This window comes from Polyodon spathula, chromosome 16 (genome assembly GCF_017654505.1).
Source record: "Polyodon spathula isolate WHYD16114869_AA chromosome 16, ASM1765450v1, whole genome shotgun sequence".
In the NCBI taxonomy this organism is placed as follows: Eukaryota; Metazoa; Chordata; class Actinopteri; order Acipenseriformes; family Polyodontidae; genus Polyodon; species Polyodon spathula.
Window position 1 is genome coordinate 30,157,068 of NC_054549.1, and position 72,089 is coordinate 30,229,156.

The following is a 72,089-nucleotide window of genomic DNA, read 5'->3' on the forward strand; positions in this document are numbered from 1 at the left end:
TGTAAAGTTACCATCTGACAGCAGTTAATGTGGCTTAGATGACTCCAAATATTACATATGCAGTACGTACTTCTGGGTCACTTGTACTTTACCCCATTTCTTGTGCAAAGTAATTTACATATACTGGCAGGTTAGAGAGGCCAGCATGCAACAAGGTGATTTGCTGGGTCAGCCCAGCTGCTGTAGGACAGGTGTTAACACCACAAAACCACCCAATACAACTGGCATTTGAGCAAACATTTTGGAATTTTAGCTGAGAAGGCCTAGGATTGAATAAGATATCCACTCCACTCCCCTTGGAAAGTGGGAGTGCTTTGGCTGGAGAGCCAGAAAAACAAAATACTGCGCCAGTCCTATTTATTCTGAGAAATATGGACTTTCTGTTTCTGTGGCTGTTAATTTGGTTAAATCCATTCTGCAAATAATAAAAACGATTTTAGTGTTTTACTGTTAAATGAGAGATAACCAGGAATTGACCAAACATTATATATGGTCGCTTTATCGTTGTGTTGAATATAATTTTGTTCTAGCCTTGGTTTTCTTTTCTTTTCTTTTTTTTTAAAATGCAATATGCATATGAATACGTATTTGTTCTATATAGCCTATAACACTATAGCATTTTGAAATCTGAAACTGCTTTGTTTGTACTTCCACTTTCTTTCAAAAATATTTTCCAACTGCAGACACCTGTGCAGCAGTACAGTGAATCAGTACAACTACCATTAACAAATAACCTTTTCAAAAGTAGTGGTAAGACCAGTATAATAGTTAAAAAATGCAACAAAACACATCTCTTGAGGAAGCCATGCTTTTGATTTTGGGTTACCACCGTTCTGGCGCTTTCATTTATAAGTTTATAGTTTGACTGACTCAACTAGATATCTCAAAGGAAGACACTATGCACTACTGTATTGCAATAAAACGGCAGAATGAATGGTAATGGTAATTATAATATAACAGCTGTTAAGAGATCACACTCAAAATAAGTTAATTAGCTTCCACGCATCTGATCTGTTCTTGAGATGAGCGATAACGCCCTCGGATTCATGACTTAGAATCGAAGTTTATCACAACTGGAGCACTTTGGCTACCAATGGAAAGCGAGAATTACACAATGTATTCACATATGGTCACGTAACTTTTTATATTCCTTAAACGGGTTTAATTTAGTTTATCTAACAGTTTTTTCTTTTAGGGATATGGGTGACATGTAATGACGCATCGTTTAAATACATCTCAAAGCTTCATTCTACGGTATAGGCGTTACCTGATAACCCCACTATCTTAATGTTAGTTAAGATACGCAGCTACAGCTATATGATGACATATTAATAACAGGCATTATTGCACTAGTTGGAAATACAAAACGACCCAAATCCCATGGAACAATTACAGTATCAATGGAGTAAATGGGGAAGATATATACTTATTTCCATCCCACCTAATATAACTTGGGAGAGGCTTACATTTCAGTTAATTGCTGTACAATATTTGAATGTTATTAAGTGCAGTAACAAACCTTAGCATAATCCTAACGAACACTGCAATGTGTGTGCGTACAGCTTTCAGAATGAAATAAAGTGCATCTGAATAAAAGAGTTCATTATTTTTACTGGGTGCTGAGATCAAGATCTTTAACAGTTTCTCGTCAAAAAACATACTAATATAAAGGGATGATAAGTTAGGTTGAAAAGGAGAAATGCAATTAACGCGTTATTCAGAAAGGCAGTTAACATGGTCTAGAATAATACATTTTTAAATTAGATTTTATGACCCAGGCTTTAAGGATGTACAATGAGAAATCCTCTAGAAATAGCTGACTCCTCCCTCCATTATCGATGGAAGCGGATGGTAAGTCTAAAAAGAGTTATAGGTTCCATCTCTATTCTGATCGGTGTGCAATTGCAGTCTCACCAAGAGCTATCCAACATCACACATCAGAACTACCAAGCCTGGACTTGCACACAAATCAAGAATAGCAACAGCCAACCGTCTCAGCAAACAGATCTCTAAAGATTTGTTTCTGCCGAGGCGTGATAGAACGACTGGCCAGTACCAGTACCATGGCCACCGGCTTGCGTATATAAAGACAATAGTGGTAACTTACTGCGCGAATAAAAACACATCACCATCAGTGCTATCTTTAAAAACAGCAAGCCACATCCAAACATTTCTACAGTCGGATCTGGAAAAGAGAACTATTCAGATACTGAAATGAAGGGATTTCAATTAATTAAAGCTAACTGACTAGGGCATACATATAAACAGGTCAGAATAGCAATGTACTAAAAAAAAAAAAAAAAAAAAAAAAAAAAAAAAAAAAAAAAAAAAGAGACGGTTTAGATCAATAAAAATAGCAAACATCTACAGAAGAGGGAACCTGAAGCAACATATCGGACTGGACACTTCACCAAAGAAAGCAGGATAGAGTAAACTGCTGCGTGTCTTTAGCCACAATACTGCTCAGCTTTGGGTCGTTGTTAATTTAAACCGCTATTTCTCAAACAATTCAAAACTGAAAAGTCTTTAATTTGAGAGCAGCACATTAGTGTATAAATAAATGTTTATAAAGACAAAAAAAAAAAAAATCAAAAACTGAGATATTCTCTTGTAAAAAACGGTTAAAGGTCTTTCATTTAATGCAATTGGTGTGTCAGTTCTGTGGACAGGTCTAAGTAGCAAATAGATACAGTCGGTGCTGCCCTATGAAGATAGCTCATGTGGTATCTACTCTCAGTTTAGTGCAATTATTGTAACGTTGCAGGTACGAAGAATTCCAAATGGTACCACACCATCTGCTTCAGCACATGAAGACACGGACAGCTCCTAGTGTAATCTTAGCTGTTTCCGTCCTAGAACTGTGGACAGCTACAAAACCTAGCTGTGTAATTAGGAACCGCGGCAATTTCCAAAGGGATCCTTCCACTGATAGCCAAGGCAGTCTCAACACAAAGACTCAACAACAGTTCTTCTAGAAAATCAAAACCAACAAAAGAAAGGAAGCGGACGTCTTGTACGTATCTAGAAGGACTGAAAAGGACAATTAGGAATAGCATGCAATGTTGATGCATGAAGTTGATTCTACATTTAACAGGTAAGGCATGCTTTTGTCGGCGATACACATTACTGTATATTGTACCAGTATTGTAATAGCTTATGTTTTTTAAATTGTGGCATATGCGCATTGCTACAATAATCTTCTTAAAGACTGATGCTTCCTTTCACATTTAGTGTATGCCCTTTTGGGGTTTATTATTGTAGACATACTGTAAAAAGCGAATGCATAATCCTATAAAAACCGTTATGTTAATCACATTCTCACTAGTAGTAGGCTTATGAGCTTACATTGATCATACAGTATTACGGTCAACAGCTCATTTCTTCCACATCTTTCTATAATTGTAGTCAACTAACTTTTTTTGTCTTTTGTATTACTATGTTGTGTGTGTGTGTGTGTGTGTGTGTGTGTGTGTGTGTGTGTGTGTGTGTGTGTGTGTGTGTGTGTGTGTGTGTGTGTGTGTTTTCTTTTTTAAATATCGTTGAAACAATGTGTTTAACAAAATAGAAGACAGTTACCCAGTGGTAATGTTGTCTCTTTTAGACGGAATTACCACTGCCAAAAAAAGGGTTTGATTACAGTTTAATAAGGGGATATTTATCAGATCTCGAAGACATACTTTAGCATACTTTTATCTTTCTTTCTTTGTTTCTTTTTTCTTTTTAAATGCTGTAGATCATATTAATTACAATTTCTTTGAAGGACTGAATATTGGAGTACATGTAATCTAATTGTGTTTCCGTCTTTGCAGCCTACACGCGCCAAATGCTCTTATATTAAATCCATATTTTAAATGATGTGTTATTAAGCATAATAACTGCTTTCATTTTCAACGACTACACTTTTATCTAGAGCACTTCTTTCTCTACTCATTGTAGGTCTGTTTATAAAAACCGACTCTAGTTTAATTTGCTTCAGCTGGGGCTACTTATTTAAACATGGGTGGTTTAATTTTACAGCAAGGTGTGATAGTACTGAAAACGCACATTAAAACGCTTGCAACCAGGTTTATTACTGTATGAATATATGAAATAAAAAACGCTATGTTATTTCTGCTTTTGGACTGTTCACTTTTTAAAATGACTTTATTGAATATTTTCTCATAGTATCGCTGTTTTGTTAGTATCATAAGAAAGGAGAACAACAACACTTAACATTAGTTATCTGGGGTGAAATTTCAACCACTCACTGTGCGTTTACTATATATAAAAAAATAAAAATAAGAATAAAAAAGAATGCCAAGTGTGTCTGATTATGGAGAAAAGTGCAGTATATTTAGACCACATGGTAAGTAAATTCCTACTTTCTATTTAAGAGTAGCTAGTCTACTGGTCTGAAAGGTACCTCCCATGCACTCCTGTGCAGGACAATTTGCCCCAGTCATGGTCCACAGGGTCTTTATGATAGTTATATTAGTAAAGGTGTTATTATTATGAAAAATCATACTGTATACTTTACATGCAACATCAACACCCTCTTCTCTTACTCCTGTCGTTAGCTTTGTTTTAGCAATACAGCAGATTCATTGACTTTATTCAGAAGATTCAAAAACACAACTGGTTGACCAGAAGAAACCAGTATGAGTGGTCATCTCAAATAGACACGCAATGTGATTAAAACCTTAAGTGTGTTTAATTAGCGTTAAACTGTGGTTAGTTCTTGGTTGTGTTTCATAATTCACCATTTATAGTAGATCTCCTAGGCGAAAGGACAGCAATACAGTAATACACCACTCACCTTATTAAGAGGCAGTTTGAGGGAATTCATATTAATGGACCATACATCATGTTTACCAATATTACTTTGAGCAATTGGGAATCATCTTAACTGCTTGTTATATGTAGTGGTAGATGTAGTTGAATTAGTAACATATATGTTACATGCTGCAGTATGGTTTGATTAATATGTAGTCTTTAAAATTATCCAGTCACAAGCTACAGACCTCAGAATTGAGTCAAACAGACATCAAATTTACCTTTAGCTACTGTAATCTAAGAACAATTCAATGTGAGATCTCTGATGAATAGAACCTTTTGTATTAGAAAACTGTAGCTTGAAGTTTTATAAGTCTCGTAAAGCTGTATGTAATGGCACAGAGTCTTTATGTTTTATTTCTCCACAAGGATGAATGAAATATGGAGCTCCCAATATACTGCATCTTCTCTGTGGGTGTTTATAATTCTTACTTTTAATGTTACCACTTGTTATTTTACTCTGACAGGGAGTATATGACTGCTTCAAGTGTCTGTACCGTACATTGAATTATTGAAGTATCAATGGCTAATGTGTAACAAGAAATGTCTCCTCTCTATGTGCGAAATAAATATTGAGCATGTTTTTTTTTCAACATGTTTACCCTTTTGTTTTTTAATCCCATCTGGGTCCAGACAAACAGCTGTATCACATATTCTGAGGTAAGCCAGTCTGAAATAAATTGGGTATCTAGAGCGCGAGAGATAGGAGATATTACATCCCATTGCATGAGTCCCATTGGTGAATAGGTCAAGTGATAGTTAACAAGGTGCAGATGTAGTGTGGAACTTCGGTGCGGAACTATCAAAAATGATAAGGTCAGAAATCAGAGTACTAAGTGTAAGTGAGAAACAGGTGTGTCATAAACCCAAAAAGGGGCATGCATTTAGTGATGCTCTTAATATTTCCATTCCAAAATTGCAAAAATTAAATTCCATTGTCCTCACTGAAATTGATAAGTTTTATCTACTGTGTTTAGAGATAGCAAGCACTTACAGTAATATCATATCCAATATATAATAAACGTATATATTATACCCAAGAAGATAATAATAATAATAATAATAATAATAATAATAATAATAATAATAATATTCATCATCATCGTCATCATCATCATCATCATCATCATCATCATTTTGTAGTTAATAATGCTTGGACACAACAGGGCAGAGTCTGAACCTGAACTGAGCAATTTAGTCTGAGATTTACGTTCACAATGGATCACAGAGAATACCACAGGAGATCGTTCGAGTAGCAGACAAGCTCAGACATCCTAATGAGCCATCAATCAAATACTCAGGATTAGCATACAGCATACAGGTTTCTGAAAAAGCAGAAAGACAAAGTTAGGGACATTGATCGGGTTCATGCCACATTTCATATGTTTGAACACGTTTGTGGCTCTCTCTAATCAAGTTGAGAGTGTACTTTTTTCTTGCACTCTTTGTATGACAGACACAGCATGAGACATACACTCTGAAATATCTAATGTCAGTGTTAGCATGAATGAGAGTCTTTTCAATGTATATACAACATATAGTCTCTGTAAGTCACCTTGGATAAAGGTGTCTACAAAATAAACATAATTTTGTAAAGTGAATAAATGGTACAGGATGACATATTTTACCATAACAAGTATGAATATAAAAGTCTGGCACTTATATAGTTAACTTATTAAAATTTGAATATTTCAAGCCAGTGCTTGGAGAGAAAATGCCTAGATTCTCCATTTAGAAGCTTTGAGTAAAAAGTCAAGTTCCTGCACAAAGCTTTCCAGTCCAAATGGAATCCACTTCACCTGTAACAGTGCAGGCCTGCTTGAAGTGATAACACACAGATCACTGCACACAAGCTCTGTTAACAAGAGTGAGTCAGCAGGAGAAGAGCAAAACCCAACCTTACCAGATTGGAACAGTGTGAAGCACGTCTGTACACAACACAGAACAGCCTTCTAACAATTAAACCATGTAATACACTGCCTTATCTGTGGAAAACACATCCTGGAGAAAGTGTAACGAATAGACTTATATTCAGGGGTGTCACTAGGGGGTTACATAACTGCCTCCCAAAATAACTCTTAAGTTGCTGTTTTCTATTATTTATAATTTCACATAAAATAGTGATCACTGAGAAATTACAGCTTATCCTTATGTGAATAACACATTGTACTGTAGTACAGACTTGAAAATATATATTTCAGATCCCTGAGTGGCTCACCGGGTAAATAAATGATCACTTGCTGTGCAGATTTAGTCATGCAACCAAGCGGGAACAGGTTTGCAGTCTGTCTGTGCCAAGTTGCTGATTCTGGTAGGGGATCCCACAGGGAGCATCACATTGGCAGGGACAGTATCTCCACAGCGGGATACAAAGCCCCCCTAATAAGCTCATAAGGCATTTTCATTTGATATACTTGTGTTTTGGGCTTACACATTCTCATCATTTATTGAATTAATCGCATTACTGTCATTTGGTGAGAAATTATTGTGATTCAGGTCTCTTAAAAAACAATGTAAATTCCAGCCACTGACAGTAAGTCAATTGTTTTCAATTTGGGTGATTTGAGGCAAGATCAAAATATAGACTAGGGTCTTAGCAACTGTGTCCTTTAATGGCATATTAATGTTTTATGAGTAGAAACACCAGTGAACATCAGACTTTATTGCACAGGTTGTAGTTAAAAGAAACAATTCACAAGCAAATAGTAGATCTGGAATGTAGAGTAGACTTTGAGTCAAAATAAACATATTGCTTTACATGGTTTTCAAGATGGCTTTATTGACCTGCAATTATTAATTGTGACAGCTTTACACAACATTTTAAAGAGTGCTCTATGGAGTTATCTATTGGTTGTCATGTTTTATTAAAGCAGGGTTGTCCAGACATCAAAGCTGATTATAAAGGGTAGTGAAAAGTCCCTCGGTCACATTGCATAGCTGTTGTAGAAAAAAAATGGTACTGAGTAATGAAACTTGGCAGATGAAAGCAACAAACAATGAGTCACTGCAAGCTAGGACTAAGGATCATAAAGGGGGTTGTATATTTGGGGAGCCTGGATCCTTGAAAAATCATACTGTTAGTTCATGGCAGAATGTTTATTAGCATGTAGATCATTATATCACGTGAAGACTGACGTTACCAATAATTAGTATAATAATTAGAATTAATAGTAGAACATGCTGAACTGTAAAATTGCTGCCAATCTCATTGTTGGGTAGATTTTCTATGGAAGATTCCCAGCCCAGAATAAAGAAAAAGAGACTCTCACTCTCTAAACTAGGAGGGCTATATTATTAGGCTGCAAGGCTGTATTTGTCCAATACTGGATTTTTAAAAATGTTAATGCTGGATGTACCCACATCAAACCATTTGGAAAACAATCAGACTTTTCACTTCTCCTAACTGGTCCCAGAAAAAATTGTTTGAGCATTTAAAATAATAAAAAAAACCTGTTATTTCACATGCAATACATGTCTGGTATAATGTCTTTGTGTTTTTTTAAGGATTAGACAATGATTATTTAAAACTGGAGGAGAACAATGATATTTCATCCACAAAATCCAAAAAGATTGGTATCAACACTGAAGGACATCTTGCAAAATGGCACACTGTTACCCTTTGACACAGCACAGTCAGTCACAATACAATATAGCAAAGGAAGTTCTTTCAATAAGTCAAGTCCTCGAAATGATCATCATATAGCCTACACACTAATAGAATCCTTACAATCGAATAAATACGATTGCTGCTTGCTAAGCCGTACAATAAAGAAACTGCAGGTTGCAAATAAAAATGAAAGCATAAAAAATGGAGACTATTAGCCTAACACTTGTACCCTTTTTACATACAATATAGTATCCCAAAGCTCTTTTCCAATAAAAAAATATAAAGATCCTCATAACATTTTAAAAAAGAAAGAAAAAAGACAATCAAAATTGGACCAAATTAGCAGGTCGCAAATTAAAAACAAGTACAACAAAATGTTTACAATAAATTAAAGAATGGAAGGATTTGTATAGCCTAGTAAAAACCAGTGTGCGGTGTCTTTGTAGACACTGAAATATTAAACAACTTTCAGTTTGTATTATAAGCTTTCACAATTAGTTCAGCAAATCGAGAGATCTTGCTAGGAACACAGAATCCATGAAGGAGGCAGTGTTTGCTGTGTGCTGTTTTTTTCGAGTCTGTCGGATAGTGTTTTAGTTTGTCAGTTTTGGATGAGTAGAATTTTCAGCTAAATCTCCTCCTTAGAAGACCTTTTAAATTCAATTTAGTATGGTAGGCTACAAAGTCTACAAAGAAACTGTATTTTCTGAATTTGTTTTGTTGATTTCTGTGGTTTCATTTAGAAAGGGTATAGGATGGTTGGTAACAGTGTATAATACTTTATAATAATTCAACCTATGTATGAGCTGAGACATAAATTGATTATATATTCCCCAGTTTTCACATCAACCTCATGCACTCATATTAAACTGTAACTATGGTTTAAAAGGAAGGTATTCACGTGGTTTACATTGCAATTAAGGGTCAGCAGATCTAAATAGGATGTTTAACTCACCTGGCCATTCCTCTTAATTAAGTTAGGGATAAAAAATGAGAATGAAACAAAATAGATCGTTATTTCAACCTGTCTCCATTGGGTATTGTGATATAAATTGTTGTTGTATGCAAAGTCTAATTCCACTATATTATTTATGAGTACTCTAAACTGCCTATTGCATAATAAATAAGTCAAAGAACCTAACATCTGTAAAAAATAAAACCCAAAGCACACAAGTGTGTTGATGCGCTTGAACAGCCTCATTTTAGTTGAATTTTAAAACTGAATTGAATCTTATCAAGATTTACATAAGGCTTTAGTCTTTTCAGATCTCCAGTAGCAGGCTGCAATCTGATGAGAACGTATAGGTTGACAGAAAAACTGACCCGCCTTTGGTTCTTGCAGTTTTGCCATTAGGTGCCACCAGATGAGAAGCAGGTTCTGATTTGCTTTGTGGACAATGAGAGCCGTGCAGCATTTTTTTTTCAAACAGAATCACCAGTGGTGTTCCCGTCAAAAGGAGCATTGGATATTCAGGAAACAGGATCCTATGGAAGTGAATTGCATGCAAATTGCATGTGAAATGAAAGTCTGCTTTTTCCAGGTGTTTTCATTGCTTTTGAACTGGTGCAGTTTTGCCTTCAATATAAATAAAGACCACGTTTCACATGTTTTTATCTCACATGCCTGGCACCCCCACTGTAGGTAGAACCCCCACCAACATCAAAGGACTACACTGCATGGAACTTAAACATGTGGCGTGAGTGCAGCTTACAGGAGAGTTACAGCTGACATGTATTGTAATATGTTTTTAACTACATCTCAACAACAGGGGCTAGAATCCGGAATAGCAGTGCACCACACAACACTGCTCGTTACATTCTTCCCCCTTTAACCTTATCGATCACTGCAGCCAATGTGAGATTTTAGAAATTTTTTAGTTTGTTTTTACCACATATAAAGATATTATGCTTTTAGGGCACTCTTTAATTTCTGGGACTTCATAAACTGCTAAATGATTCTGCTAAATGTATGTCTCTCATCTTAGTTAGGGTCTTTGAGAATTTCAACAGCGTATAATTAGATTAGTTTCTTCTAGCCTGTTAGTTGTAAATGTGTATCTTTATTGCACTGGTAATGTGGCTGATAATAAGAGTTGTGACAAGACTAATTCAAACTAGGATGTGCTAATTTGCTAATCAATACAAATGGGCTATTCTGGTTGATTACTGCATTGAATGGTTTAAAGGATATTGATTCATTTTAGTGGGATGTGCCACAGTGGAGCAAATTAAAGCAGCTGGCATCTGTAAGTCAGTCATTTAAGGCTCAACACTGAATTAGCCCTGAGATCAATACCAGGAGTCATACAATTCTTTGACCATTGTCATTTACAGTCATTGACCTTTATGCACTTAGCATGAATACTCACAGGAAAAATTTCCAGGACCTTCTTCAAAGAAAGGGTTTGTTGATAGCAGTGTTACACTAATTACAGTGCCCAAGTGTAATCATAGCTAACAGAAGTGGCACATGTAATAAAAAAAACCAAAAAAAACAGTAAAATATTTACGAACAAAAATGGAATGGGGTTGATTTGATTAACAAATATCCTGCTAAGCTATGCCACAACTGACATTTCTAAGAACATTTTATAGTACCAGGGAATCCCCATAAATTGCAACAACTACTTATTTTAAGCGTAGGAAGATTCAACACAGTTGCAAAATGCTCACAGTTGTAAAATCTAGCTGTGGCTGATCCTGACAGTAAATAGATTGATCAAATCAAACCCTAAGCTTCTAATACAACATTTGACAATATAAAAGGTTAATTGTTTGTTTCTCTCTTGTTCCCACTCAATAAATATCTACCTGACAACATTCTAGTCTATAAGAAACTGTAGATTACAGTCCTGTGCATTTCCCATCATACAATGCAGTATCTAAAGCCTTCCTGTTAAAAAAAAAAAAAAATGTATAACCTGCTCTTATCTACAGTACAAAGAGGCTGGCAACATGGCCTCCAGGAAGACACAATACAATGATTAGTCATTAAAGTTGTCAGATTCATATTGTGTCAAAATTATTAGATTATAACCGTTAGGAATCTCCAGTTCCAATTAAGGGAAACTCAGCATCCTGCAGGCATGACCAAGGTTATGATAAAGTTGGTAATTTGTGCTGTTGTGGAAAAATCATTTATTTCAGAGCTTGCTTTGAAGAAAGTGTACAAAGATTGCATAACCCTAATGTTGAGTTTGCAGATTTTCTCCCAAGAATCCGCAATCAAACTTTTAACAAAACAACGTTTTTATTTTTACAAAAATTAGCTTACGCGTTTCAACAGTATGTATAACTCCAACTGCTACAAAGTATTGTGTTTAAAGCTAGCTTTATTACCTTTTACTTACATGGTAAAACCTACAGTATTTTTCAATAGTTTCCGAGTTATGCAACATAATTAGCATAGTTACATTCAACAGTCTTAATATCATTAAAAGGCTGTATGTGTTCAGCATTTGTTATATAAAAAGCAAAAAAGAACACGACTTGAAATTTTCTCTAAAGAAGAACAGGGAGAAATTGGACCAAAATCAAACAAGAGCTTGTAAAAACTTTGTCTGCTATACAAAGTTTCTACAGAAAAAACACATGGGAAAATGTGGGAAATGCTCAAAGCCTTTGTATCATTAACACCATTTTTTGCCTGAAAAGAGAAAGACACCCAGTGAAGCTTACAAAGAAGAAATAAATCACTTAAGAATGAGCCCTTGAATTAAATTCCTGAGTTGTCTATTTCAGGTTTTGATGCATCAATGGCCTTTTTTCTTCTTTCAAACTGATGAGTGACATAAAAAACCTTAAAAAAAAAAAGAGTAATAATACAATTTTACCAACATGGAACTAGCTACTCAGAATATTAATTTTACTTCTGCTTACAACAACTAAGTTGTTTCTTACTAGTTTTATACTGTTCCATCTGATGTTTTCCTCTGAGAAACATTGTCTTTACACTTGCTTCAGAATAGTCCTATAAGTTTAGAACAGTGAACATCACTAACATAAGAAATTATCTCAGATAAGATGATTAAGCTGTAAAAATTCAGAACATTTACATAGATAATCAGACAAGGCAACTTGTTTTATAGCATGATGATCTAAAGTTCAAGAAAAACAAAGAACACAACAATCCTGATTCTTTTTATGACACTATTTTGTCAGTTTTCAATGAGATAAAGCTCTGGTGCTTTTTGTCTTTTAAAAATGGGTAGATGAACTTGTAAGGGTGTTCCGGACCTTTGAGAAGGAAGACCCTCATCAATGATAAGAAGAAACCGGTCCTCTTAACTGTTCTATGTTCTATTTCACATTCCTAATTACTTTGGTTGCATATTGTAGCTTCAACTTGACAAAGAGATGAGGTAAATAGTGCAATAGTGTTAAAGTAGATTGTCTGAGTAGTCACAGGAAATCAAAACTGTTACACATAACAGACCAATGGTGTGTCTTTTTCAAGTTACATCACTTACAGGCACATTTACCACGGCTGAAACAAAATCAAGCTAAATTACAGCAGGTTGCGTGTCTTTCTAACCTGCTGTTACAGGAATAGCTTTAGGCAAAGGTTGATCAGACAATAAGAGATTTGCAACATGTGGCGGTCTTTCTCTGGAGGTTACGTCATGAAATTGCCCATGAAGAAATTCTGTTGGATTTTATTTCTTATATAATATAATACAGATGATAGGGTGTGAACATATTTATTAACCTTAAGGGTAGTATTATTGAGCCTTAAGCATAGGTTTGGAACATTGTACTAACATTATAAACACAGCTACTGTATTGGTTGACAGTACAGCATCCACAGTGGAGGCTCATATATGGATGTGTGGATGACACTGGGCCCGGCTTTCACTGCTCAGCCCCAGTTTGTCACATTGTGACAGGTTGGGGTGCTTTAGGAAGCATGGTGGGAAAGATGCCACTAACTTAGATGATCAGCTCTTGTTATACCCCACTAGTCAATACACTCAACGCTCCAGTCATCTGCTCTGTCCATCAATCCATTACCCTGTCATGAGCCATCAAATCAAAAATTCAAGGTTAGCTTTCATTCAACTGAATCTAAGCAGGGGGAATAAATATTTAACGACCTGATAAAAGAATCATGGTTTTAAGTATACTTAGTAACCAAGGGATGAATATTTGCTTTCGTTGATAAGGGTTTCTCACAAAAGGTGTGGAGGCACAGATTTTTCTCACACACCTTCAACACTATTGACTGGTTTCACAGATCCTGATGTGCACTCATCTTTGATTACCTTTTTTGGAGCAAAATTAGGCAGTCCAAGAATCATGGACTATTTGTGCTATTGTTTTGGAATTCATAAGGTGCTTTGGCTTTTATCCCAAGAAAACATCATTGGAATAAAATGTAGGGAAATATGTTTTGGTACAACTGTCAATATGAATGCATCCTTGCTTCATGACTGATGTAACAGATTGTATGGTCTTATTAGAAAGATGGAAGGTTTGGAACAGCGGCTGTGCTTATATTCACTGTTAACAGCTAACTGTATGTTTACACTACTTTATGGCTGAGAGTGGATGTGCTAATATGTAAGATGGAAGATTGAAAGAATTCTTGAGAATTTTTTTCAAATCTTTGGTTCAGGATCAGCAGGATACAGTTGCACACTATTGATGAAAAAGCAAATGATTACAAAAGAAGTCAATTGCCGCCAGGAGATTACCAAAACAAGCACAATACAGTATAGAGGCTGACCGCATAAAGCATAAAGGGGGGGGGGGTTGTATAATGTTGAAAACAAAAGAAAGGCATTTGGAAGTACATCTGTACTCCAAAGCTCAGCACACGGGTGGAGATGACACCCACTTTGCCGCATTTGTTACAGCAATAATTCTGCTTGGGTCCCCCCCCACCCCCCCCCCCCCACCCCCCCCCCCCCCCCCACCCCCCCCCCCCACACCCCCCCCCCCCCACCCCCCCCCCCCCCCACCCCCCCCCCCCCCCCCCCCCCCCCCCCAACCACCCCCCCCCCCCACCCCCCCCCCCCCCCCCCCCCCCCCCCCCCCCCCCCCCACCCCCCCAGATGGAGCTCGCCTGATTGCTTCAGACCTCTATTAAATTGAAGACAGGTCTGAAGATGCAGGCAATGTATAATTTAAAACAACGCACAACATTCTATTTAGAACAGATCTTACTCTCCCCTCCTTTCTGTTTAGCGGGGAACACCTGTGCAGTCAAGTGTAAAATACTGTGCTTGAAATTATAAGACTCCAAATAGAATACCAGTAATTGCAAAGGAGAGAGAGGCGTGACATTACATTGATATCAGTTCCTTCGTATGGAACGTAATCTGTTCTTGCTAGGCATTTGCTGTAAATTACATTTTCATTTAATTTTTTTCATCTCTCCAAAGATTCATCCATGAGAGAACTTTGACTTAGGAAGATCAACTAAATGCATATGAAAACTACCAACAAGTCAATATTTTACTCTGTTGTCCCCTCTAATTTACATCTATACAAGTCTTTAGGGCACAACAGAGCTGTGTAGTCTTCCAGTACTCAGTGTAAAATAGCTCACTGGTGAATTTCTTATTTTACACACATTTTTTATAGAATACACAGTAAAACCCTCTTTTATTAGTGACCCATTAATTTTAACTCAGATGGCCTTTTGTGTATTGGATAGATTTTTCCATTTCTCTTAGTGTTTTATTATGCTTTCAATCATTTTGAATAGTTTAGGGTTCTGTTGTGTCTCTAATGAGTTATCATTTTTCTCTAAACATGTCTTTACCTGGCTTTGAGCTTGCTTGGAGCTGTCATATCCAGTGTACAGGGACTGTTCAGCTTGAGTCATTCCAAGTTTGTAATGTATATGACCATCTAATAAACCAAAGGGATGGTTCTTTAATGAATCCAATGTAACACAGATAAGGATAGTCTCTAGTTTAAAAAAAATATATATATTACAACGTTTCTCAACAGACCATATAAAAACATAATACTACTGTAGTATTAATATTAGATCATGTTGCATAGGCTTAGTTTTTCATAACACAGAAGTACGCGGATTATAGATCTTAACTAAGTTTAGAGAAATGATCCTATATATACAAATGGGGAATTTTACACGTGACTATGCATTGGAATTTTTAGTTTGGGCATTTAAATGTTAAGCAGCATTGCACATACATTTTTTACGAATGATTAAGGGTGAACAAAGAAAACTTAAGGGATGTTAAAAGGATGTCATTAACTGATACTAGTAAGTGGATATTTCCCTGCCCACACATCTCTACCCTTAATTCAGATTTGCTGACAGGATCACATGCAGATTTGACCCTAGGCCTCAACAAATTTGCCACATATGGCTTTCTGACAATGCATCTCAAATCCTACTCCCGCGTAGAACACCTTTTTCCATTAGCATGCTGACTCTGATTCCCCCCAGAATATTTCTTCATAGGCAGTGCAATCTTATTAAGACAGCCATGTCTGTTCATTTCTAGAAGCTTTCAGCAATTCTCACGAACCCAGCTATTTAATATGGAGCCTTTTTCCCCAGCTCAACCCTCCCTTAAAGATCAACAATTTACCAAGGCAACGGCTCTCATATGCCTTCCATCTCCAGGTATTACCATATATTAATACCTTTTCCACCAGAGTGGCTTATATCCTTAGAAATTTGATTGAAACCACTCAAACAGATTGACAGTTTTGCAGCCCTAGCCAGATTCATTGCTTCTCAAATGAATGCTTCAACAAATAAGTTGTCTGTAAAATATAGTAATATACCTACTGTTACATGTTTTTTAAATCATATCCTTTTATTTTATTACTATGCATATGTGCATGGTGCAGTCTGATTGCTACTGATATAGTATGTATGAAATACAATTATTTATATATCTAAATCTCGTTCCATGTCGTTACATAGTCAAACAATAACTTATACCAATTAAAATAGAAATGGAACTCTTTTCATTCAAAGTAATATCCTTTTTTATATAATGAATATCTGCTTTCAGTTGTCAACGGCCCAGGTTTTAAAATGCGACTTCAACTTTACAAGGCTGGTTTTTCTTTTTCTTAATGAGATTATAATTTAATTTAGTAAATTATTCTCGAAGAGAGAGAGAGAGAGAGAGAGAGAGAGAGAGAGAGAGAGAGAGAGAGAGAGAGAGAGAGAGAGAGAGAGAGAAGCAAGTGATTGTCATATTGTGTCTCAACCCTGTCTAGTGGAACAAATGCATTGGTTAACATCAGAACCTCATCAAGTTAGGCTTCAAAGCATGTGAAGGTAGCTTCTGTGTTTGAACCTTCTTTCTGAGAGAATAATACAGATTAGACTGCCGGTGAAGATTTTGGAGATTGCAGAACACAGCACGTTTTCAGATACAGCAGAGAGCTAAAAGATTTTTCAAACCGGAATCCTGTGGTGAAAGGTATTTTTATAGACAGGGTCAATTCACTAAAAGGGCTACATTTCTACAGCACCATCCCCGTGAAAAAATCACAACCTTTTAAGTCGAGCTTTGTACAATTTGAATAAAAATGAATAAATAAAACTCAGCTCAGGCACCCGGTCCTCATGTGAAACGCTCAATCACATGCAAAACAGAAGCAAGGTTCATAATTATCTAATCCAAGGATATGGTAATTTATTGACCTCTTTTGGCTGATATGATTGCGAGATGAGTGGCAGGGTGGTGGGTTCGTGATTTTTAATCTCTGAATCTGGGTTCTGCTAAACATCTCATCGAATGTGTGATATTGACACAACCAAGTGCTGGATGGGTGCTACTGGTATCTGAAGGACCCTGGAGGACTGGGATTCTATTACGGTACGGTGAAGAAACCCTACAAGCCCGTTAGAGGAACATAGCTTTGCAAGCTGTAGCCACACAATGGATTTGGAACAAATATTGCACATTTGTACTGATGTGATACTATCGTACTGCAATGGATTACCTGTGCACATGAATTCATATAGTTGTGATATCACTCGTCTATTGGTATATCAATATCTGAAAATGTTACCATTATGGTACTATTCAACAAGCCATAATTGTTGTCATTGTCCCTTATTGTGATATTGTGAAATATTGTTAGGTGAAGTGCTGAAAACCATTGTCCTTGTAACTTTAAATATGATTTAGTAACAACTGTAAACCTTTTGACTGTTCTTATACTACAGTATGTCCAACATTTGATGGAAACTCACAGTTAGATGTATTTTTTGACATTTATTTAGTCTGGTCTCAAAACACACTCATCATATGTTCACGTAACTAAATGGACTATGTACAGTCTAAAAAAAAAAAAAAAAAAAAGAAGATTGAACCTTAATGGTCAGTAAAATATTTATTCCCTTTGGAGTGCCAAACCTTCCCTTACAGTTCATGAGAGAGCTGTAAAGTTGGTCCCATCCCCTCACATTGTGACTGTTTACTCCCCCTCTATTCTCTCCTACATCCTGACAGCCCCATCCCTCTCCTCTCCCATGGCATGTAGGGCTGGAAATACTGTAATTAGGCTTGGATTTCTTTACACACTGTCTGGCTGGTGCCCAAACTGAATTTAACACCAGCAATTACTGCAGAAAACCTTGCTAACAGCCCCCCAGGGGGGAACTAATTCAGAATTCAACTGGTGCAAAAGCTGGACAATTCTCTTTTGTTGTGTGTATTATGTAAATATGGATGTCTGTATGATAGTGGTGCATAATAAGAGTCATGTTTTAGCCTAGTAATAACAATATCAGCCATACCCTTTCAATTGGCTTTGTACCCTTCTTTTGAAATTGGATCTCCAGAATCTCTGCTGTAATCTGCTATTGGTGGGATGGTCCAGGTGATGTATTAAATACCTATGGCAGGTGACTATAAGTGATATATAAAACATAACTTAGAAGTGTCCAGCAACTACAGATTGGTTTGCATGATGTAAATTGTTTAGTTGTGTCTGATCCGATTATTTGTATTTAGACTGTAGAATATAATGTCTGATCTAATGGCTGAAAATTCAATTCCCCACAATCCTCTGATCCCCTGAGCAAGTCAATGGTCTGTTTATACCCAGGAGCTCAAGGGCGGATGTCGTAAGGATCCTGGCCAGTAGGGTCGGTTTTAGATCTGCGGATTTTGCTTCAATAACCCTCTGGAAAGCCAAAGCCAATGCAATACTCCCTGTAGAATCCCCACAGAAAACTGGCAACACTGTGCAACCAGGAAGCGAACCTGCACTCCCCTGACTGCACGACTCATCCTGCACACCACTGGACCATGGCTTTACCCTGTGGGTTTTTTTTTTTGGACAGAATAATTTATTATGGCTGTTCCTATGCATACATGTATGATATAATTGTAATAAATAAAATGCAGAACATTTAGTCAGAGGTGACCATATGGGCTTTAAATAGGAATTTGGTTGAACAGTACAGTTTTAAAATAGCATGAGTGAATTAACAGTTTCAAGTCTTTATAGATTTTAAGCTATTTAGTCTTTAAAGTTTAAGATCAGTAAACTTAAGCAAGGATCAATCTCATTATGACTCACAAAAAAAAAAAGAAAGCAATTTATAATTACCTAAAGGCATGACGGCTCAAAATATTGACAAGATGACAACAAGATGGTGCATTGTGGGTAAATACAGTACTGCTAGTTGTTTGTTTCTTTCTTAATTAAACAAGACCATGACCTCAGACAGAATTTAAGGAGGCATTTCTAATTTCAACATCAATAGATCTTTACAGCCATTATTCCTTACACCATTATGAGCAAGACTATCTTAAAACAAATGTGTATTTGATATTTTGTTCTGTGAATGCAAAGTAATTAATCACTAAAGGTTAGGAAACTCATTATAATTAAATGCTGGACTCATTCTTCCAGGCTGTAATGTAGATGCTGCTACCGGTATTCAGGTCAGTCACCAAAATATTAAACCAGCTTGGTATTCAATGAGGAAAAAAACACTAATGAAATTATAAGATTGAAGTTGTTATCAGAGAGATTGATCCAAAGTTGCTCCAGCCAAAAATATATGTACATTCCCACACCAATATCTACTGAAAAGAAAACACTTAATACAAACAGTATACACAATTGCAACATTTGACTATGGCAGTTACATGGGAAGCTAGATATCGGGTGCATACATTTAACTAATTTGAAAATAGGGTGTCTATCTTTATTAATCTGGTGTCAATATGTGAAAATATGATTAAAGAGTAACCTATAGAACTGATTTGGGCGTGGAGCCAACAACGAACAAATGTATATGTCGCAGCCTGTGGGATTTTAGAGCACATGTAATGATGTTAAATCAGATATTACTGAGGCGTGCTGTTATAACATAACATCAATTATTAATTTAAATTGATTTTCAATGGTAACGCTGCTTGCAAAACAAAATTAAACACTGTGGCTAAATGTTTCACTTTACCTTTTTTATTTAAAATATTATATTTTATTTCATATTAAATTTCGTCAATTTAATATTTCTCTTAAAGCAAAAGTCAAATACCCTTTTCATCGGTCAACTAAAAATAATGAAAATCTTGCAAAATCAAGCGTGGATACTGAGGGCACCCTGGAGGTTACTGGAACATTCCATAAGGATTTAAATAAGTGGAATCAAATGCTCTGAGCAATTCAGCTGTCACATTGCACAACGCTTCTACTACCAGTGGCAAGACTCAACAAAAACCTTTAGTACTATTGGGAAACAGACTGTTCTTAAAACAGAAAATGCAGAAAATGCAACCAGTGATATTGGTGTGAATGCAACGCATTGACTCCTGCAGGCAAGCACAGTCGTCTGTCGAGCCACAGGGTAGAACTCCAGATAAGTACACTTGTTTTTACACGTCTCCTTTCTATCTTGGCAGGTTTCCATGGAAACAAGGTTAGACAAGAACAAACTAACTAGGAAACGACAGAGTCTGTTTTGAAAATTTAACATGCTGCATCCACACACACAATGATCCACAAAGCTTGAAGTACTATCCATGTACCTGGTTTACATGCTACAGGAGTACACACTGCCAGCAAAGCAGCTGGATTTTTAAAAAATGTATTATTATTAATTTTGTGGCTCTTGGGGATGCAATTAGAAACGATTCATGCTGTGTTAGTGAGCCTACCTAACGCCTTACTGAGACATGTAACCTCCAGTGTTATTTACCCAATAAAAATGCCAGTAAATTATATCAGTGTGCAATTAAGTTAGTATTTAATTAACCAGCAGGGGAATTTTGCTAGGCAGCAAACTAAAATATGGAGCACCTTTTCAACAACTGGATGCCACTAATGCTATACCAATATTATGTGGCATGATGGACAGGAATTTGCTAATAAAGTGATATGATTTTTCTAAAGCTGCCAGTAATGGTACTGAAGGGAAAAAGCTCAACTGTGTGTGTGTGTGTGTGTGTGTGTGTGTGTGTGTGTGTGTGTGTGTCTGAGAACTGAGTAACTGTTGTAACAGAAGTACATCAATATTTATATTCTAAAATATTAAATCTACAAAATTTATAAATCTGTCCCATTGTCCCTTGGATCTTTCAGCCAATTAGAGTGGCACTGTTGTCTGCTGTATGCCACAAAAGGCAGAAATGAGACCCAGAGACAGAAAGCTGAAATTTATGCATTAGCCTTCTCTACAGATACAATACAATACAAACACCTTCTTCAAACAAAGGGGTTCTCCTTCCTTATATACATGTGGCCACTCCCCAATTAGCATCAATTGCCTAACTGGGGAATGGCCACACCTGTGATTGCTGGCAAGGATAGATTTAACCCCATCCATGCCAACCTTACATTACCACACACACATTGTTCACAGCAACTGGGCTTCTTCCCTGCCACACTGTCCTTTAACCATATAATGTATAAAACCTGAATCTACTTTTTACAAGTCTGCACCAGTAATTTTGAGCAAGGCAAATCTGATAAATTACCTCTGTTTAGTATGGTTATGTCACACGGCAGTTTACAAATATTTATATGTGATTTATCATAATTTCCCAAGTTTATTTATTTATTTATTTATTTATTTATTACCATGCTTTACCATAAATGTGTTTGAATTACTTTGCTGTTTTGTCCTTTATCATGTTTCCATCATGTGTTTACCATTTTGTGGACTACATTTTCTATACTTGGATTAAAGAACAGTAAATCATTGAGGACGTACAGATCTGTAGCTTTAACACCTTTCAAACTAGTGCCTTCCAGGCTGCCCGCAGTGGTTTTATCTCTTAGTTCTATTACAGGTGTTTCAATCTATTCTCCCAGTTGCATTGCAGAAGAATAAACAGCACTCCATTGCACCATGCTGGGGTTCTTATAGATAAAGCTCATCCACGCAATACCTATTTCAAGATGTGATTTTGAGAAATCCTTACATTTTATTAGGGTATTTACTTATAGTGATTTTTAATTCTGAAAAGAAAAATAACCTAATAATAATCCTACCTGTGCCTAAATTGGTTTTCTAAAAGATATAAAACCATAGCATAGAGTCTTCAGCATCGGTAGCGGTAGGTACTAGAGCTTTGCACTGACTGTACTCATTAAGCTTAGGTTTGAGAAACTGGTTTTTGCCCCTTCTCCGAGATTATTTCCGTTGCGCTTATTATTGGTATTTTGGTTTATATAATTGTGTATATATATTTATATATTACTTTATATATTCCTTCACGCTTTGCTTCGGCATCGCGTTTTGTTTACTCTCATGGTTTACTCTCATATATATATATATTTGTTTAGGACGCGCATTGCAGCCTCGGTCTTGCCTTTGGCTAGACCGCGTGTGTGTGGAGTCTGCTCTGCAGCCCTATATAAATCTTTCCACTGCTGTGTGTTTCCCCACCGCGTGGTAGCTGTACGGCCTGCCCTACAGTGGCTCATGCAGTCACTAAGCACTTGCTGCAATGTCCCAAATAAAAAAAAATTAAAAAATCCCTTTTTTCACCATTAAGAAGATGACCACCATACACATATTAGTCCCATAGCACCTAGGTAAGTATTCATCAGACACTGTACCAGCACTAGCGTCTCCGCTCTACGGGTCAGCTGACACTTAGGCGTCTTGTGCTAGCATCTCAACGCTCGGTACTCGCACTCCGCGTGGCGTCAGCGCTTCGGCGCTTGGTGCAGCGCTTCCGCGCTTGGGACTCGGTGCTCAGTGCTCGACACGCGCACCTCAGTGCTCGACGCTCGGGGCATCGCTGCTCGGCGCTTCGACGCTCTACGCTTGCCGATTTGACGCTCGACGCTCGCCGCTTCGACTCTCGGTGCTCTGCACTTTGACGCTACACGTTGATGCTCGACGCTCAGCACTTTGACGCTACACGCTCGACGCTCGGCGCTTCGACGCTACCTGCTCGATGCGTTGTTGCTTTGACGCTTGACGCTCGGCACTTCGATGCTAGACGCTCGATGCTCGGCACTTTGATGCTAGACGCTCGATGCTCGGCGCTTCGGCTCTCGACGCTCGACGCTTGGTGCTCTACGCACCTTCGATGTTTGTTGTGCTTCCACCGCTGCACGTCCTGTCAGCCAAAGCTGCCTGCCAGTGACCCACATGATGATTGCGTGGAATGTCTCGGACCAGAGCACGCCACATCTGCGCTGGAGGATAGGGCCTTTTGCCACCTTTGTGCTGGCTTCCAGACACGCACCCTTCGATAAAGGGCTAAGAAATCAGTGGGTGGGCACTCTCCTTCCTCGGGATCTTCCCACACCATTTCAGCCCTGCCAGGGCGGCTGCAGCTTTCCATGAGCCCGGCCTCCCAGATTACAGCTGGTCAGAGGTCCCCCACCAGACACGCTCGGGCATGCAGCCCCTCCCTTTCTAGGGTACGCCCTCGTCGGGAGTCTAGGTCGCCCTCCAGATCGCCTCGACGCAGAGGACGCTCTCGCTCCCCTCGTCGCGATAGGTGATACAGAGACAGGTCGGGGGTGGTGGAGTTAACCTCCAAGGTGTCTCAGTTCATGGAGGTTATGATGGGGCAGCAGTCCATCTGGCAAAAATGCACCAACGACATCTGGGTGCGCAAGACTATATCCACCGGGTACACCCTTCAGTTCTGGTTAAAGCCTCCCCCCTTCAGGGAGGTGGTTGTAACTGCAGTGAAGGACTTGGTTCAGTCCTCAGCTCTGAATGTGGAAATACAGGCACTGCTCAGGAAGCGTGCCGTTCAACAAGTAGACCCTGCTCTGATCGACCAGGGGTTCTATTCCAAATACTTCCTAGTGCCCAAAAAGGACAGCGGGTTCCACCCTATTTTAGATCTGCGAGTACTGAACAAATACCTAAAGCGGTTATCGTTCAGGATGCTTACGCACAGGCACATCATCCAGTCAATCCGACACGGTGACTGGTTCACCACCGTGGACCTGACAGATGCGTACTTTCATGTTCCCCTCTGCCCGGGTCACAGGAAGTATCTGCGTTTCACATTCCAGAGCAGGGTGTACGAGTTCTGTGTCCTCCCATTCGGCCTGTCACTAGCTCCTCGAACCTTTTCCAAATGCATGAATGCCATTTTTGCTCCCTTGCAGGCTCAAGGCGTCCGACTGCTGAACTATCTGGACGACTGGCTCGTCTGGACCCTGGAGGTCAGCCCACATCAATTCTCTGGAAATCAGAGCAGTGGATCTCGCCCTCTGGCACTTCTTGCTGGTGCTTCTAGACAAGCACGTGTTGGTGCGGTCAGACAACACCAAGGTTGTGGTGTATATCAACTGCCAGGGCAGCCTACGGTCCCCCCGCCTTCGCCAATGGTAGCAGGGTTGTTTGACCTCTCTGCACGCGGTTCACCTATCCAGAGGAGGCCCTCTTGCAGGGGAATGGCGTTTCCACCCTCAGGTGGTAGGGCGCGTTTGGGGATGGTTCGGCATAACGCAAGTAGATCTCTTCACTTCGCGAGAGACCACGCACTGCCCCCTATGGTTCTCGGTGAGGGACCCGGACAGTCCCCTAAGAGTCGATGCACTGGCTCATCCATGGGCGCCAGGTCTCCTGTGTGCTTTTCCACCGATTCCGATGCTCCCCGCCTTCTTAGAGAAGGTCAGGGTAGAGCAAGCGACAGTGATCCTGGTCGCTCCTCGGTGGCCTCGGAGGATATGGTTTCCGAGCCTGGTGCAGTTACTGCATGGTCAACCGCGGGAGCTTCACCTGCGAGTGGACCTATTGTCCCAGGCCGGAGGACGGCTTTGGCACCCGAACCCCAAGTTCATGCAGCTATGGGCTTGGCTCCTGAATGGGAGCACCTGTCAGCCTTAGGGCTCTCGACGGCAGTGATTTCAACCTACAGTGATTTCAAGGGCTACAGTGCCCTCTACTAGGTCGCAGGATACGTACAAGTGGCAATTGTTCCAAGATTGGTGTCTGGCGAGGGGCCATGATCCAATATCTTGTCCTATGGCAGTGATATTATAGTTTCTACAGAAACTGTTAGATCAAGGGAAATCTCTCTCTACACTTAAAATGTATTTAGCCACCATATCAGCTTGCCATATACACATTGACGGGTTATCACCGGGTTGCCATTTTCTGGCATCGCAGTTCCTCAAGGGCGCAAGACGCTTGCAACCTCCAAGAATGACTAGTTTACCGTATTGGAGCCTTGACGTGGATATGAAGCTCATGTCTATTAAAACTGCGTTTCTGCTGTCAGTGGTATCAGCCAAACGCGTCAGCGAGTTACATGCACTGTCAGTGCATCCATCATGTACTCGTTTCGCAGGAGACTGTTCTAAGGTCTCCATGCGCCCAAATCCAGCCTTTTTACCTAAGGTCATACCCCCGTTTCATATGAACCAGCCAGTCGAATTGATGGCGTTCCATCCTCCTCCTTTTTCTTCCTCAGAGGAAGAACGGTTTCACATGCTCTGCCCCGTGTGGGCATTGAGGTGTTATACTGACCGTACAATGACTGTGAGGCAAACAGAACAATTGTTCATATGCCATGGTTCTAAGACCTTGGGTCAGCTGTTGTTTAAACAACGCCTTTCCCATTGGATAGTGGATGCTATTAAATTAGCTTATGAATCTGCAGGCCTTCCGCCACCAGGGCAGTTGAAGACGCATTCCACTAGGGATATGGCGACATCCTGGGCCCTCTTTAAGAACATAAGAACATAAAAACATAAGAAAGTTTACAAACGAGAGGAAGCCATTCGGCCCATCTTGCTCGTTTGGTTGTTAGTAGCTTATTGATCCCAGAATCTCATCAAGCAGCTTCTTGAAGGGTCCCAGGGTGTCAGCTTCAACAAAATTACTGGGGAGTTGATTCCAGACCCTCACAATTCTCTGTGTAAAAAAGTGCCTCCTATTTTCTGTTTAGAGGGGTGCCGGTGTCTAACATTTGTGCGGCAGCCAGTTGGGCTACATCGTATACTTTTATGAGGTTTTACTGATTAAACGTACTGGATTCCTCTGCTCCACTATTTGGAGCATCTGTACTACACTCTATAGCACCTCAGGATGCCAATATGGTGTTTACTACTCCACCTTAGGACAGGTGTTATTGCAAGCATAGACGCTGAGGTGCAGCTCCGCATATGCCTAGATGTATTTCCTACGCAGTTGCGTTATGACGTAAGTCTGTCCTACTGCCGAGAATCCTCCCTCGCGACGGCTTGGGTACACTGTTCTCATACCTTGATGATTATTTTCGAATTGAAAGGGAACGATAGGTTGCGGATGCAACCCCGGTTCCCTGAAAGAGAATATAACCATCAAGCCGCGAGGTCGCTCCGGAAGCCTTCACGGCCTGAAGAGCAAAAGAGGAAGAGAGTCTCCGTGCGCTGCGTATAGTAAGCTCCCAGGGGGGTGGGCTTACACGTCAGCTCGCGCAAAGGCCTATTGGCAGCTTTGCTATAAAGCTCAACCAATCCCTACTGCCTGACAGCAATGTCCCATACCTTGATGGTTATTTTCTCTTTCAGGGAACTGGGGTTGCATCCGCAACCTATTGTTTTATCTGCCTTATTTCCTCTGATGTTGCATTCCAGTAGTCTCTGTCATTCTTCTACAAAGTTTAATAAGTTGAACATGAAATCCATTAAATGCGCCATATAACACCTTAAAAGCTGCATTGCTCAACAGGGATTTACAGAAATAATAACATTAACACTTATAACATTATAACCACATAATCTAAAACATTATTATAAATCATCAAGAAATCAAAGCATATTGAGGACACTGAGGCAAGGATTTAAAGCGGTGAACCAACAGTAACAAGAACTCTACACCAATCTGCAGAGCATTCTCAATGCCCTCCAGAGGTTAAATATTTATGTCCCCTCTTCCCTGCTCTGCCATCTCAGTTCATGCTGGGAAGTCCTGAAATTCACAGTTTTCCTGTCAGTGCAGGACTGCTAGTTGTCCTGGTTTTCAGTGGCTGGTGTTCTGTGTCATATCCTAGTCAGACTGCTGGTCACTGGTTATATACATATACAGGTTTATTAAAAATCACAGTAATAGGGTTTATTAAAAAATGAACATGTTGGCGAAAGATGTATAGAATGATTTGACATTGTGCTATGCTGTTGACATTTCAGTCCTTCTTGATGGGCTTCTGGTAAATTACTGACTAGAGAGATCATGTTCTGGCTTTCGTCTTTCCTTCAAAGTGAGAGGATAGTAATATTTCACCTGAAAAATATTTTGTTGTGTGGTGCATGTGCGCTAATGTTAAACATTATTTTAATATGGAATTCACCAGATGAACCCTGGAGACTTATATGGTGGCCTTGGGAAGGCATTGGACTTTATAAAAGCTTACTGCTAAATATTTGCCCTTATTGGTTCAAGAACTGCTATTAGAACATGAATGCTCCCATTCTAAAGCATTATTTTTGTGAAAAAAAGAACAGAAAAAGAGAAGGAAAAAGCAATAAAAGCAGAAATAGTTCAACCTTGTTTGAAAAAAAAAAAACCTTGTAACTTAATCAGAGTTATGGGAAAAAAAAATTAATAAAATGATTAGGATATGAGATCAGACAGCTGCTGACCTGCAATATAAACAGACCACCAACAAGCTCAATCGCAAAGGTTGAAGGCAGCATTCAGCCTGCCATCTGCGTTCCTTTATTAGAAAGTATTACAACTCAGCTCCAGTGAGCAGCGATAGAGTGCCAGCCAGTTTATTGATGTTATTTGACTTGATTTGGGGAATGACAGAGTAAAGCAGGTTTGGAGGAGTTGTAATATTGAAAGTATAATCATAAGACATGTGGCAGAGCATTATGTGTTCACAATAATACAGCAGTATACTCCCAATGTGACTGACACATGCAGTAATTGGCTGGTGTGCTAGACTGTCAGAGGCACAGTTGTTTTTAAATTAAGGCAATTCTAGAATGACAGTTTTTGACAGGCTAGAAATCAGTCCACAGTCATGTAATAAATAGCCCTGTATAAAATCTAAGATAGCCAGATACTGTGGCTCTTATTATGATGCTCTTACTTCTAAATCCTTTGCAAAAGTGTCAACCATACCATCACCTCGACCATGGACCACTATCTCTATGAGGCATACTTATTCTTATTCTTTTAATGTTATAACTTTCTTATTTTTTCCCATTTCCAAGGTAACATGATCTAAAGATGTCCCCACTGATGCTGGCAGAGTCTTCCCTCTTGTTAAAAAACTTCCTTTAAACCCCAACAGCATTGAAACTCTTGAGAGAAACAAAAAAAACCAAAGCTCTTACCTTGTAATCAACATGAAGAACACCAGGTGCAGCAGAAATGTGTCCAGCATTCTCCAGATGCTGGTATTCCACATCCTTGTGCAAATCGCACTGCCGACATCCAGCTACAACACAGGCAGCAAGCGGGAGATCACCGTGGAAGGTGATTTGATGATCGGAGGACTGTTCCCCGTTCACGAGAAAGGCGAGGGGACGGAGGACTGCGGAAAGATTAACGAGCAACGAGGGATTCAGAGATTAGAGGCCATGCTCCTAGCTTTGGATGAGATCAACAAAGATGAAAAACTCCTGCCAGGCCTCAAGCTTGGAGCTCACATCCTCGACACCTGCTCCAAGGACACATATGCCCTGGAACAGTCCCTGGAGTTTGTACGGGCCTCCATGACCAAGGTGGACGAGACAGAGTATATCTGTCCTGACGGATCCTATGCTATCCATGATGACTTTCCCTTGGCCATCTCGGGTGTCATTGGTGGTTCTTACAGTGACGTCTCCATTCAGGTAATTACTACAGAGCTTTTTAATGTATTATTTTTTATAAATAAATACAACAGGCATGCTCACTCTGAATGCTACCTTGTAAACTATAGTACATATAATTAATAAAGAATATGATAATTGTGTCTTTCTAATGTTCACACAGGGTTTTATCTAATAGTTGATCAGTTTTTTTTAAGTCAATAAACCTCATCTAATATCTAACAGAATGCCATATGGAACGTTTTGAGAGTGGGTTGTAATCCTTTAAGGTAAGCAGCATGATCTGTGCTACAAAGTGACAGCTTTGAAGCCCATGACGATTGCAATGTGGAAGATAATATGAAAGAATATCAAGTGACGGTGGAAACTGATGAAACTAGAAAACATTTTGAAAAACAAAACACTTGCTTATAATTAAAAATACAGTTTTCTAATTGGTTCTGTATGGCTCATTATATGGTTGTCTCCACATCAATTTGCAGCTAATCAAACACTCGAAATCCAGCTACTGTACCTAGCCTGTAAATGCCAAAACTTACTGACACTCACTATAAAACACATAGGCCATGGGTACAGATCATTATGCACTAATATAAAACATATTAATTTTTTTCAAGCATGGATTAACCATTTGGTTTAAACTACACACAACAACAAAACATACTGCTGCAGTGCTCTTCTTGATATGAATTGCCTATATCTAGCCTTGAGTTTAATTAAGTCGTACAATCCTAATTTTGAATAACTGTTCAGTTATTGACCATTCTCTTGAACCCACTGAGGCAAGTCTCCTTAGTTTCTGGTGATAATGTGCCCCCAACGAAAGATTTGGAAACAACAGTGACCCACTAAGGAGCCAAACAGAGAATCTGCGATATACCAAACAACTACGGTTAAAATCAATCCTATTTGTATCAGCAGAGAAGATAGGAAGACTCGTGGCTAAAAGCACTTTCTCAGTAAGGTAATGTCACTTACCTTTTGTGTTCAGATGGTGTAAATGCACTATTTTTTAGCGTTCAATGTTTCGCTCAAAGGAAAAGTCAGAATTTGAACTGGTTTAAAAGTGTTTAATCTTCTTTGGAGCACAGTTTATTTCTCGTTTCAGTTTGACGTATGGTTTTATTATCTTGCACCCACCGAGTAGCTTAAGGGGTTAGCTTTGGGAGATCATGTCTTCCACTTAGATCTCAGGTGTACTCATCCAAGAAATACATCTTATTATGAGAGTACCTTTAAAGCCAAACTGTCTAACTGTCCAAAAGCATGTCACCCAGGAGTGCCTATGCTGTTAAAATGTACTTAAGCAGGATATAGGCCTTGTCCTCTAATACTAGCACTGGGTACTACTATTAACGTCTTGATATTGTTATGCACTGAATATTTGTCTTGGCTAGACTGAAGTACAGGTCAACAATATCGGTAGCACTTTATATTGCATGGCATAAATTAATATAAAATAGATATGTAATTGCTTATTAAATTGATGTTAAATTAATATTTAATAGATATGCAATTGATATTAATGCACATTCAATTATTTATTGTTACTTTCCATTAACATTTAAGTCAGACCAACTGTATTTTCAATTAAAAAACAATGGAAAATTATTACATATTTTCAAGGGTAACAAAACGTAATATAAATGGACGTGATATGCAATTACATATTCAATCGACATTTGGTTAACATTTAGCAAGAAACCAGCTATTGCATAGTTATTAAATATTAATTTAACATTAATTTAATATGCAATTACATATCTATTTAGTATTAGTTTATGCCACGAAATATAAAGCGTTACAAACATATCTTAACTGTGTCTTGTCCCTTGTTAATTCCACTAATTCCGTTAATTAGAAAGAAATAATATAAATCATTATTAACTCTTGTCTGGTTATTTAGTTGTAGCTAATTTATCCTGCTACCACACTACACATTCACTTCATGCACAACAGATATTAGGGGACTGATCCAATTAGGAGAAGAAGGGGGTATAATTCCTTCTGCGCAGGAAGTGGATTTATAGTGTGGTCGTCACACAGGTCAAAGTGAAATAAAGTGTGAAACATTTTTAAATGTGCAGCGTTGGCAAGTGCCTTTTGTGAAAATGCCATCTCTTTTCATTATTATTCGAAGAAAGGCCCCCAGTGACCCTTGCCGCCTTAAACTTCTTTGTACTTGTTCACACTGCAGCTTTATCTGGGGATTAGTAAGGCTGGTGATATCAATAGCTTTTAATAATTATTCCAGCAGGCTCAGTGGTAAAGCCAGAGGAGCACATCAGTGAGGATAGAGTTTTTTCAGAAGACTGCTTTCCACTGTTTTTTTAATTGCCTATTAAAAAATGCATTATTATTAAAAAGCTGTCAGTTATGCAAACAGCATTTTTTTTTTTTTTTTGGAACATGGTGTTTGGCTGTTTAAGGACATGGAAAACAATGAATCAGCAATAATAACGTTGGTAGTCTTTGAAAGTCATTTTTCCTACCGTTCACGTGAAAAAAGTGTCTTTTTTCACTGTTCCCCCATTTCCGCCAGTCTTTTTGGTTTGAAATGTTTTGTCGATTTCATCATAAGATCCGTTTTTCTAGCCTTACTATTTTAGTTACACGGTTCTTCGATAAAGTAAAGCATGGTTTAATAGACCCACGTGAATAATGCACTCAATTTAAATATTTAGCAATCACGGTTTGGGGAAGACTTTCCCTTTAACATTCTTATAACCACATGGTGGTATTGTTTTTATTTCGAAATGTAAATTTAAACAATACACATTAGCTGTAATTGTGTTTTTGTTATACAGTGACCCATATTATAGCTATTTAAAAATCATTCTGAAAAACATTTCAAAGGACATGGTTTTGGGATCACAAGTGTAATACGTATTTTATAGACAAAAATCTTAGATCTAAGCTATAAAGCATTTCAGATCCAGAAAAATCATACTTCATAATTCATAAAGAAAAATGATTACATGCTTTTTTGATTTATTAATATTATGTTCATAAACATTTTATACGTTTATGGTTTACCCCTATGAATTGTATTTCAGCAATTCAGCAATTAATGATTTACTGAAAAAAAAAAAGAATTATGTTATAAATAATTGAGCTAATGCAATTAAAGAATGGTCATACCCCCGTGTCTGTTTTATATAATTGGTATGAAATGGTAAATTGGCACAGTCTAAAAACCAAGCACCAGGTATTTCATTAAAAAATATTGTACTTTAATTATAATGTTAAACTACATTTTAATTAAAGCCTTACACCCAATTCAACACTCTTCCATACTCACAGTTTATGAATATGGAATCATGAGGCTTGGTGACACATTTTATTAATACACTAGACTTTAATTTCAGGAAGCTGGGTATGAATGAGTTTAAAATCAGTGTTAAGAGTACAACCCACTCTAATCATAATTAGGACTCTGATGTCCTTTCCTACCACCTGTATAGAAAAGCGATTGAAATGTTCCTGGCAGTAGTTGATGTCTTGGCATGCAGAGTTCTACTACATCGGCCAGCACATCCATTACAAAAGTTATGAATAGAAGCACGGAAATGGTTTATAAGACTTACACAAAGTGTGCGCAGGAAACTTAACCCTTAACATTGGGGTAAAGACCTAGCTGCTGTTATCTTGGGGCGATCTAGTTTGCAATGAACAATCTTTTTTTGGAGTCTATAATAAAAAAGAGTCTATAATGATCTTTTTATGGTTTTTAGTAATAAATAATACCTCCGATTTGAGAAGGTGTTTATCTTTGTAATAATGTTGAACACAGACCCAAACAGCTAAGTCTTATAATTTTTTCTTTTGCGCACAATCCTTTACGTCTTCTTAAGTTGCACAGTGCAGACACTATATGGAAATGCAGGTTTGGGCCTGCCGATCGAAGCAGTAAGAGGTGTGGGAAAGATAGCTGTGTGTCACAGAGGTTCAGAATCCCTTTACAATGCAAATAGGGTTCGACGTGACTGAAAAAGTCCACAGCAGTTTAGAAAAAAAAGAGCTGAATGAAATGAAGCCTTGTGGGGTTTGAACACACTTCACAGGAAGTAGGAAGAGACTCTCTTGAGCATACTTCAAAAATATGCTGCTTATTATGCAGTATTTAAACTCCTTCTGAACTTGTTATTATAAGCTGAAAGTTTTAGCACATTACCAACAACATGCTGCTGTTGCTAATTAATGAAGCAGAATGTCACTTTAAAAAATAAATGATTCATTTAAATGCAGTTACAATATATGCAAAGATCTGCATAAGTACTGCCTGCCTGTCAATAAGACGGTCCACTTTCTTACAATTAGATTGACTTACACTGGTCTTTCATTGTCTTTATACTGCGTATATTTCTAGTGTATGTTACAATATATTGCCCCTAAGACATTCTAAGGAATAAGCATTAGACCGATACACATACTTAACCCACTGGGACCTACCGATGGACTTTTCATGTTAAAAAAAAGCTCTGTCCTCATAGAGTTGGCATCTTAGTGACGATGTTCACATTTCTTTTTTTAATCACACAGCTTCTTGTTTGCATTGTTTTCCAGCATACAGTAGTGAGCATATTTTCACATTTGAATTCAGCACTCAGTTAAATCCATATTAGCTAAACTCAGTGTTTTTTTTTAATTCCAAATAATGTTTCCCTGTGAATTCAAAAAAAAAAAAAAAAAATATATATATATATATATATATATATATATATATATATATATATATATATATATATATATATAAGATTTCTTTAAATTTAATTGGAAATTATTATAAATGCTAATATCTGGCAGCTTTTTTAGTTCCTACTAATAATGCCTTTAAACTTCATTGAGCAATTTATTGAAGGTTGTCCTAGTTAATAATAAAAGTAGTTCATCCATAACTATAAGAAATGTGTTGCCTAGAAGTCTATAACACCATTTTAAACAATGAAACCTAAGCTAGATGATGCTTACAGAAATAGGGAAAAGTGATGTAAATAGAATACATAGCTTATTATGGTTTCTGATGAAACAGGCTGTCATCGTTTGAGATGTCTAATTTCCATAGGGTATAATGTAAAGTAAGACATTATAAAACAAACCTACTTGGTATTGAGACTTTACATTCCCAAATCCCTTTTCATCTGCACTCTGATTTTAAATTAAAAACCCAAGTCATGCATTGTGTAGGGATTCCATTATACATCTCAGGGAGTGAGTGGATTAGTACTACAGAAGGTCTATTTAAACATATCATTTAGTCAGCTATACTCTGTCCTACTTTTATTTGATTTCCATATATAAATTAGTAAACATAAATTAAACAACGTCATCTACCCCATCTACATTGTACCCCAAGACACATAAAATGGAATGATGTACATTCAACTATGCATAACCACTACAAATGTATGTGTGCGACTGTCAAGTGGGTCTTATATATTTCTTTAATGTGTGTGCTTTCACTATTGTATTTAAATAAATGTGGCTGATTGCATTTTTAAGTGTTATTTTGCTCCTCTGTTGAAATCTGGAGGCCATTGCTTATTTTGGTGGCATCTTCAATTTTTGGAAAGCTGCTGCAGAAAAGCTGAACATTTGAAGTCTTTGCTGTTAATGTAAAATTACAAGTTTACCATGTACAATCCTCAGTTTCCTCAGACTGTTACAGTATGATGGAGATCTCTTGGTTGGTTTCAAAGTGTAATTATTTGCAGATGATTGTTTACTGATTTGTTTTGATTTATACTTATATTTATAACTATTTATGTCAAATGCTTTCTATAGAAGCAGTATTCTGAATATACTAACTGTTTTATGAAAAAAATACCAATACTTTGAAGGTATTGTGTTTTGTTCAGTGTGTCCATCAAGGTTTTAGAGTGTTTCCTATTAAGGGTTATACTTCTCCGTAGGTTTGTATTGAAGCTTTTAATGGTTTCATAGTCTTGTCATGGCCAGCTAGAATTCTCCATTAAAAATCTGGACATACCAAATATATTGACAATGGTTGCAATGCAAAACAATAAAAGGAATGGCAGGTAACTTCTTCTATCTAATGTACTACCTAACCACCATTGGAACTAGGAGAAGCAGCTTTCCTATATTTCACAATCTTTCTGAAATTAATAACTTTGTATTGAATACAGCAAATTATCGTTACGCAGTTAAAGACAAGGAACAAAACAATGACAATGCTCAAAATTATAATTAGGGGTATGCACGATCCCGAGTCTAACCATACTGAAGATCTGCAAAGTATTTGAACTTAAATAAATGTGAAAGTCAGAGATCGAGGAATTTAATATAGAAAGTGGACCTCAAAAAAAGGCTTGTTGCTGGAATAATAAGTCAACATAACCATACAATTTTACAGCAGTATCTTAATACAAGTAGGGAAAGGAAATTTTTGATATAGGTTTATTTCCTAAAGCACTGTTTCATAGATAGCTTTTAGATGGTAACTTTGGAATGAAGGTACCCCTTAAAGACTAGAAATGAAAATATGAATTAAATTAAATTAAACAAAATTAATATTAATTAAAGAACTGAGGAAACATACATTGCTGCTATGATATATATAGAAAACAGAAACCCTGTAGAGATACTGACTTATAAAAGGGCTTTTCCTTGCCTCACATTTATTTTTCATTTACAGCCACCAATCCAAGGCTTTATGATTTGTAATTTTACAAACCTGTACTGTAAATATATACTGTAAAACTGGGACCCCCCCCCACCCCCACTAGTAACAAGCTCACAAATAACATTTATAATGTAAACATTTCTCTTCTTTGTTGTAATAAAATAAAAATAGAAGCATGTGAAAATAGAAATATGATCCTTTAATTGATATACACTGCTATTTGCATTATTAAACTGTACTAGGTTGTAATGTATTGAAGCAGTTTAGTATGAGAAGGGCTTTAGTATCGTGGGCTTCATATGTTTTCACATCCCATCACATTACAAATTCAGTGAGAACTGTAATTTATTTCTGGTAAAACATACATTTTCTTCCCCGTTGAAATGCCTTAATTTGCTTAATTAGATATGGCGTGTCACCATGAAAGGTGTTGCATGACTGCAGTGTTCGTCATGTAGAATTTCAATATCTCACTGGCCTGTCTGTTTCCTATCTGATTCATTATGACTCTTTTTTTCTAACAGGTCACACTGCTGACATCCAAAGACAGTGTCATACTGAGATCTAAATGTGTAGATCTGTTAATTGGAAGAAAACACGTTCTGCTTCAGGTCAAATAATTTGAAACCAAATTAAAATATCACTTGTCTTAAAATGGCATGCTGTTTGAGGTCAAAGATGGTCTCTGGTGTGAAATGAAAAGGAGAGGAAGCATTGAAACATGCATGGAAATCTGTGAGATCTGTTTCGTCATGGACGTCGGAGGTAGTGTGAAGCTTTACAGTAATGGACTTGAGAATGCAGCCAAATGTCGACACCGTTCTACTCAGTTGAAATGGGGATGACTAGCCCTTGTACTGTTGCCCTGTCGAGCTGTGATTACTGTGAAACAGCCACAGGTACCAACCACTGTAGGTTTTTTTTTACCCAACTTAGAATAGCTGATTACTATATGTTATCAGGAAAATTAAAGGTCAGTGAGCATCCTCCAATCCCACTGCCAAGCCAATTGCCTTTTTACCCCCAGGAGCTCAAGAGCGGATGCAGGCTGGATGACAAAGACTATCTCTGCAAGGGTTCACTTGAGCTTGCTGGGCACCTGTGGAGGTTGTGATTTAGCATTGATTTCAGAAATGTTTTATTAATCTAGAATTCTTGGTTTCTTATGGCATCTTTTTGATGTAGATTGACAAAGGATCAGGTTGTAAATCTGTAGCTCAATAGCATATTTAGCCTGGAGGATCAACACGGCAATCATATACATGAACTGTTGTGAAAATTGTTGCTAAAAGGGATATGACAGCATGCTGGAGTTCTGCAACTGATTGCTGCTTTTGGCACCGTGGCTAATTACGCAAAGGTAGCTGCTGGTAAAACAAGGAATGAAATCAATACATTTTGTTGTGCTCAAAGCTAATTGTACTGACAGACGTTAATGACTTTATGGAGATTACACTGTACATGCAACACAGGGTAGGCAGTCACTGTAATCTACTTTTTCCGTTTGGGTCGTGTTTAATTGACTTTCTATGTCCAGAGAAAAGAGTGCTTTAAGAGCTATCAAGTTACACTGTCAACATAACAGACCTATCAAAACCTGTTTATAGTGCCCTCTAGAGCACCTGCACTGAATTCTGTTCTCTACACCTTTCTTATATACTGTACAAGGTCAGTTTTTGCAGCTTTTTAGCTATTTTTTCATATATGTATTTTGTGGCTGTCAGTGTAAAATGCTATAGTACTTATAGCTGTCAACTTCACATGATTTTTCACGCAGCAAATAAAAATGGGTACTGTAAGCTGCTTTGTGTCAGCCACCCAATATCTATCTATCTATCTATCTATCTATCTATCTATCTATCTATCTATCTATCTATCTATCTATCTATATATATATATATATATATATATATATATATATATATATATATATATATATATATATATATTTAGTAGTTGCCAATTGATTTTACCCTGTTTTTCTCCCAGTTTGAAATGGCCAATTTAGGCGCAGCTCACCGCTACCACCCCTGAGCTGACTCGGGAGCAGTGAAGACGAACACACGCTGTCCTCCAAAATGTGTGCTATCAGTCGACCGCTTATTTTCACTATGCAAGCCTGCCATGCGGCCAACCCAGAGCTACAGTGTCATAGGACAACTCAGCTCTGGGCAGCTTACAGGCAAGCCTGCAGACACCCTGCCTGTTTACAGGGGTCACTGGTGAGTGGTGAGATGAGGACACCCTGGACGACCTAAGCCCTACCCCCCCGGTTGACACTGGGCCAATTGTTCACTTCCCCCTTGGAACTCCTGTCCATGGTCGACAGTGGAATAGCCTAGACTCAAACCAGTAACCTCCAGGCTATAGGGTGCATCCTGCACTCCACGTGGAGCGCCTTTACCGGATGTTCCACTCGGGAGCCCTGCGCCATCCAATATTAACCCTGTTTTTTTGTTGGGAAGACTGGTAACTTAATTATTTGAACTGAAATTTTAGATTGGTCTGATCGCTTCACAGGTTTTTTTTTTATGATTGCTGCACTTCTTATGCAGATGAGGTGTTGATTTCCTGAGCACTTTCATCTGTTTGTGATGTAGAATTGCCAAAATGTTTTGTTCCTCTGGTTTATCCTGTTTTTCTATTATTTTACATATTAAAAATATATGTTTTCTCTCTTAATTATGTGTTTTTTTTCCTTTATTCTTTTTATTTAAGAATAATCCAACCATGTGAGGTACAAGGTAAGGTATTTATAAAGAACATGTGTGGAAAGTAAACAAACTAGACAAATATTCTAACATTCCAAATTATTACTGCATTAATTGTTCAGTATTAAAAGCAACAACATTCCTTTTAATCAAAACCAATCATAGTATCTGTAGCGTTAATCTCAAGTGCAGACCCCTTTCCAAATAGTGACATGACTTCCATCTCTCTTTCTTTCTGTCATTGTTGGGTCAGGTGGCAAACCTTTTGAGGCTCTTTCAAATCCCCCAGATCAGCTACGCCTCCACCAGTGCCAAGTTGAGCGACAAGACACGCTATGACTACTTTGCCCGCACTGTACCACCGGATTTCTACCAGGCCAAAGCAATGGCAGAGATCTTGCGGTTCTACAACTGGACATATGTGTCCACTGTGGCTTCGGAGGGGGACTATGGCGAAACTGGCATTGAGGCCTTTGAGCAGGAGGCCCGGGCACGCCAGATATGTATTGCCACTTCCGCTAAGGTGGGTCGCTCCATGAACCGGAAGAGCTATGAGACGGTCATCAAATCCCTGCAGCAGAAGCCCAACGCCCGGGTGGTTGTCCTTTTCACCCGCAGTGAGGACGCCAGGGAGCTACTAGCAGCTGCCATGCTCATGAATGTGTCCTTCATCTGGGTGGCAAGCGATGGCTGGGGGGCGCAGGAGAGTGTGGTGAGGGGTAGCGAGCTAGTGGCGGACCGAGCCTTTACTATTGAGCTGGCTTCGTATCCCATCAAGAATTTTGCCGACTACTTTACCAGGCTGGATCCCTACAACAACACCCGAAATCCCTGGTTCAGGGAGTTCTGGGAGCACCGCTTTCAGTGCAGCCTGCAGGATCTGGCTTGCGGCCAGCGCTCACTCATGGACGGCAAGTTCGAACAGGAGTCCAAGATCATGTTTGTGGTCAACGCCATATATGCCATGGCTCACGCTCTGCACAACATGCGCCAAGCCCTCTGTCCCAACTCCACCAAGATCTGCGATGCCATGAAGCCCATAAATGGGAAAAGGTTTTACAAGGAATTTATCCTAAAAACAAAATTTGATGGTAAGTTGTGGGCTACAGAATATGAATGTGACAGTACCCTTGAACTAAATATTGCTCTTTCCAGTAATGTATTAGATCTATAATACCAGGAATTTATATTATCCACAATCTCTGTTAAGCAATCCCAGTTAAAGGGTTTATTTGACTCTTAGAGAGCCCTATTATGAGAATGGAGCCATATTAGACAAAATTGGTTGCTGTTCCAGATATTAGTACAGTAAATGCTCAGATCTTTTCAAACCCGACCAACGCTGTATGGTTTATGGGCTGAGAAAAAGGGATATTCCTGTCTGTTTGAGCCTTCAGTGGAAGATTTGACAAAACAATCCCAATGCATAGTCTCAATAGCAGAAGCATATCTCGACTGACTAACAGGAGAGAATCCTAAAACTCTTTGCTTTAAGTCATTTCTGCAGTGTGAACATTTTAAGGCACTATAGAAGGGACACAGATTAGTTTAAACCTATTTCTGAAGACAGATAACCCTGTGTGCTGAGAGGGGCTACTCTAGTGAAAGATTGTCGGGCAGATACATGCAATAATTGAATATTGTGGTTTATATTGCTTCCCCTTTAAAGTTATTAACTATGATTCCAATGGGATTTTTTTTTTTTTTTACTTTGGCCTAAGCACCACCTTGTAACACAAAACTGCTTTATCCCTTAAGTTAAAGATTAATCCTGCACACCCAAGGTGTACTCATTTATAGACCTAAGGGCAAATGGTAAAATGTACCAGTTCTATATGTTGCTCAAAATGAAAGTAAGAATTTTAATCAAGTACTTTTCCTGTGTTCTCCTGTGGGAGTAGCCTGGTAACGTCATGTGTGAGTTGTCTAATAGCAATGAAACCGGCCATTATTTCTAAATGAATACCCAGAGATGTAAATATTTCAAATGACAATGAGAGATCAAATGTAGCCCTTTTGTTCCAGAGCTACTGTTGGAGTTAAAGGAGGAAACAAAACCTCACGAGGTAGCATATATTACTGAACTTGTATTTTCAGCTACACAAAAAACAATAGCAATCCATCAGGCAATCCACAACACACTGTAGTCATATTGTGTTGTATTACAGTATAGTATGAACTGTAGAAGGTGTGGGATGTGAAACTAACTTAAAGTATGTCATGTTTTCTATAAAGCAGCACCTGTTCATTGCTGTAGTAATATGTTGTTATCTTAAATGCAAATCACTGTGCTATTGGGATTCCATTCCACCATCAGTACAATACTCTAATAGTATGCTTTGCATGTTAATGTCAAATTTATGTTAAATACAAACACATTTCAATGCTTAACTCTTTCTCTCTTAAAAGCTGTTTTCGTGCAGAGTCCCCTAAATTATGGCATAATTACACGATTCCAGACACCAGGAAATCATGCAGGCAATTCCCTCAATACTGCCCTAAATCCCCCTTGTTTTGACATCTGCCAGCATGTGCTGTGAGTATGATTCTGTCTCACTTTTTAAAGAAAAAGCTATTGCTTAACCTACTCCCCTTTTGTGTTTTCTAGCTCCTTTCCGTCCAGCAGACACTGAAAACATTGTACTCTTTGACGCCTTTGGCGACAGCATCGGCCGCTACAACATCTTCAACTTCCACAAAGTAGATGGCAAGTATGTCTACGAAAAAGTAGGCTACTGGGCGCAAGCCCTGACCCTGAACACCAGCCACATTCCCTGGGCCAGCCACACAACCCCCACCTCTCAGTGCAGTGACCCCTGCAAGAAGAATGAAGTGAAAAGCATGCAGCCAGGTGACGTCTGCTGCTGGCTCTGCATCCCTTGCCAACCCTACCAGTTCCTGGTGGATGAGTTTACATGCATGGACTGTGGCTTTGGTCGTTGGCCAACGGAAAACCTCACTAGCTGTTACGACCTACCCGAAGAGTACATTCACTTTGAAGATGCTTGGGCTATTGGCCCTGTGGCCATCTCCTGCCTGGGCTTCATATGCACCCTCTTTGTGATCGGTGTCTTCTTGAAAAACAATGACACCCCTGTCGTGAAGGCATCGGGAAGGGAGCTTTGCTATATCCTGCTGTTGGGTGTCCTGATGTGCTACAGCATGACCTTCATCTTCATCGCCAAGCCTTCATCTGTCGTCTGCACCCTCCGTCGTTTAGGCTTAGGCACTTCCTTTGCTGTGTGCTACTCAGCCCTACTTACCAAGACCAACCGGATTGCTAGAATCTTCAATGGCGTTAAAGATGGAGCACAGCGGCCCAGGTTTATCAGCCCTGCCTCTCAGGTGGTTATCTGCATGGCGCTCATCTCCTGCCAGCTCATCGTGGTCATTGTGTGGCTGCTCGTGGAGACGCCTGGCGTCCGCAAGGAGGTAGCTCCAGACAAGCGGGACGTGGTGACACTGAAATGTAACAACAAGGACACCAGCATGCTCATGTCCCTGACCTACAACATGATCCTCATCATTCTATGCACCGTCTATGCCTTCAAGACCAGGAAGTGCCCTGAAAACTTCAATGAGGCAAAGTTCATTGGCTTCACCATGTACACCACCTGCATCATCTGGCTGGCTTTCCAACCTATTTTCTATGTCACTTCAAGTGATTACAGGGTAAGTAAATGCAGAAAGCCATCATAATCTGAGACCATGACCTTATAGTGTAGTGTCTGTGTATTTTATTTTTTACACATGGTTATAGAATAAAAAAGCGCAAATGGTGCATTTTTGTTTTTGAAAAGCTGATTGCAGAGAATATCTGAATATCTGAGATCAGATGCTCAATGTTTTTTTTTACTATTTTTTATGAAAGGAAAAAAAACACCAATTACAATAAAAAAATGTATATTAAACAATTCAAGGCTCCTTACAAGCTTCCAAACGAAGCACTTGCGCTGTTGTTTTTCTGATGTGTTACTTTACAGTTTGTGTACTTCCTTTCTGAAAAAAAAAACATAATAGCTTGATGTTAGCATAGCTCGATGGTAGACGTATTTTTTTTTTTTCATAGAAACAGTTTGCAAAGTCAGTTCAAGATTGAACTTGTGATTCGCTAGGGTGTTGTCGTAAATGAAGGATTAGAAATTTTGAGCCAAACCCCAAGGGTCAAGATTGTAGCTTGCAATCAGTTGCAGTTTTCAGCTCATCTTAGTCAAAGGTCTCCTTGTAAGACTAAGTGAAAAGTCAAAACTCAGTAGAAATTTGCCCCAGCAAAGATGGAATTTGAACCTAGCCCAGAGACTCACAAACCACAAGGGACAGGGCTTAGACAGAGATTGGGTCAGGGTGACTCTTATCAGGGAAAGGGAAGCTCAAATGATGGAGTACAGTATTGCACAGCCCCTCCGGGTGAATAAAAATGTTTTTTAATACTAATTTAAATTATAAATACAATTATGCATATGTATTTATTGTATGCAGTTGTACAGTGGGATGCCTGATAACTATACTAATTGGGACCAACCATGTTGCGTTTGTGAAAACATGTTACCCTCTTAAATACGCTCAGCACTTAGCTGAAGACCCTAAATATTAAAAAAAAAAAAAAAGTAATATGTTTTACAGAACAAAAAAATTAAATATTTTGTTTTGCCCCTTGCGTGTTGCATGTTACATGTTACATGTTTTTAATAACGATTTTTGTGAACCAGTTTGTGCTTTCTTGTAATTTATGTAAATGAAGGTGATTTTTAATGAATATTAACAGCCTGGCTTTTCTGCAAGTAATTTTCATACATCTACTCACATCTCTGGTTAAAAGAAAACAAAAAGAAACAGGAAAAAGGTGACATTCCGAAATCTGAAAATTAGGGATGGGAATTTTGAAGCTTCCTATTTGAACACACAGGGACCAACATTTTTGTTTATTCGAACACCTGAAATAAAGATTAAAGGCCAGTACGTATGTGTACTACAGCAGACAGCATAAAGTTTGAGCCAGTAAAGTTTACTCTCCAGAGGAGCCAGCCGGGTTCATTTAGAGAACAAGCAATATCCAAGACGAGATTTCTTTGTTTACTTGGTTTATTCAGGCAACCTGTAAATAATTCAAAACAAGGAACATACTGGTTGTACTTTTAACGGTGAGTGCAAATGTTACTCCATCCATTCACAGAAACAAGTCAAAATAGATGTTTTACATTGTACTGCATTCCAGAGTTAAATTCCACAGTGGATTTATGTCAGATGTGAACCCGCCAAATGTTTATTGCCTTCTTATAGTGAATAATTACATTTTACATAATGGTACCAATGGAGAAATTCAACAAATACAACACCACTATAGGTTTTAAATCCTGTTCAGGATTTAAAGCCAGCCATGGCATTTTGTGACACCTCCAGAGATAGATGAGAATCAGGTTTTAATTTGATCTTCTTGAATTACTTGCTGAAGGGTTGATTAAGGGTCTTAGTTCAGACAGCACAGTTAAGTGCTCAGCAAACTAATAAACCTGTCAGTGATCACTTGTACTGTAGTATAATGTTATCACAGTATGCCTCGATTGCCTTTGTGTTTGTTCATACTGATGTTAGACATGTTGGTGCTATTGTGCTTTGTTTACTGTTTACTGCTTGTTAGTACTGATTGTCTAGTTAATATTATTGTGTTCTCAATAGTGTTGCACTTACTGAGGAATATAGGGTCTCATTCAAAATGTTGATTGTCTGATGATTGAATCTCTTATCGCCTCTGTCTGTCAACCTTATGAACACGATAACTGCCTTGAATGGTCACCCATTTACTTCAAACATTGATTTAAAACTAACAAATTATTAGCTAACTGGATACAAGGTGTTTTACTGTTTGAAAGGTTTAACAATATGAAGAGAGTTGATAAATGGCAGTAGGTATCACTTAGAGGCCTTCTCTATCTCCACCCGATTTTAATACATTCTTTTCCTTTCCCTCACCCTGCAGGTTCAGACCACCACCATGTGTATCTCGGTCAGTCTGAGCGGTACGGTGGTTTTGGGGTGCATGTTTGCTCCGAAGACGCATGTCATCCTGTTTCAGCCCCAGAAGAACGTTGCAAGTCATCGTGTAGCAGTAAACCGATTTAGTGTAACCGGCCCTGGCTCCAGCTATTCTCACGGTTAGCCAAGAATGTGCATCTTTATTCCCTGAGCAAAGGAAAAACAAACAATTTCACTGGTACTTCCAAACTGGCTAAATTTATCCAGAGTTGAAAAAAAAATAATCTATGATTGAAAAATGAACCCCATCATTTCTTTAAATTAGTTCAGAGATTGAGGAGATTATAAAGCAATTGACCTGTGCGATGATGCCTGTGTTTTTAATAAGATGTTATTGAAGTGATCACTATTTATGTCCAAAAACGACTTTGTGAGCTAATAAATTCTGAGCCAACACAAATGATAACTTAATTTAACCAAAGGCAGCAAAACTACTGTATTAAACTACTGTCTTGATTGATATTTGACCTTTCTATTTCAAGACAAATGCTCCCCTCTCATCATTGTAGGTGTTTTTAAATTTCAATCATTCACTTTTAATTCATTCAGTGTTGGCAGGTAATTTTCTTCAAATTACATTTTTGTGAAGCAGTGGTATAATTAAGTTCATCACTCATCTTTGGTTTGCTCCATTGTCCGATGGAACCCAAGTGACATCAAAAAATCTCTAAAAAACCTGGAACAATATTTCTTAAACAGGTGTTTGTACTCGCCCTGTTGTAGCTCACTCAGAGAACATTTACAGTTAGCTGCCTTTGCTCCCAGGTTTCTGTTAAGTTCGTACAAGATTAGTTCCCAAAACTCACTCATCATTGTATATTTCATGAAAATGGAATGGATGTCTGCCTTTAAGCTTTAATTGGTAAAACGAAAGTGTCTTACAATTTTTTTTTATTCTGCATGTTGAAAATAACAATGCATTAGTTCATATATATGGATAATTGAACCCATTGAATGAAAAATGCTACAGATCCCAAGTTTGGGTCAGAATCAAGTAACACAGTTTTGTTTTTCTTTGTTTTTAAGCTTCAGCCTCCAACTTTGTGCCGACAGTCTGCAATGGTCGGGAGGTGGTAGACTCTACAACCTCATCCTTGTGAAGACTATTAGAGACTTTCCGTCCAAAAAAACATAAAACACACCAGTAAAAAAAAAAAAAAAAAAAAAAAGATATTGAAAAGTTTGTGTGGGCTGCCATTTGTATAGGTCTGACCCATCTCGATTATTCTAGAATGTGATGTATATGCAAGATCCCAATAGTTATTTTTTTTTTTATTCGTATAACAAAAAAAAAAATAAATTCCTTTTTTTTTTTAAACAATGTTACATTTTATTTGAAAAATGAAGTAACCGATACTAGAAATGTTAAATGTATAAAACGTTTTTAATGTAGATTTTTGTGAACCAGTTTGTGCTTTCTTGTAATTTATGTAAATAAAGGTGATTTTTAATGAATATTAACAGCCTGGCTTTTCTGCAATTAATTTCACACATCTACTCACATCTCTGGTTACCATGTGCCAAAAAAAAAAAGAAACAGGAAAAAGGTGACGTCCCAAAATCTGAAAATTAGGGATGGGAATTTCGAATCTTCCTATTTGAACACACAAGGGCAAACATTTTTGTTTATTCAAACACCTGAAATAAAAATAAAAGGCAAATACATACAGTACTGTGCAAAAGTTTCAGGCAGGTGTGAAAAAATGCTGTAAAATAAGAATGCTTTCAAAAATAGACATGTTAATAGTTTATATTTATCAATTAACAAAATAAAACGCGAGTGAACACAAGAAAAATCTACATCAAATCCATATTTGGCGTGACCACCCTTTGCCTTCAAAACAGCATCAATTCTTCTAGGTACACTTGCACAAAGTCAAGGATTTTGTAGGCATATAGTCAGGTGTATGATTAAACAATTATACCAAACAGGTGCTAATGATCATCAATTCAATATGTAGGTTGAAACACAATCATTAACTGAAACAGAAACAGCTGTGTAGGAGGAAGAAAACTGGATGAGGAACAGCCAAACTCAGCTAACAAGATGAGGTTGCTGAAGACAGTTTACTGTCAAAAGTCATACACCATGGCAAGACTGCGCACAGAAACAAGACACAAGGTAGTTATACTGCATCAGCAAGGTCTCTCCCAGGCAGAAATTTCAAGGCAGACAGGGGTTTCCAGATGTGCTGTCCAAGCTCTTTTGAAGAAGCACAAAGAAACGGGCAACGTTGAGGACTGTAGACACAGTCGTCGGCTAAGGAAACTTACTGCAGCAGATGAAAGACACAACATGCTTACTTTCCTTCGCGATTGGAAGATGTCCAGCAATGCCATCAGAATTGGTAGAAAACAGTGGGACCCTGGTACACCCATCTCCTGTCTGGAGAAGTCTGGTGAGAAGTGGCCTTCATGGAAGACTTGCAGCCAAAAAGCCATACCTCCGACGTGGAAACAAGGCCAAGCGACTCAACTATGCATGAAAACACAGGAACTGGGGTGCAGAAAAATGGCAGCAGGTGCACTGGACTGATGAGTCAAAATTTGAAACATTTGGCTTTAACAGAGGCAGTTTGTTCAACAAAGGGCTGGAGAGCGGGACACGAATGAGTGTCTGCAGGCAACAGTGAAGCATGGTGGAGGTTCCTTGCAAGTCTGGGTCTGCATTTCTGCAAATGGAGTTGGGGATTTGGTCAGAATGGTCTCCTCAATGCTGAGAAGTACAGGCAGATACTTATCCATCATGCAATACCATCAGGGAGGCATCTGACTGACCCCAAATTTATTCTGCAGCATGACAACGACCCCAAACATACAGCAAAAGTCATTAAAAACTATCTTCAGCGTAAACAAGGAGTCCTGAAGTGATGGTATGGCCCCCACAGAACCCTGATCTCAACATCATCGAGTCTGTCTGGGATTACATGAAGAGAGAGAAGCAACTAAGGCTGCCTAAATTCACAGAACTGTGGTTAGTTCTCCAAGATGTTTGGGCCAACCTACCTGCCAAGTTCCTTCAAAAAATGTGTGCAAGTGTACCTCGAAGAATTGATGCTGTTTTGAAGGCAAAGGGTGGTCACACCAAATATGGATTTGATGTAGATTTTTCTTCTGTTCACTCACTTTGCATTTTGTTAATTGATAAATATAAACTATTAACATGTCTATTTTTGAAAGCATTCTTACTTTACAGCATTTTTTCACACCTGCCTAAAACTTTTGCACAGTACTGTACGTGTACTACAGCAGACAGCATAAAGTTTGAGCCGCTAAAGTTTACACTCCACAGCCGGGTTCATTTAGTGAACAAGCAATGTCCAGGACGAGATTTCTTTGTTCAAGTTACTTGGTTTATTCAGGCAACCTGTAAATAATTCAAAACAAGGAACATACTGGTTGTACTTTTAACGGTGAGTGCAAATGTTACTCCATCCATTCACAGAAACAAGTCAACATAGATGTATTACATTGTACTGCAGTCCAGTTAAAAAAAATAAAATACTTCCAGTTTTCTCATTAGATTGCGTTGTTCTGCTTAGCATTTAATATGTCTTTATTTATCATAAATCTAAATTAGCTTTATAATTTCAATGTTACCAGCGTTTGGCTTCCCTTTCAGCACTTGCTATATCCATTTGTTTACGAATTTAAAGTTAGCCTGTGCCGTGCTCCCGGAAGCTGTTTCACAGCTGCCTAGCAACAGCGGCTGTGTGCAGCCATGCACGAGAACTCAAGTCGGAGGGGCTGTTAACATTTGCTGAAAACAAGGCAACAAAAATTTGCAACAATTTCAAACAGAATACATTTAAATGCAGAATTTTGTTGATACAAGCATTGCAGGATTAATTAGGGTCCTTACGTTTAATATGCCCATGTCAAACACGCAGGGTTGAACAATGGTCAAGCATCAGCATTTTAAGAGGCATTTGCTTCTACTAGTAGCTAATAAAAACATTTGAATATGTAATATACTATTTTTTTGTGTATTCTACTACACTGACCCATCCCTACTGAAAATATTAACCAGTATCATACAGTTGTAATGGTTTTAAGGCCAAAACGGTAAAAAAAAAAAAAAAAAAAAAAAAAAAAAAAAAAAAGCCTGGTTCATTATGGGTTAAAAAAAAACGACAGATTCTGTTGTGACAGCAATCAAGTTGATTTAACTGTTTATTGGAAGAATGATGACACAATAGTTCTTTACCAGCAAATGTTTAACCTTCAGGGAGAAAAAGTAATTGCCATTTATACCTTAGTGGAGCTGGACTAAGCCAAACTCCCTTCAAAAAGCTCTTAACCATAGCTAAAGGGTCAGAGCATACATAAATCACACCCCAAAAAAGCTACTGGTGTATCTGAAAGATGGACACAAGTCAGACCGACAATTGTGGGATTGAAACCCGCAACATGTTTTCACCAATGCGTTTATGTAACCACTCCGACATTAACAGTACAGACTTTACTACTGTGTATTGCACGCTAAGCCTTTTGAGAATACTCAAATAAAATGTTTCAGTTCTAGAAAAGGCTGCAGTGTTTGCCGAGAAGCTGTCGTGCAGGCACAGCTGACAATGCAGCATAACCTTTAGATACTTGGCTGAAGCTTCAATTCAAGGGAAGATGGCTTCAAAGGGCTATTGTAAAGCATCAAAGGCAGACCATGGTGAGAGAGGGAGCAGACAATTTTCAACTTGCCTGTATGAATCTGGAGGTTCATAGTAAATGGTATGCAGTTCATGAGAATTATTGTAGTTGTTTGAGATATTATTGAATTCAGCATATAACCTGTATATTTACTATTACCATTTTTTTTTTAATAAAAGGAGAGAAATATATATAAGCTTTCAGATATCACTGTCTTTTTAATAACTGAACACCACCACCACCCACTTTAAAATCTTATAAAATAAGAGACATTATGGTAGGGTGCATGTCTGTTGGTATGGACTATTTCTTTAATTTCAAACAGGTGAGGTATCCATCCAGCTAAATTATTTGCCACTTGTTAGGTCTTGTTCCGAGTTTTGTTTCTTTAGGGGAATGATATAAAGTCCATTCTTGGCTTCTTTTATTCTCCACCATCTGCCTAACCTGGAAATGAAAAAGGGGACAACATCAGTACACACTGAATAAGCTGGACTCTTATTAAGCTTGTGCCATAGGAGATATTTACGAGAGCATTAAATTGTTCCTGCTTTTCCCTCTGTGGCAAGTCAGCGTTTGGTAAAATAACTGGTTTAGTACACTAGCGAGGCTTGTGTTACAACAGCACCATCTAGCGGGTTAAGGTTTCTGTACATTAAACAACTTGCATTGTTTCATTTCACACAACAAATTCAAGGTGGCTTTAAAAGAGCACAATGTATTTATTTCTTCTTAGTTTTTTTTTTTTTGATTTTTCAGAACACAGGTCGTTAGACAACCAGGGCCAATCTTACTGTCTGATATCCAAAGCAGTTAGTCAGTCTAATTTGTCGAATGCAAACAACAATGTTTACGAGTTGAACCCACTGGCAGACTGTTAGGAAACTGCAAAGGGGTTGCTCATTTAGTTGACCGCGCTGTGGACTCCAGCAGGTTAAATACAATAACACTTTCAGTTGGTTGCAAGTTAAACATTTCACTGAACCAATGACCAGGAGGCTATTAGTGTGGTTCAAGCTCATTACATTTTTTAAATAAACTTATCATTTCGGTTCAACCGTGGTTCGCCTTTAATTGCAGCTGTTTGGAAGGCTTTGAAAAACTGCATTTCAGCTTACACCAGACAAATCAGTGAGAAAGTAACAGGAGGTCAACTACCAGGGAGGATGAGGGACTCAATCAACAGCCAGTAATACAAAATGCTGTAGCTCATTTCAGATGCCGTCTCAAAGCCAGACTTAACTAGATATTCAAATGTGCAGTCAGGTGACATAGCGATTCTATGCAATAAAAACACTACCTTTGAACAACAGCTGCTAACTGTGTTTGACTTACTGACCCCTGCTTAAGAAGATTCAGTGCTGTCTGTTAGTAAGCCATTTTTGTTTTAGTTCCATCAGTCAATACAACACACTGTCAAAACGCAAGTTAAGGCCCAACAAGGGAAAGCAGACTGTTCATGTAATCTCAATACCAGCCGTTTAGCTGGACACATATCATACCCCAGTTTACTATTAGTTTTATACAGGTTTTAACAATGAATGAGCTGCAACAGTTTATCCATAGATTAATTGACCAAATCACTGTCTACCTGACTGTACCCTCCTAGATACTAGTCAAAAACATAATTCTCCAAACAAATTAGTTTATTTATTTTTAAATATATCAGTATTTACAACTCAACCCAGTAGCATATCAAATTATTGACAGTTTGTTCTCCAGAGCTTAAAATTCCTTCACCTAGATCCCCCAAAAGTTCTATTGTAACCTGTGGGGCACCACCTATATCTCATATTTAACAAATAGAAAAACATTAACCACTTCTAAAAATAGTCATGGCATGGCATGGAACAGTTATCCAGAATGATCCAATTGTTTATGTGGAAGTATGGAAGCTTTTAGCTTTAATATGGTTTTTAGTGGTTTAACCACAGGCAACTTACACAACAAGCAATGTAAGCGCGAAGACATTCGCATGTTACGATATTTCTCTCTCTCAAATGCACACTTCATTAGGGATAGTGAATAATAAAACTGCAAAGTTCCTAAAACAAACAGAGTACACGATAACGACTTGTAGGTTTCACTTGGTGACGTTTTAGTAAAACACTAAATTTATGAATTTAACAAGAACATTTTTAGAACAATAAAAAACTGAGAGAACTGGGTATGAGAAGTTACTGTGATGAGGCCTTTTAAAAATATGTAGAGGCTTTATAAAAGTATAGCATACATAGGTAAATCTCTCACAATTACACAGTTGAACGAGGGGAAAGATTTAAGTAGTTCTATCAGAGTCCCACAAAGATCCAGATTTACCTTCACTTCCAAGCGCAATTTGAACCACTTATTGTGAAAGTAGAGTTCAGTAATATGGTCCCTTCATTTCAAACCAGATAGGTATGCAGAGTTACAAAGCTAAAAACGTAATTTGTTATTTAGTAACAGATGTTGCAAAGAAAGTTCAGTGATAAGCGTCAGGTGTTTGAAGTTAATGCAGATTCAATTTGGATTAAATCATCTTCTGAAGATCTTTCCATTTCAAAAGGCCTGTAGCTTATGTTAAGTTCCATACTGAAGATCTCTAATTTAATACAGCACGCATGATTTTCACAGTTACAAATTTAGTGTGTACATTAAAAGCATGATTCCCATGGGAGTTTCTCTATTTCTATACATTCTAAAACAATGTCCACTTTGTCTCAATGTTGGAGGGTCTACATGTGTGTAATAACTATGAAATGAAAGCCACACATTAGAACAACTTCTGAAAAATAAAAAAAAATGAACAGAATCAAATGTTAGACGGTCTGTACACCATTCAATGTCAACTACATGTGCCACATTCTATGACCCAATGTAACAAAAAATGAAGCCCTTAAAATGTTTTTCCCATGTAAATTTGAGTTATTTGAACAATTTGTAAAATTAAAATCTGTACCTGTGCTCTTGCCCGACCCCTGCTACAAGAAAATTTCCTGAGTTTGAGAATTTTAGGCTGTTCACAAAACCAGTCTGTAAGACAGAAAGCAAAAAGAAATTATAAGCCACCACAGACATGCCATAGGGTGGTGCAGTGTACAATACATAGAACCACAACATGGCAGAGTTAGTAGCATGAGACCACCTATTGTATATATCTTGTATGTATTGTGGATTAAAGGTCCTTACCAGGGGAATACTGAAGAGAGGTTGTAAATTGCGAAAACCTTCTCCACATTTCCATAGCTGAACCTTTGAATCGTTGGAACCTATGAAAAAAAATTATTTCAATGCATTATGCTGTGTGCTGGGTCCTACTGTAATGGAGCAGTTATGCTAATTCTGGGAAACTTCAAATGTATTTAAATGCAGCAGGGGATTCCCTCCCACTATTGTTTTGTAAATTAATGTGGGCTTGACAGAAAGGCTACCCTTTTACAAATGTCAAAAATGATTTTTAATACTGTTTGCAAGAACTAAAAAAAAAAAAACCCACAATATTTAATTGTGAATGTAATTATATTGCCCATGGCCAAGCAACACCGATATAAAGCCATCAACAAGAAGACAGACAGTCTCACAGCTTGACGCACCTGAAGCTACAGTATCACTATTCTGAAGTGCTGCCACTGAAGAGATCCAATATGGCTGCTCCAGGCCTCCATCCCCATGGCAACCGTGGGCCTGCTTCACTGTGACCAGAGGTTTCTTCTTGCCAACACTCCACACAGCAATGGACCTTGAAGGGGGTTGAACAATTATTTTAAAATGTCATTATCGATGCAGTAGAGAGTTATGTATATTACATATTCATGCAGTTGTTCTTTTAAGATGCATAATTTCTCAGAGTTGAGAATCTGAAAACTAGTATGAAGTCATGAGTGACCTTATTAGTAGTTCTGGAAGAAGCAAAAAGGAGAGTTGAGCCTCACCAGAGCCTGTAGCCTACTATTTTATTCCATCCTTGTTTTGACTAAATATTAAAAATCCCACAAAACATGACTGATGTGTGTCTATGCTTTAATCATATCAATGAATGAGTGTATCAATGCTTACCCATCGTCTGCTCCGGTTACCATATGTTCTTCATTTATTAATTGGATACAGTCAATAGATCCCCTATGAAGGAAATATGGTAGCGTGTTAGCAAGCATGAAATAATAGCATAAGATTAGGTAGAGCCGGGTCTCAAGAACACAAAATGCCAGGACATGCTGCATACATTATAATCCCACTTAAGTTACATCCATTATCCTGATGGTCAGGCAAATCCATTGGTAGAAAATGTAATCATACCATAAAAACACATGGAATGTGCCAAAGACCACTTGACAGATTGTAAACAGCTTTGTTCAGTGGTTTTGTAACACGCTTCCATGTAACAATTATCACGTTTGAAGTATTCTGATTCAGCCAATAAGACATTCAAGAGGACATTTTCATTCCAAATCAGAATCTGGCCACATAGTTTTGACCCACGCTCCTTGCCCATTCTAGGAATTGCTATAACAAAAGGGAAAAACAAACAAGAAAGCCTGGCTGCCCTGGAGCACACAGTGAGCAATGACCAGTTTGTTTTCAGCTCATCCCTCACACCTCTCCTGTAAACCAACACCTGCATTATGTGATATATTGCTCTGAGGGGAAGTCATTAATCCGAGAGCAGCCAGACTGGCAGCTGGAGGCAGGAGAGAGACTCAGAACTGACAGGCTGAGCAGCAGGAGCACCTTTCCAACAATCAGAGGTGAGAACACTTATTATCTTCCTGTTTATTTTGAATTACTTACTTTGAATCTTGACAAAATAAAATGCATTTGATTCTCACACTTACAAAAAGTTGGTTAAGGATTTGAATATGCTTTGTACTAAAAGCATTGCAGTTTCAAAAAGCACAGAGCAAACACTTTAAGGGATTCAACACCACTGATGTAGAAAAAACGAATGTTTTTATTTTACAGCTGCAAAGCCTAAATTACACTATTAGATGGGGTCCCACCAATATAGTGGAACGTCGCATACTTGACCATCACATAACCGCCCTGATCAATTAACCACCTTGCTAAATAAATAAATAAATATTAAAAAGCAGGCTATGAGAGTAATGGCATTGGCAGCAAATGCAGCTACCGCAATGGAAACAGAAAGAAAGCGTTATAGCAATCAGCCTTTTGGTGCATTCCCCTTTAAGAGAGGCCAGCTGTGTGTGTGTGTGTGTCAGTCAGCTGCGTGTAGCAGTGACATTTCAATACGCCGGTCGAGAAAGCTTTTTTTCATGCAATGTGTTTATATGATAGAGTAGCTTTTAAATGCATTTGAATTAAACAAAGCAAACTTCATAAAAAACAATGCTTACTGGCTGTTTGTTTAAAATAGCCAAAGCAATATTCAAACCAAGCTGCTTATCGGTTGTTGGCAATATTAAGAAAGAACGCAAAGTACAGTGACAGACATTAGAAAAGAGAACCAGGGAGGCAGGGACTTCTAGAGTTAAGAAAGAAGCCATCAGTTGCAGGTTACTGTACATTTACCATGTGTTTTGTGTATTTTTTTTATTTTTTTAAAAAACGCTTTGTGTGGAGATGATGGCTTATAGCAAACCGCATAGCAACACTATTTGTAGCCTAATTAATCTTGTTTATGTTTGCTTACTTTTAAAGAAAAAAAAAAATTGCTGTGTTTAAAGCAGTTTGCATGTTGTTTTTGTTCACTAACCTATTTATGGATGTGTGCATGCTTTTTCTATAGATGTGTTCGCAAATCAGATTTTTTTTCACATATCTGCCTCTACCCCAGTGCATAGGGGTCAGATGTGTGACCTTGTACTGTATCTGCAACTATTCTAAAATACAAACTTAAAATAAAACTGGTTTTCACAAAAATAAAAGCAGCTCCAATGTTAATTAATGGATAGTTGCAGTCAACTAAACAAATTACAGCAATATAAAATCGGGGCATATTTACTCATATGCTAACATCATTCAGCAGCACCTTTTAATTTCTTCACATGGGGGAAGAGCAGAGTTTCTAACAGGTACTGTACAGGTTCAGTCTGTAGTTCAAGATGCCCTAGTACAATATGTGTTTAAACAGGATACGATTATTAGAAGAAACAGAAGCATACTCACTCGTGGCCATTAAAAACTAGTTGGGACTCCTCTGCAATCTTCCAGACCCTGACGGTCCGATCGCGACCCCCCGTCGTCACACAGCGCTCTCTGCTCAGACTGTCCAGACCCGTGATCACGTCTTGGTGGCCAAATCTACAGGGACAAAGTTGTTCAAATAAACTCCAGAACTGGGCATAGATGATTTTTTTGCCTGCAGTAACAGCAATGCATCAGATACCTAAGGTTTTCAAATGCCTAAATGCTCATGAGGATATGTTTAAAAGCAAACTGCTTTGGATTTCACAAATAAGCAAACAAAATTAAATAAAAATCTCCAAGGATATGTACACCACCTAAACCATATTAAAAATGCATCTAAAAACTTCACACCACGGATGTATTCACTTCATTGGATTCTTAGCTACTCACAGTGTTTCCACGTAGGCATTTTCGTCCACATTCCACACTTTGATAGAGCGGTCATGTGAGGCACTGTATAACTGGTGCGTACCTTTCCTGAACGATAGGCCCTAGGTAACAAACATGTAGGAATGAGTCAGATTATTAACTTGATATGACTAGTCTGATTGGTGCAATATGTACTGATTATAAGGACTTCAGCAGGACAGTTAAAATTTGAATTACTGTCACGTTACAAAGTCTTTACACCTCCCTTATAAAAGTGTACCCTAGTTAAGTGTAATTAAGCCTAGTGAAAGCATGATAAATCACAGGTAAGCATTGCAAAGAAGGGCAAAATAAGGTAAAGCATAATAAACATGAGAAATTACATAGTATAACCATGGGACAAGCATGGAAAAACTGCAAAAATACTGGGCAAAAATAAAAATAAAAGGGCTAGTAAGGATCACATTGAATTCCAAAGACTGAATGGCAAATGCTAATAATGAGCATAAAAAATATATATTGGGATTGAAGAGCAAGCGTAGAAAGAGAAAGGGAAGCCTCACCGACACTGCGTCTCTGTGGCCTGTGAACGTGTACAGATGTTTACAAGGTGCTGCTTCCCAGATCATTATTAACTTGTTTCTGTCACCTGTAGCCTAAAGAGAGAGGTAGAAAACTTTTTTTTTTTTTTTTAAATATATATACAGAAGTCCCATAGCACCAAAACTCATATTTCAAATTGGATATACTTTAAAATGCTATAACTCTTGGGTTTTCTCCAAGTCCTCAATACTGCATATTAGCTGGGAGAGCTAATTAAAAGGCATAGCAGCCAGAACGGGTTCAATTCCAAGTTGTTCTTGATCTTGGGACACACCTCCACAACACACAGGCTGCTTAAACCAAATGTTGGGGATTCAGAGCAGAAGACTATTTGCAAACAAGGAGGCGGCCATTTGGGCCAACAACGCTCGTCCGGTTGATTGATCTCAAAAGCTTAACTATCACAAGGTAAAAAGCAATGTAGCTTCCCGCACCAGGTATTTGCCATCAGAGGATATTGCCATACAGAGGATGTGTGCCGTGTGCCCAACATGTCTGTCCTCTGTCCCCTTCCTCCCTCCAGGAATTGTGTGAAGCTTCTTTCCACTCTCCACCTCCCCTGTAGGCATTAAAAACAATCCATTTAAACTGAACTAGTGGTTGATAAACAGACTACACACAAGACCATTTGCCATTACAGTGAACTGTGTACAGGATACCAATATACAATTTACCACAATCGCATACACAAACAGATTAGCAAAACCTAAGCACTTACATTTAATAATTGAGCAATCTTTAGCAGCTGAAAAAACTTGCTTATCGTCAGGGGAGATGACAAGACAGGTAATAGGCAGCTGGTGGCCCCTCAGCAAACGGATATCGGCAATATCAGGAGGCTGATACTGAGGAGAAAAGTTAAAACTATTAGATATCAGGCTATTTGACCACTTATGATCAATGCATATACCGTAGCAAATTGCAGTCACATTTTTAAACAGAAACCCTCAAAAGAGCAGGGAAAAAAAAAAAAAAAAAAAAAAAAAAAAAAAGAATCCCACTGTGTGAAGATGTGGGAGCTCAGGTGGTGTATCGAGACAGCTAAAACCCGAATCTCGCTACAATCTATCGAACACAGTAGCACCATTTCTTAAGTACTTTTTATTAAATGGAATGGCACGCCTTCATATCTATTTGTAGTGTTTTATTTATGTATGTTTTAGTAATTCTGGGGATTCTTATAAATGCTTTGCAGCAATCTGAAGTGGAGTACCCTTTTTAAAAAATTAGATTTGTCACTCAGTTGGACATCTCTATTTCAACAATTAATAAAATCACTTTTTAAGAGATTCCATGGAATAGTTTCAACTATTTCAGGGAGCCTCATAATTGTAATCCTGGAACAGCAGAGCATATACAGCTTTAAAAAGATGTGAAGCCCGATACATTAGATTTTAGGTTTACTCCCAGCTGCTGTTTTTGTGACCTACTGCCTATTAATCTGTTCAATCATTTGATTATAATTTGCCATAAGGGATGGGGTTTACATAACACCCAATTATTTTGAAAAAAAGTGTACTTACGTCTTTGGCAACAAATCGCTGGAGTTTTCCTCTCTGTTCCAGCTAAACAAAGAACAAGACAGCAATCAATGCATGGTCTATTCACCAGGCAGTCTTTATCTTACATTTTCAATGTCAGTGCTATTTTTTTCTCTGAAGTCAATGTCATTGCTAATTATTAGTAAGTTATACTTTTTATATATAAATAAAAGACTGTAAAACAGTTGATAAAAAGATAACCTGGTCAAAAATAAAATTTTACATCAACTATAAAGCCACCTAAAACTCATGTGTACTTACAACGTCTTCCTGGAGTCTGCCGGCAATTAGATCTTTTTCAAAGTCTTCCTCTTCTGCCTTTTCCTCTTCTGAAATGCGCACAAATGCATTTCAGTACATTAGGAAATTTTACAAGTAGGTATTCTTTGGGCTCTTTAAACCACATAACAAGCAACCAATATCTTGACAATGTGCTCAAGTATTTGTATAGAAAAAACAATCGTCCAGCCCTACATATCTCCCTTACCCTCTTCTCTCAGCTGTTCAAGGTAGAGTTTAGCTAACCGCAATTTCTTTTCTTGGGCAGTCTCCTCAATCTCTTCATCTTCTTGGAAAGTCACTTTCTTTTCCACTGCAGGGCTAAGAAACACAGCACATTAGAAACTACAAATACATTTATTTTAATTAAACCCATGCATTAAATAAAAATAAAAAGTTTAAAACTGGGTTAAAATCACAAGATATTTTCTTCTAAACGCAATTATTAAAAACATCAAATCAGTTCCTAGGAGAACATATATCCACCAGTTGAAAAGGGTGCCGTAACAATTTCTAATATGCAGGCTAAGAGTCAATTGCAAATTCATTTTCTTCCAGATTGACGTGTAAAATATATGTGGCTAGAAGTGGGATGCACTGGTGTTACGGATTCTGGCTCCTGCAGGTAAGTTGAAGTTAAAAGCTCCACAGCTGCTTATGCAAAACAGAACGGTCAGTAGTCCTGGCCCAGCCTCCTTCCTGTCTGTTACATACACACAGCTTTGAAAGCTTCTTTGCAAATAAAGCTACTGGACTGAACAACTATAGTTTCCCCAGACTTACCTCAGGAATCAAATTCTACAGGGTGCACCCTACAGATTCCAGGTTCAATATAACTAGTCTACTGTACACCTCTACTGACACCATGCACATTAGAATTTGAGAGATTTTTTCACACCCAAACAATACAAGGAGCACCAGGGGCATTTACTAGGCAGCCTCCTTCAATCAGCCATATTAATGCTTCTCATACCTTTCAGGTTCAGAGTCACTGGAGATCTCTTCATTATGTCTGGCAGTCATTTTCTTGGTGCGTCCTTTTCCTTCTCCATTTGCAGAAGCCTTAAAATGAGGCCAATGAGAACAATAATAAATAGGAGTTCCGCCACATTCACTCTTCACAGTACTTTAAAAAAGACATGACATGTCCAATATTCAATGGTGGAATAGTGTATAACAAACCATTATTTCTACACTTAATATTTAAGCTGCATCTTGCCATACCAAAAAAGCAACCTATTTTATGAAACAGTCTAATGGTTTCAAGTTAGTTGCTGAACTGTGTTATTTACACCCACATTTGGTACTCAATGGCAACATAACACCAGTTCTAATTACATTAAAGTTCCTCTGCTTTAGAACTGTTTTCACTATTCCCCTTCCTTTTTATCATGTTTATAACATCACAGCATCTTAACACTATATAGTTCTACATTTGTGTCCCCCATGCTTATTTGCTTAACAGAATGAGCCTATTGCAATTTGCACTTCACTTAACACATGATGTGTCATCCTGCTTTACTGAAACAGTGGGATAGGTTAATGACAGGAGTTCAATGTTTCCTTTATTGTCCATATACAGTACCATGAAAAAGTATTTGCCCCGTCTGATTTTCTGCATTTTTGCACATTTTTCACATTGAATTTGGTCAGATCTTTTAGTGGGTTGTAGTAGTATGTAGAGAAAAAAAATGATACCAAAGTTTAGTGCTTCTTTCATTTGTTTGGTTTGCAAGGTAATCAAACATGCAATCTTCAGGTGTGAAAAAGTTACTGCAGCTCCCCCCCCCCAGTTAACTCAACCTAATTAAAGGGATAATTAGGGTCAGCTGTTTGAATACTATGGTTAACAATCTGACTAACTTTGGCCCTTACCATCAGAGTGAAGTTGTCAGCACACAGGTTCTAAAGGCACATCATGCCACGATCAAAAATAATTCCTGAAAACCTACGGAAAAAAGCTGTTGATGCTCATCAGTCTGGAAAGGGTTGCAAAGCCATTTCTAAGGCTCTGGGGCTCCACCAAACCAGAGTCAGAGCCATACTATCCAAACCTAGAAAGTTTGGGACAATAGTGAATCTTCCCAGTGGCCGCCCTGCCAAAATCTCTCCAAGAGCAAGGTGTAAAATCGTCCAGAAAGTCACAAAGAACCCTAGAACATCTAGGGATCTGCAGGCCTCTCTTGCCTCAGCTAAGGTCAGTGTTCATGACTCCACCATCAGAAAGACAACGTGCAAAAATGGGATTCATGTCAGAGTAGCAAGGCAGAAACCACTGCTCACTTAGAACAACATGAATGCTTGTCTCAAGTTTCCCAAAAAGCACCTGGATGATCCTCGAGTTCTGGAACAATGTTCTATGGACAGAGGAGCCAAAAATTTAACTTTTTGGCTAACATGGGCCCTGTTATGTCTGGCCAAAACCAAACATTGCATTCCACAGCAAGAACCTCATACCAATGGTCAAGCATGGTGGTGGTAGTGTGATGATTTGGGGATGCTTTTCTGCATCAGGACCTAGATGACTTGCCATCAATGAAGGAACCATGAATTCTGCTCTATCAGAATTCTACAGGAGAATGTCAGGCCATCTGTCCGTGAGCAAGACAAAAGAATCGAAACACATAAGCAAGTCTATATCAGAATGGTTGAAGAACAAGAAATTAAAAGTTTTGGAATGGCCTAGTCAAAGTACAGACCTAAACCCCACTGAGATGTTATGGCAGGACCTGCAACAAGCATTTTATGCTCAAACCCACAAATGTCACCAAGTTGAAGCAATTCTGCATGAAGGAGTGGACCAGAATTCCTCCATGGCGCTGAGAGAGACTGGTCAATAACTACTGGGAGCGTTTGGTTGCAGTTATTGCTGCTAAAGGTGGCGTAACCAGTTACTGAGTCTAAGGTGGCGATTACTTTTTCACACGGGGGCACTGGGTGTTGCATAACTTTCTTTAATAAATACATTTAAACAAGTATCAATTATTTAGTATTGTGTTATTTGTTCAATCACGGTCCCTTTTATCTAACATTAGATTGCGGTTAAAGATCTGATAACATTCAGTGTCATATGTAAAAATGTGGAAAATCAGACAGGGGGCAAAGGCTTTTTCACGGTACTGTACGTTAAGGACATCGACCAATACGCTACTCCCCCAGGACCAATGCAACAGACACAAACCTTAGCTTCAGAGCACCCGTGAAAACTGAACATTTTGAAACATCAAAAGTGGAAAATTTGGGAAATCAACGCGAGAGACAACGTGATTACACTGTATGAATTATCTGGATACTTTTAAACAATATCGATACCTTAGGTTTTCATTTTGTAGCTTACACATGTTGGTTCTTGGGAGCTAAATGCATGCAGTGAAGATACTTTGTATTTAGTAGCAGAGTGTACACAGTTACACATATAAGTGACTTATCACACAATTCTAGGTGTATACTATTGAAATACAAAGGCATCTACAGGGTAGCAAATGACTTACCTTCCGTTTTGTTCCTGCACCACTTTCTGCTTTTTTGTCAGGTTTGGTATTTCCTTTCTTCTTGATAAATAAAGAAGACATGGTGTTTTATTTCACCGTTCTTATTTATATAAACTTAAATCGTTCCTTTAAATTATTTACATATAAATATATATATCCACAATCTTTACTTTGCTACTGCAAACTTAACAACACCAGAACCACATGGTTACATCCACGTGCACTCAAACCAAAGATTCTCCAACCACACCCCATATTATATTACCGCGCCCACTGTGAAGATAGATGTACTGGTTGGACAATAGTGTATTTTAACACCGCCCATATTGTTATAACACTGACCTAGTATTTTGGAGCTCCACCTGCTGTGAAATAATCTAATTCTGATTGGACAATTTGTGACCCCCCCCCCCCCCCCCCCTATCGTTTTACACAGCATGTCTGGTTGTGGCGGACATGTGTGCAAATGTAAAAGGAAACCGTTAAAAAAGCTACATGAAACAGAGTTCCGGATTGCAGTAAATAAAATCACAGTTAACCAAATGTCTTGTGCCATTTTTTTTTTTTTTTTAAAAACAACATCATGCATGTTGTTTCTTTATTTATTACAGTTTAATCTTCTTTAAACATGTACTTTATTCATAGCGTGTGGTGTCTGTTTCTAGAACTTTGAAACTATTCCATTTACATGGAATGCCAAACAAAGACAAATGCCATGTTATCCTGTTATGTATGTCAAATTACTTTGAAAATAATTACGAGGCAAGAAAGAAGGGAGTAACCCAGGAAATTCTAATTACTTTGTGTAAGATATGTGGAAAATTGGGTGGCTTCTCCGATGCACTGTAGATTTTCAGCAAGCTGTGTAGATTTATTTTCCAATCACACAGATCCAAACGTGTTCAGTTTATATGATTTGGTGCTGTTGTAGCACAATAACATGTTATGGACACCCAGTGTCAGACTTCGAGGTATTAGTGGAATCTGTTTGTAAAAAACGTCTTCTCACAACTTGACAATAATTTTGTATCCCCCCCCAAAAAAAGCCAATGAAGAAAGTGGACGCAAGGCAAGGAAGAGGTGGAGCATCTGCGCCATCTCATCTGATGCAGCCCTTTGCCTGGGCTAGTTCTGCTGTATTTCCTGGTGAACAGTCTCGTGACAATACTGTATAGTAACTGTATAAAAAGAAACCACACAAAACCACAGCTCATCCTTAGCGCACAGCAAACGGGTAAGTTTAGTCGTTAACAGTGTTTATTCATAATAAGGAAATGGATGGAGAACTTGGTCGTTAAAGAAAATGCGCAGTTTCTGTATTTATTTATGTATCTGTTTATTTGTTTTCGTTCTAATAAGCCCGTAAAGTTAGTCTTTCAAAACATTAAAAACAGAAAATATCATTTACACAAATGTATTGTACGAAGTATGTATGTATGCTGCAATCAACAGCACTATAATGCAATCGGGAACACAGTATTACTATAAATTGCGATAAATACGTAGGTTGTACAATGCAGTGTCGCTGCAGTACAGCCAGAATGAAGTCACCCTGCACTGTACTGTCCCTGTACTGAACGATTAAGTACCAAGTAGCGTCCAAAATACAGACAGTATTATATTTCGATGATAGCTTCATAGATGAACAATTGTTAGTTGTATGCAGTTTTTAACTATTAAAAACATAAAACATGTTGTTATTATTATTGCAGCAAGCCACGCTTCCTTGGTAGAAGAATGCGCGTGCTTCCAGATTTACATGTTTATTTCTAATTTAATTATTCCAGCAGAAAGGCTCACAAGTATTCAGCGTTCCTTAAAAACAAAACACACACACAAACAATAAATTAGCGTTTAAAACACATTAAAAAAAGAAAAACCTAATGATGTGTATTGTCATGCAAGGTAAACTCGTAGCAACAAGGTTCTCATGGAAACCTTCATTTGAATGCTTGGGAGTGGCACATATTGGTTTACTTTAGTTTCAGCCATTTTGGAATAGGTCTTATATGTGACCAAATGCTGTATCCATCCAAACAGTTTGTTACCTGAAAGCAGGACCTCTCAATGTACATTAAATCCTAAATCTGTAAAATCTGTGTTTTAGAAAAGTATTAACATTTCTGAGACGGAAATAAGAACAGCTGAGCTATTTTAGGCTTTGACTTTAAAGTTTAATTAGGCTAACCATACAGAGGAAAAAAAAAAGTTCAAGTGGGTCTAATTCACTGCACAAAAACTTGGCTCAAACAGTTTTTTTTAATTGGAACCTTACTGATTTTTCCATCACATAATTTCATCCTCCCTGGTGGTATATTCTGAACGGAGTACAATTAACAGTATGTATCAGCAATGCTTAAAAATATGTAAAAGGTTAAAGCAATCAAGATAGGCATACTGTAGTGTAGTACACTGACAGTGCTTTGGACATGTCTGGACGGTTCAGGCTGGGAAATCTACTGCATATGCCTAGTGCACCGATGATGCTCTACAGCCGGTAACATTGGACAGCATGTTCCAAGACCTACAGCCATTACAAAAAGTAATGTTCGTCTATTTTATTATTCTGTGTAGACACACTACAGAAGATGTTAATAAAGGTTTTTGCTCTAGACTAATTAGATTTACCAATGAAGGACAGGCGGTACTCATGCATAGTAAAGTACAGTACATTGCTCAATTAGAAGCTGTGCAAGTTATGAATGCAATGGACAATTACCAAAGTGAAAGATTTGCTAATTAAAGGAGTTATGCACTTTCTTTTCAAGAATAGGTCAATAGCACCAGTCACCCTGTTTTCTGCTGTCCATTTAGAACTATGTTACAAGTGCCTACAGGGAAAGGCCCTATGACTGATACATGGGTATGAAAATTGTTTGCTAAGGTGTAGTACAGCTTAAAATAACATGACAGTCCATTTAAGTTACTCATTTGTTTGTTGTAGTTAAACTTGCCTTTATTTAAGGTGGTTATTAATATTTGCTGTGTTTTTTTTTTTTTTTTTCAGTCACTAAAATTTGAAGAATGCCTCCTAAAAGAAAGGCAGCCTCATCCACCAAAGCAAGGGGAAAAAAGGTGAAGGTGGAGCCCGAGGCTCCAGAAGATGCCTTCAAATCGGTTAAGGAGGCCCTAAAGGCTGCTCCAAAAGACAAGGCAAAGTGCAAGACAAAGATCGATGCTACTTGTGAAATGAGCAGGGACTCTGCTGCCGAGGTGAGCACAGACATGAAATGTGATGAAGAGATTGTCAAAGCGATTATATAGCTGGTTTTGTGTTTGCATCAGCGTATTGTGTTGGGACAGTTAGGCTTTTCATGCATACCTACAGTAACTGACAATATGACTCAAGGACATTGCAGATATGGGTATGCCAGTTAACTCAGCTCTTTTAGCTGAATCAGACTCTCATAGGTTTTGGTTCCAATCCTGACAGTACCCTGCCACCTCATTAACTAAGTTGGTTCTAAAATGTTTTACTCCATGGGCCCAGAAAGGCTGCTCAAGACTGCATTAATTTCTTACCACTTAATGCAATAATACTGCAGTTTGATACTTTTTAAAATAATTTTTAGTGGTGCAAGTAAAATGCAATAGTGTACCTTACTGTTCTGCAGTTACTGTATCTGGCTGCTGTTTCTAACCCACACTTGCTTTATTAAATGTAAGGTTGTTTTGCATTTATCTATGAAGAGGTTTGAAATTGTTTAAATTGTGTGAACAGCTGGTTTGGAATGCTTTGCCATATATTTACCTATCTAGCCTCAGTTTGTACTGAATAATTTCAGTTTAAGTGTAGTTTTCAGTGGTTCTCAGTACATGCATAATTGTATCTGCCACAGTCTGATGAAACTTGAATATACATCCAAAGGTTTTTATAAATGCATTGATGAATGCGGCTGATTTGTTGAGTTTTAAAAATGATGATTTTTTTTCTTTAAGAGCATACTTGTGTGCATATTTTTTCCACCTGTTCTTCAGAGCAAAGGCAGAAACCATGGCCAAATTCACCAAAGAACAATTTCACTTTTTTCCTTTGCAAATCAAATTTAGTCAACTGCAGTAAAACTTTCTTCCAGCGATCGTATGTAGCATCCAGACTGTGACAGGATAGCATCACGGCCCAAGATGTTACAAGCAGCAATTAGAGACTTGGAGACAGAAGCTGCAGTTTAGAACTGTTGCACACTGATTAGAAAAACAAACAAACAAAACACAGGAACAACTAAATAGGCACAAGGACCAAAACAAAAGGTTTAAATAAAATACACAAAAAAACCCTTCTGTCAGGCAGGATTTCTGCCTCCTTTTATACATGTGGCCACTCCCCAGTTAGCACCAATTACCTATTTAGGGAATGGCCACATCTGTGATTGCTAGCAGGGACAGGTTTAACCCTATCCTTGCCAACCTTACATTCCCAAACACACATGTACAAGGGCAGGGCTGCTGCCCTCCCACACAGACTGTTGACAGAAATCTTTCAGTAGTTATTTTTTGCCCCAGTTTGCCTGTATCACTTCCTGTAATGAGTAATGATTAACAAAAAATATGAATGCATTCTAATGTTATTTGTACTCCTAATAATGTTCTAAAACATGCATGCATTCAAAACAACGAAGGGCATTTTCTCCCCAAAATACCAACAGTAACATTTCAGTTTAGGTTTTTTGCTAAAAGAACTACAGTGCTCATCTATGACATCACATGGAGTCTCTAATCTCACTTCAGGCATCTGGCAATCCTGTATGAAAATGAATCTGTCATACATACAGTGTTACTGTACAAACTGAAAAAACTGAACAAAATTTGAAGAAGCCAGAGAAAATCATACCAGTAAGCTTCACTAGAACACAGATTCCAACAAGGTGCATTTTAATTAACTGCTTCCTGATTTTAGCAAGACCCTTTTAGAAAATAACCAACAGTAGCTTACATTTAGATTATTTTTTTCTGAGCAAATTTGTTAGTGTCTGAAATATAAATTGCAGACCAAAAAGGTACATAACATCATCATTTAACAGGGAAACGTTTAACCTAAACTGAGAATCTTCTGTACAAAAGATTTAAAACAATGCAATGTTTAAAAAGTTCAATTTATACACTAACGTTTGTCAACCGATTAAATTGATTGCTTATCCCCTTCTAATAAAGTGGTTATTTATCCAGCTGACAAGAAGCCTTGAATGCCACCATTACAGCTACTGAATTTGATCAGACTCCTGACGGTACAGCAGATTTGTTTTAAAATAGCTGTATAATTTAGTATAACGAACATTTAAATATTACATTATTTAAATAAGTAAATTAAATATTGCAGCTTATCTTGTTTTCCCACAACTTTACTGCGTCAATGGATTTTTTTTCAACTGACAAGAAAGGCAGGGCTTTGAATCGTGGATCTAATACAGAGGCAATGTTGAATTCATCGCTTCATCAGGCCGCCGGGCACTGCTTTTTTCATGTCTTTGATCAGCTTAGAATCAGTGTCGGAGATTTCAGAAATTCAGTATCTGGGCACGGAGAGAAGTAATTACTGAGACCATGTGCTGTTTTATTTCCCAGATCAGTTGTTGCTCTTTTCATAGGACTGTGGCAAAGTGGTTTGCAGTGCGCATGTGTAGAGGTGATGGAATGCTCAAACAGATGACAAACAATCCTTTTATTATTTTTTAATCCTGGTCGTTTGGCGACTGTAAGTAAGGCACTGGTAATGTGTATTGCACAGTAAAAACCACAGGGTTCAGTCCCGAAATAATAAAGAGTATAAACTGCTATGCATGCAAGTGGTGAAATACAGTTATTGGTGAACAGCAGTGCAGTGCTGTCTGTGTTGGTGCTGGCCTTTAGCGACAGCCCTCAGATCGTGTTAGCCTTCTAACAATGACAAATTAGTACAATTAGAACGACAAACAAACAAACACAAAACACTCACGGTTACTTTACAGTCTGTTGTGTGAAATTTAATTACTTTCAATTTAAAAGGAAGTTGATGTGGAAGTAAATAAGGCAATTACTTCACAGAGTAATTTTAAAAGGTCCTTTATTATTTCACACACACACACACACACACACACGCAGTTACATACACAGATGCTATACTGCGAATAACGATATCCCTAACGGGACATAACCCAACAAGGTTACATACAAAGATTATATTAATCACATATCAATACAATCCATGAGACGCAACTGAACTAATTCTTACCCTTCCAAGCGGATCGGGAGAGCCCTTCGACCCTGGTAAGAGAAAGCAGCTGTCTCCAAGAAATTACCGAGCAGGACTGCGCGCTAATCCTCACGGCTGACTCTCATCAGAGCATAGGAGAACCCCGTCCTTTATAACTTACCAAGTTAGGCTTTTGCATGCGAGAGAGTAATTGGCCAGATCACTCCCTCGAGGCTCGGCCCTCTGAATAAACTATTCCTTTCCCTAGAACATTCTAACCAAAACAAGTTATAGAAACGTGACAAAAACAAGTTATATAAGATATGGGGTTATTATAGGGCAAGGGCAAAGATGAACTTGAACGCATTTCTAGAACTTTCTAAAACACACTTTTTTTTTTTATTACACAGTCCTTTACCGGTTCTCTCACAGCCTTAACAAAAGGAACAGATTGCTTCTTCACATCCACTGATATATCCTCTGTCACACCCACTTTGGTAGCGAATGCAATCACGTGTCCTCCAATCCACAACTGAAACGTCACCTACCACAGTAGGGCGATGACTTGTGGTATTGTGGCTCGGCCCCCTTTACGTGGTGGCTGGCTTCCGACCCTGGGAATTAACTGGCAAACCATCCAGTCCGAGGCACTCTGTTTCCCTTATACAACACCCTCACAGGTCGGGAGGGAGATTTATAACCAAGATTCATTCTTTCTCTGTCACAAGGACCCGTTGGGCATGTCATATGAGCTGTTCCATTTCGTAGTTACATTCTGGAATGCTCAACAATTTCTGCTTTTCACACAAAATGCTGAAAGTGTTAGGACTACCATTAAAAAATGATGCAATCCTCCTCGCCCTACCGAAGAGCCGTGCAGCAATTTGTCGTAACTTTCGCAGCACCTATTTGTAACTTAAATACTTACAAATACACGACTGTTACCTGTGCTTTTATTCTTTTACATGTGTTACTTTATTTTTTTTAATTAGATCAAAACAGACAGTTTATTAAACCATATTCGCTTATATGTAGGAGATATCTTAAATGAACAGTTTTTGCGTTAAAGCCCTAGGGAATGCTCACATGATCACATGTGCTCCTGTACAGGCAGTACAGTATGAATGCAAGCAAAAAGAAAGTCTGCAACAGTTGAAAAAAAAGTGTTTGTCAGTGAAATAGACCATGCTAGCATATTTTTGTTTGAAACTGTAAGTATACACAGGTATGCCTGGGCTCGCTCTTGTTTTCCAACTTTATTTACCATGAAATTGTGTAAATGCACCGGTCAGTCTGCAAAGTTTGCTGGACTTGATTTTTTTGTGTAAGCGATTTACTGTAAAACATTTCTCCCTGTTCTATACACGAATATAAATTTGCCATTAAAAAAGAATGCTAGTTATATTACGTTTCTGCCATTTCAGATCGGTATGTTTATGAAATAAAAAAAAAAATGAAACGCTGTTTTTATGGCTTTTTTTAATTGCCTTCATAATTAAGCCACTAGAACTACATTTCTGTTTTTTTATTTTTTATGATTTGGTTGCAATTGACAGCATATTTTTTAAAGCTCTCGTCGCGATTTAGGTGTTAATTATTTTCAATATTAACTCGCAAATTGTGTGTTTTGGTGGGAACACTAGATATAGCACCGGGGACGCTCCACCCCCCTAATTGTAAAAAGCTTCCGCTACCACTGGAGAATAGGGTGTATGTACTGTAATGCATAAGACCGATTATACCAGATATGTACATTCAGTTCAGTGTGTTTTCTTGTTACCGTTTCAGTATTTAAATTTTGCTGAATATTGGTTTTTGCTGTTAATATGCATTTGATGTTTGTTTCATTTTGTTTTTACTTCACTGTTTTACAATTCATGCCTTATTATGTTTTTGTGCTGAATTTTCACTCATTTTCTGCTCATTTGCCATGCTAGAGACCTTATATACATAGGTAGATAAAAGCAAGAGAAATTCCAGTACATAACTGGGACAAAGAAGAAGAGGTAGCTGTAATTTTCTCACAGTGAAAGCCGGGATGAAAAGGAGAAAAATACCCCCTGCTGAGTAATACAATGCACTAGTAAGTATTTCATAATATGTTATCTTCATGTTGTTATTTATATTTATATTACCACAATATATGCACTAATAATCAATAGTTTTGTTATACAGCACTCCTTTACAATTCACATTTCAAATTTTAACAGTATACAATACAGTGCTTAGTTTAAAATTTAAAGAACTGACAGAATTATTCCTTCTGTTGTCAGTTCCAAAGCAGTTTAGAGGGATGCAAGAAAAGAGATACATTTATATAGCAATGTAGCAGTTAAATGTGGCCACTGAAATGTGTTGATGTCAGAAAAAAAGGGGTCTATTCTATTGAATACTTTGTGAAGGACCAACAAATGAGCACCTATTTTTTTAAATAAATCTTTTGAAGAAACAAAAGCTTGATGTACAAAGAGCTGTATTTTGAACCCAGCGGTACATTTATCCATTCCAGTTTGATACCTTCTTGCTTAACCCTTAACCTCTGGTTTGGAAACTTGCCTGTGTCTTGTAATTGCATTGTTCGGAAATAGCTCCTATTGTTTTTTTATGCCTCGCATCAAAAGATTGTATTACCTTTATTGTCATTTGAAGTTTGAAGTTGATGTTAGTAGTGCCATTAATTAACTGCAGTAGTATTTTAATGCATGTGTTTGTTTGTTTTTCAGAATGAAACCCCTGACATGGAGAATGAAGATGATCTTGACAGTTTCCCTGAAATTAGAACCGACACGCTAAGCCTTTAACCAAAATCCACAAATTAGAAACTGAGCTGAAATATGAACGCAGGTGTAGAGTCAATGCAGAGAAGGAACTAAGACAGTGGAAAGGTCAGACCAAAATGTGTTTAAAATTGGATATCCTAGTATACACCATGTATTCCATTTAACATTGTGGTTTTTTTTTGTTTGTTTGTTTGTTTGTTTTTTTACAGAAATGAACATTCTCATGGCACAAATGAAAGGGACTGCGAATGAACTCAAATCAGTTTTGACATATGCCAAAGTTGGACTTGAAAAACCCCAAAACAAAACCAATGTGACGACTCCATATGTAGAAAACCACATCGTGGAAGACGCGTTTGGAAACCATTCAAAGGTAGGGTAGACAACTTATTTTATACACGATTCAATCAAATATTCCTAAATAGCTCTGTGCAGAAAATACAAGCAGGTTTGACAGAGTGGATTAAATATGAATTGTGGTGCAGCATAACCTGTTTTATAGACTTAAGGACCAAAGCAAACACCAGCTGTGATTTATTTATTTAAAATTGTTTGTGTGCAGTGTTACTATTAAGCAATTGTGAGTAGTTCTCATAGTTTTTGTTATTTGGTGTCATAATTACAATTAGGAAAGTAGCTTTGATTGCTTAATGACAGTCACAGATATATTGCATTTTTCTATATTGAGAAGGAGTTTTGAAAAATCTGTGTAATCAAAATATATTTAAAAAAAAAAAATGTTTTGTTGGTTTTGTGTTTTAAGGAAGATCACATTCTTGAGCTTCCTGGTGGGCTTCAAGTGCAGAAGACTTTGTACAACAGAATTTCAGCAACAGACTTTAAAAAGTACACCTCAGAACTTTTGATGGCAGTCTTCAATAGAGAAACTCTGGCCACGCATTCTCTTCAAGGAAGGAAATCCTCCAATGGAAAAGAGGATCACCAAAAACCACCGCTGCCCTCGGAAGCATTGGCAAATTTAATAGGTATACTTTAACACTGGCATAACAATATTGAGGTCAGACCTAAACAGCAGCAGAGAGTAATACTGCTGGTCTAAATCTCAGACCTCCTCGTTTTATATGTGTAGTTTAATGAATTGGGGGGGTTATGTGGGGAGGGGAGATGCATACTTAATAGGCTGCAGTATTGTTTAGATCATTATAACTAATCTAAAACCGAATATAAATGTTTGTTTTTTGTAGAGCACATCAAAATCAAATTTGGAGTTGACGCAAGCCTGATTAGAGCTGCCATAAGGATGAAGTTAAATAACGAGGATAAAATGTTAAAAAAGAGACTGAACACTTTTTTAAACATGTAGGTTGAAGAAGAGCGACGTGTTTTTATGTCAAAGTGTGGTGAATCATACTGGACACATTCAAAAACGCAAATGTGACTTCACACACAGATGATAAGAATCTACCCTTTCTGCACGGTTTCTAGGTATATGCAGGGGAGTACACCAGTTAACTAATTGTAAGAATCCTCATTTTTGTGACTGTGAAATACTTATTTAATTCCCGGAATTTATATCAGTTATATATTCAAGACTTCCAACTTAAACTAGAGAGCATCTTTTTATATAGTATTTAGAAGCTTGGCATGCATATTAAGTACATGTTATTGCATACCCTAACATATGTTGCATGTTCAATAAAATGTGTCTTTCTGGAGTCAAAACAATGTTTTACATTTTTTTTATTTATTTATGCATATAAATTTGATTCTAACTTGTATTCCCGTTCTTCCTTTTTAGATTGAGACTGACAAGTGGCGAGTTTGCATTTAGTCATGTTGCTGATGATTGCTATGTTGTGCGTAGTTGATTACAAGACAATATATGTTTCTGCTTTTTACATTATATAAGAGCAAAGTAAAACCATGTATTACCTTTTAATCAATTGTAGCACACTGTATTTCATTATTGATTTTGTAAGTAGTAGGCTATACGGTGTAAGCCACAGCTGGATTGATTTGGGAATGTTATAGCACAGCTAAGGCTGCACTTTGTTATATGCAGAATGTATTCAGGAAATGCTTGGTTTATGTGGCTGTCAATAATAAAGGTAATATTTATTACAT

The 72,089-nt window shown here is 38.0% G+C and overlaps 3 protein-coding genes and 1 long non-coding RNA gene across 5 annotated transcripts in view; 3 read left to right on the forward strand and 1 right to left on the reverse strand.

Annotated features, from left to right (window-relative positions):
* The first annotated feature begins 1,551 nt into the window (after window positions 1–1,551).
* On the forward strand, window positions 1,552–45,293 carry LOC121329286 (metabotropic glutamate receptor 2-like). 2 transcript variants are annotated; one of them, XR_005951755.1, is made up of 6 exons: window positions 1,552–3,094; window positions 28,007–28,630; window positions 38,217–39,054; window positions 40,572–41,635; window positions 43,941–44,174; window positions 45,023–45,101. XR_005951755.1 is itself a non-coding variant. In XM_041274820.1 (6 exons), the coding sequence occupies exons 2-6, from the start codon at window positions 28,142–28,144 to the stop codon at window positions 45,094–45,096; spliced, it is 2,640 nt and encodes an 879-aa protein (XP_041130754.1). In that variant the 5' UTR covers window positions 2,307–3,094; window positions 28,007–28,141; the 3' UTR covers window positions 45,097–45,293. The 2 variants fall into 2 exon arrangements, 1 of the variants encoding a protein (XP_041130754.1); XM_041274820.1 differs by having other exon boundaries at window positions 2,307–3,094; window positions 43,941–44,115; window positions 45,023–45,293.
* A 2,863-nt stretch (window positions 45,294–48,156) lies between these two features.
* Window positions 48,157–61,290, reverse strand: LOC121329345 (U3 small nucleolar RNA-interacting protein 2-like). The gene is made up of 15 exons (XM_041274904.1): window positions 61,056–61,290; window positions 58,538–58,626; window positions 57,773–57,885; window positions 57,547–57,614; window positions 57,268–57,309; window positions 56,463–56,589; window positions 56,179–56,303; window positions 55,705–55,797; window positions 55,163–55,263; window positions 54,752–54,886; window positions 52,682–52,744; window positions 52,219–52,364; window positions 51,815–51,894; window positions 51,585–51,658; window positions 48,157–49,090 (listed from the first exon to the last, which is right to left on the reverse strand). Exons 1-15 carry the CDS (start codon window positions 61,134–61,136, stop codon window positions 48,991–48,993), a joined length of 1,437 nt encoding a protein of 478 aa, XP_041130838.1. The 5' UTR covers window positions 61,137–61,290; the 3' UTR covers window positions 48,157–48,990.
* Window positions 61,291–61,943: 653 nt separating this feature from the next.
* Window positions 61,944–72,089, forward strand: part of LOC121328826 (protein mono-ADP-ribosyltransferase PARP3-like) — an 18,525-nt gene continuing 8,379 nt past the window's right edge. Inside the window, exons 1-2 of the mRNA XM_041273915.1 lie at window positions 61,944–62,289; window positions 64,063–64,268. Of these exons, the coding sequence (XP_041129849.1) occupies window positions 64,080–64,268 (189 nt within the window). The 5' untranslated portion in view covers window positions 61,944–62,289; window positions 64,063–64,079. The remainder of the gene's footprint in view (window positions 62,290–64,062; window positions 64,269–72,089) is intronic.
* LOC121328827 overlaps window positions 67,564–72,089 on the forward strand; it is a 4,568-nt gene continuing 42 nt past the window's right edge. The window contains exons 1-5 of the long non-coding RNA XR_005951722.1: window positions 67,564–69,307; window positions 69,948–70,109; window positions 70,214–70,377; window positions 70,768–70,990; window positions 71,210–72,089. The exon at window positions 71,210–72,089 is cut by the window's right edge and continues 42 nt beyond it. This is a non-coding gene — a long non-coding RNA (uncharacterized LOC121328827). The remainder of the gene's footprint in view (window positions 69,308–69,947; window positions 70,110–70,213; window positions 70,378–70,767; window positions 70,991–71,209) is intronic.

What these genes read in the sequence shown, in the direction of transcription:
- LOC121329345 (XM_041274904.1), bottom strand. Translation starts at nt 61,136, where the DNA reads ATGTCTTCTTTATTTATCAAGAAGAAAGGAAATACCAAACCTGACAAA. An exon ending in CTAGTTTTTAATGGCCACGA is followed by an intron (nt 52,745 to 54,751) that starts GTGAGTATGCTT and finishes TTTCCTTCATAG; the next exon opens with GGGATCTATTGACTGTATCC. An exon ending in GGGGTCGGGCAAGAGCACAG is followed by an intron (nt 49,091 to 51,584) that starts GTACAGATTTTA and finishes TTTCATTTCCAG; the next exon opens with GTTAGGCAGATGGTGGAGAA.
- LOC121329286 (XM_041274820.1), top strand. Translation starts at nt 28,142, where the DNA reads ATGAAGAACACCAGGTGCAGCAGAAATGTGTCCAGCATTCTCCAGATG. An exon ending in ACAGTGACGTCTCCATTCAG is followed by an intron (nt 28,631 to 38,216) that starts GTAATTACTACA and finishes TTGTTGGGTCAG; the next exon opens with GTGGCAAACCTTTTGAGGCT. An exon ending in TCACTTCAAGTGATTACAGG is followed by an intron (nt 41,636 to 43,940) that starts GTAAGTAAATGC and finishes CTCACCCTGCAG; the next exon opens with GTTCAGACCACCACCATGTG.